Source organism: Astyanax mexicanus, chromosome 3, assembly GCF_023375975.1.
Source record: "Astyanax mexicanus isolate ESR-SI-001 chromosome 3, AstMex3_surface, whole genome shotgun sequence".
NCBI lineage: Eukaryota > Metazoa > Chordata > Actinopteri > Characiformes > Acestrorhamphidae > Astyanax > Astyanax mexicanus.
The window spans coordinates 31,371,179-31,443,267 of NC_064410.1; the positions used below are offsets into that span (position 1 = coordinate 31,371,179).

The 72,089-nt window shown below is 34.7% G+C and overlaps 9 gene segments (V, D, J or C); 5 read left to right on the plus strand and 4 right to left on the minus strand.

Annotated features, from left to right (window-relative positions):
• Positions 1-3,146: 3,146 nt before the first annotated feature.
• On the minus strand, positions 3,147-24,040 carry LOC125799498 (Ig kappa-b4 chain C region-like; the record flags this gene model as incomplete). The annotated part of the segment is given in 2 exon segments: positions 3,147-3,666; positions 23,944-24,040. Coding segments are annotated over 2 exon segments (423 nt in total), but the record flags the coding sequence as incomplete, so codon positions are not given.
• On the plus strand, positions 5,973-6,542 carry LOC125799496 (Ig kappa chain V region 120-like). The segment is given in 2 exon segments: positions 5,973-6,035; positions 6,170-6,542. Coding segments are annotated over 2 exon segments (354 nt in total).
• An 880-nt stretch (positions 24,041-24,920) lies between the features above and the next one.
• On the plus strand, positions 24,921-25,442 carry LOC125799497 (Ig kappa chain V region 120-like). The segment is given in 2 exon segments: positions 24,921-24,974; positions 25,109-25,442. Coding segments are annotated over 2 exon segments (351 nt in total).
• A 4,946-nt stretch (positions 25,443-30,388) lies between these two features.
• Positions 30,389-32,554, minus strand: LOC125799375 (Ig kappa-b4 chain C region-like). The segment is given in 3 exon segments: positions 30,389-30,837; positions 32,006-32,057; positions 32,546-32,554. Coding segments are annotated over 3 exon segments (387 nt in total).
• Positions 32,555-39,157: 6,603 nt separating this feature from the next.
• LOC125799376 (Ig kappa-b4 chain C region-like) lies at positions 39,158-51,146 on the minus strand. The segment is given in 3 exon segments: positions 39,158-39,764; positions 50,569-50,663; positions 51,100-51,146. Coding segments are annotated over 3 exon segments (468 nt in total).
• Positions 51,147-51,537: 391 nt separating this feature from the next.
• LOC125799495 (immunoglobulin kappa variable 1-6-like) lies at positions 51,538-52,056 on the plus strand. The segment is given in 2 exon segments: positions 51,538-51,619; positions 51,755-52,056. Coding segments are annotated over 2 exon segments (354 nt in total).
• Positions 52,057-55,786: 3,730 nt separating this feature from the next.
• Positions 55,787-56,469, plus strand: LOC125799494 (Ig kappa chain V-III region VH-like). The segment is given in 2 exon segments: positions 55,787-55,853; positions 56,047-56,469. Coding segments are annotated over 2 exon segments (405 nt in total).
• A 1,848-nt stretch (positions 56,470-58,317) lies between these two features.
• On the minus strand, positions 58,318-59,011 carry LOC125799377 (Ig kappa-b4 chain C region-like). The segment is given in 2 exon segments: positions 58,318-58,643; positions 58,978-59,011. Coding segments are annotated over 2 exon segments (360 nt in total).
• Positions 59,012-59,627: 616 nt separating this feature from the next.
• LOC125799378 (immunoglobulin lambda variable 3-25-like) lies at positions 59,628-60,109 on the plus strand. The segment is given in 2 exon segments: positions 59,628-59,676; positions 59,808-60,109. Coding segments are annotated over 2 exon segments (351 nt in total).
• Positions 60,110-72,089: the final 11,980 nt, after the last annotated feature.

The following is a 72,089-nucleotide window of genomic DNA, read 5'->3' on the forward strand; positions in this document are numbered from 1 at the left end:
TTGTAACAAGGATAATTGTCAGATTATCACAGAAAAGGTGATTTCATTGTTATTAATTTAGACTTGTTTCTTTTTAAGCTTTTCTACTGGTTTATACATCATATATTTTACACAGTGTAAAAATCATGTAATGCTCCGCCCGTCCGTCTCTCCCTTTCTCTCTCTCCTTCTTACTTCTTTTCCCACTGGTCTGCAGCAGCTTTAACATACACATTAAAGCTGCTGCAGACTAGTCTCTTAACCTTGCTTTGAGGCCTATGAACAAAACAACCAAAAATGAACCCGACTTCTCTTTCACTACACCCATCCTCTCTTTGTGTTCATTTACCTGTGCAATTTAGTGCCACAACAACACAAGCAAGTGCATATTTTATGAAGCTTCAAAAGAAACACAGTACTGTATGTCAATGTTGAAGTCAGAGCATCATTATTAAATAATTGGCTGCATTGGCTCATTGCTGAGTTTTGTTTTCCTATAAGCAAAATAAAATATATTTAATTAAATATATATATATATATATATATATATATATATATATATATATATATATATATATATATATATATATATATATATATATATAAACACTCACACACACATTGTATGACAATTTTCACTCGTGAATACATACATACTTAAAATCAAGTATTTAATCAGTTTAAGCTAAAAAAGGAACATCATAAACAATAGAATAAATACGAAATGGAAAAGGCTTTAGAAAAACAAACAATAATAATTTAATAATGTAGAAAGAAAATAATTAAGAAATAAAACAATAAAAAAAGGAAAATATGTCAGGGAGGGAGCAGGAAGAAGACATGTAGAGTGGACACAATTGCGAGTATTTATTTAAATTAATATAATAAACAGACAAACAGAACCAGAAAAAATGAAACAAAAATAAACACAGAGAACATGGAGCTTACAAAAAACAAAGAAACATTTAATCTGACTGATGTTAGAACGTGAAACCACGGACAAGAAACACAGGATCATAGGGGACTATTCATACACACGAAAGAGGATAGAAAACAGGAAATACCTGGAGACTGTAACAAGGGAGCGGAGCTACAAACGAACAGGTGCGCACACTTAAGACGAAGAAACAGGGTAAACACACAGGGCATATGCAGAAGAGGAAAGGTAAACAATCATGAGGGCAGGAAAAACACAGAGACTGACCAGAGAGACACAAACAGGATGAGACCATGACTAAATAAAATAAAAAAAGGATTAAATAATTTAAATTAATAAAAAGGTGGAGGGTATGTAAAATACATAATTGTTTAATATACCAAGCCAGTTACATCTTCTATTTTAGGGTGATTTATTTTTTTGTATTTTATCCAGAGACAGGGGACTTAGTATAAATACATTTCACCCATTTTACTTTGTAAAATCTCCTAACTGGACATATTATATTATATTATATTATATTATATTATATTATATTATATTATATTATATTATATTATATTATATTTGCCCTCTAACATAAATCTAGTGAACCCTCGTTGCTCTAATGAGCCGTTTCAAATGGGTAAAATCACTATAACTCAGTGTTGGAGCGCTAGACTAATTTTTGGGACACACTATAAGATTTAAAAAATAAATTAAAAACTGTTGAAAACTTGAGAGACATAAGAAACAAAGTGATTTTTCACAGATCTTTCTCCCACACTAGAAGATCTGCCCTGAATGAATCTCCTCCACACACATTAGGATAATAATAGTGCAGAGTGCAAAGATCCTGCAATCATCACAGAACTTTGAAATAATGCTTAATTAGCACAATAAAGTTAAGATCATTGTGACCAGCAATTATCAAAATCCTTTTTTTGCACAAACAGGAGGATCATTTTATTTTTATGCTGAAAGACACTTTGCATTATCAGCTCATGCTTCAGTGCTCTGAGAGAGTTTAAATTTAGAACTGTTCTACATGATCACAGATCAAACAGACATCATGACTTTCATCTGTTGTAATACAGTAATTTGACAATAGAGGCCAGTAATGTGAAGTGCTGTCACCTAGAGTCTCCCTGTATGTTACCATTGTTTGTTCTGAATAAACATGTGAAACCTCAACATCATCATCATCTTCACCTGGATAATCATCACCTGCACCTCCAGTAAGAAATGTTTATCTGATTATTTTATTCCAGTTAGATTCATCATTTTGATATTTCTGATATTTTAATTTCAGTGCTGAATCTGAAATGTTTAATAGAGTTTAATTTCTCTCAGAATAAACAGATCATGTGGTTTAATGATGTGAGTGAATGCAGTCTCTCCTCCTCTCTCTCCACAGACTCTTTAGGACAGGTTTTAACTCAGTCTGGAGATCAGACAGTGCAGCCTGATCACACCGTCACTATCACCTGTAAACATGATCCAGCAGTTCGGTGTGTTAAAACAAACACAACACAGTACTGTATGTCCTGGTTTCATCAGATTCCTGGAGAAGCTCCTAAACTCCTGATATATTACACTGATGAGAGAGCTTCTGGAGTTTCTACTAGATTCAGTGGAAGTGAAAGTGGAAACCACATTGACTTCACTCTGACCATCAGTAAAGTCCAGCCTGAAGATTCAGGAGTTTATTACTGTCAGAGTCAACATGGCTAACATTGTTTTACTTTAGACAAGTTCTTAAAAAAATTCTTAAGTACCTTTTAATGAAAATCAAAGTCATCTTAGAGCATTTTTATTGGACCATCCTTCATACATTATACACAATGTAAAGAACCACTAATGTCAAATATTGTAAAAAAAATAAATAAATAAAATCAGTAATGGACATTAAATAATAAATGTTTTTGAGAGCCAGCAATTCACTCACACACACACACTCACATACACACAAGTATCCATCATAGTTAGGAAAATGGTTAAAATGCAAGTTATTATTATTATTATTATTATTATTATTATTATTATTATTTATTTCTACTATGTGTGTAAGTTTGAAAGGTATGAGGAAATCAGAGAACCCAGAGAAAAGCCACATCAGACTTTTACAGACAGTAACTGAACTGATTAAAACCCCACAACCTTCCACCCACACCTCCTGCTGCACCACTGTACCAATTTCAGCTGTACTTAATTCAGATTTATAAATAAATGCAGACAATTTAATACAGTCTTGATTCAGAAAATTTTATTAAAGCACAGAATTAAAGCTCTGAATGAACAGAGAGCTCAGAACTGATGACTATAAAATACAGAAATGATAAAGAAGCAGAAACACTCAAACACAGCAGACTGACAGATATTATACGTGTGTGTTTAAGTGTGTGTGTGTGTGTGTGTGTGTGTGTGTTTAAGTGTGTGTGTGTATCAGTAATCAGCACACTGCTGTTTGTTCAGGCTGTAGGTAACTGGGGGTTGGTTGTTCCTCTTGGCCTCACAGCTCACTGCTCCGGTGGTCCTCCACTGCTGCTCAGTGAGGGTCAGGGTAGTGCTCCAGCTGTAGAGACCGTTTTCCTTCTGCAGCACAGCCCCGCCCCCACTCACACCTGAGCTCGGACTGACCCCGCCCACCTTCCAGCTCAGCTTCCAGTCTGAGGGAAAACCCTTACTGCCCACACACACCAGTGTAGCCTTCCCCTGCTGCAGCTCAGCACTGGAGGGGGGCAACACTGTGAGGGTGGGCTGAGTGTCACCTGCAGAGAAAGAGAGAGAGAGTGAGAGAAAGACAGAGAGAGACAGAGAGAGAGAGACAGAGAGAGAGAGATGAAGTTTCTGTTCTTTATAAGAGGTTTATTTCAGATGTTTTCACTTCCCTTCAACACTCTATATGTTAATAAAGCAGAACTAAGTGCAGCAGCCCATTCAAACAATTTTCATCATTTACAGTAAATAATTAAAGTGTTTAAATGAATAAAGAGCCTCTAATTACTTAATAATATTAAAATCAATAAAAAGAAAAAACAATCAGACATCTGGTATTTTATACAGTGTTTTAGTTCTGAGCTTTTTTATATATATATATAAAGAACAGATCAGACCTGACCATAAAACTGATTCAGGAAATAATTCATGCAATCATATTGTGAATAAATATTAAAAAAGATAAATAATAAAAAAGTAAATAGATTTAACAAATGAAAGGCTGATTATATTTTATACAGATTTTTTTTTTTGATTAAATAAACTCTTATCAGATTCTCAGTAACATCATTAACATTAATCACATATCAATGATGTAGCAGCAGTAAAGCCCCGAAATACATTCAGCAGATTATCCAGATAAAAAATTTACTAGATGACCATAAATATTTTATAATCTGCTAAATTACTTCTGTATTCTGATGTTCCACTAATACAGTGTGTTGGTAAAATGTGTCTGATCTGAGTGAAAAGTTTTTACTAATTTATTTTAAAATATATTCTCACCAAAATATATGGGGAAATGTAACTGATTAAATAAAAATATAATAATATAATATTGTTGCAAATTAACACTTTATTCTTTTTGACACTTGAATGAATTATTGGTGAAAATATTTACATATGTATTACAAAATATAAAATATACTACATTAAGCTAAGAATAAAAGTAAAATACTAAAAATATTATTTAGCTTAATGTAGTAAGATACAAAATACATTATCATATAAAGTTATGCAATATCTAAAAGAGACTTTAATAATGATAATTTTAGGCTAATAAGATTAAGAGGCTCCAAAATGTAAATTTCTTTACGGTTAACTAGAATTCTTATAATCTAAACAATTCTCATTTTATACCAGATCAAGCAGATTCCACTTAAACCATTTTGTTAAACAATGTTATTAAGTCTCTGACTTTATCTGAAGTTGGTACAAATACCTTCAGTATCTGAATCAATGATGTAAACAGTTACATATTTATTAACAGTTTATAAAAATTTAAATACTTATTAACTTTTTTAGATTTGTTTTTTTTTCTATCTTGTATCAATAATTACATTTTAATAAAGAGAAAATAACTTACTTCCAACAGAGAGTCGAGTGCCTCCACCAAAAGTGTACCACAGTGTTACAACCTCATTCAGTCCTCGTACAAAAACCTCCTGCACTAAAGCTGCACTGTTTCACTCAGAAACTCTCTAACCTGCTGCACATTCAGCTCTAATTTATCATTTATTACAACTTCCTTAATCAGAAAACACAAATCCTTACAGATGATGATTCTGATTCATGATTTAAAGCTGATTATAAAATATTAACTTTGTATTTTAGTGTTGATCTGAGTATCTGTTTATCTGTATCTATCTCTCTATATGTTCTTCTATATGTTCATCTCAGTCATCTAGATCAGTACATCTGTTAAAATGTATAACAGTAAACAGTAATAAATAATATTTAGACTGTTTTTCAGGTAAAATTAAACCTAACTTCAGTTTCTATAACCAATCCTGTTTAACCCATTAATCTGAGATTTAATGTACATTTAATAAATTATGTTCAACTGCTTTTAATGTCTTTAGTATCTTGATTTATTTTATTCTGACTCATTTTCTACACTTACCTCCAACATCCAGCCTCCTCCTGTAAAAATCCAAGAGTGAATTTCATCAACTTTCCATCTCAGAACCTCCAGACAGATTCTGATAATCTGAACTGTGGTGAGAAGATAAAGCTTATAGTAGAATATCGCCCTCTATCATATCAATGCAATAATGACAGTCTAATAAATGAAGAGAGAGAGAGAGAGAGAGAGAGAGAGAGAGAGAGAGAAGATTTATACAAAGCATTTAAACACATTTTCTAAACATTCAAATAATCATGCAGCACTAAAAAGAGACTAAATAAAGCACATTTATTTTATGAACTTTCTGAATGTTCTGAGTGACTGAGTGTGAATTACAGGAAATACAGTTCATAGATGAAGGTTTTGCATGTTCACAACTCACACACTTAAAGAGCGCTGGTGTGATCAACACTGGAGATCTCAGTTCTCTTAGATTTCCACACACAAACACACACTGTGCAACAATGATGATCCCACTGATTCTACTGCTGACCACACTGATCTTCTTCCCTCAAGGTGAGAGAATATTCATTTCTAGACTCTTCTAAAGTGCTGTTTTGGGTAATAATATAATTTTAATTTAATAAATATTATTTACCATTTCTGAGATCATATTTATTCTCTAATTTCTTCTTTCCCTCTTTCTTCAGTTTCACACCAAGAGACTCAGACTCCCGAGTTTCTGTCTGTTGAAGCAGGAAAGAGTGTTTCTATTAGCTGTACTGGAACTGATGGAGTTGATGAATATATGAGTTGGTATCTGCAGAAACCTGGAGAAGCTCCTAAACTACTGATATATAAGGCAAACAGACGCTGGACTGAAGTTTCAGAAAGATTCAGTGGGTCATATTCTGGACTTAACTTTCAACTGAGTATCAGTGGAGTCCAGGCTGAGGATGCAGGAGATTATTACTGTATGGGGGTGTATGTAGGTCCAGTGTTCACACAGTGAAAAAGCATCGTACAAAAACCTCCCTCAGTCAGACTGAACAGAAACTGCACAGCTGCAGCTGGAGGAGATCATGATAAGAGTCACAGAGTGGAATTAAATTACACACACTCACACAAAACTGCAGACAAGCACATATACAACACTTTAATTCATTTTTATTTTTTTACAGATAGTTACAGTATATAATTCTTGAGAAAAACTTACATTTACACAATTTATTATCAAATAAATGATTGCCATAAAACAACCCCAGTTATTCTTCAACTTCCAAACCATAAATCCTACAGAAACATTGAAATAATTACAGAAGAAATCTCTTGTTTTTGAAAGTCAGATTAATAGCACTCTGTGTCAGTTAATAAACATAATTACTAACGATTACATATCAAACACCCTTTATCCTACAACTGGAAAATATCTCAAATAAAATGCTCACAAATCTTCTCTACTTCTGTAAATACAGTGAAATACAGAACAAGGAGCTGCTAAATGATGTGTAAAACATCCTGATTCTCATATCAAGGTGGATCTTTTTCATTAGTTGGGATACTTTGATTGAGAAATTGGATTAATCATAGCAGACTAGCAAACACAGAGTCTCTACTAAAAGCTCAGATTTTTACAGAAAATATACATTAACCATCTTACTTTCTCTCTCTTTGAACAAATGATTTCTGGTGAACGGTTCATCTTCACTCTCTTTCCCAGTCAGATTAGTAGCTTTGCTAAACCCTCTTGATGTTTCAGGAGAGAACTTTCAGTTAAACTCACAGTAATAAAATAAATAATCAAACTTCTGCTAAACCTGCAGAATTCTGTGATGATCCTTCATTTTTCTCCATTATATTTTATTCTAATCTGGTAAATTACAGTTTATCCTTACATGCTATGAACTCCTGCACTCATGATAGATCACCTGAGTTTACTTTTTATAATCTTCACCTGATAATTAGCACAGGTTCAGCAGATCCTGTGGAAGTTCTGAGTATTTGTATCTGTTTATATACAAACATTTTACATACCCTGTTTATATTTGCAGTGTAATGACTAAATCTCTACCATGTAAAATATAAGAGAGATAACAGTTTTAGATATAACAAAGATTTGCATCATAAAAAAGCTTTATGTTTTTCAAAGGATTTATAAGAGAAGTTAGTATTCACTTTTGTTTGGGTATTTTAATAATTTGACTATACATCATTCTGGTCATGATGCTTTAAATCAGTTTTAATCTGGATCTTTTTAATCTGTTTTATATCATGGTATCACAGTGTGGTCGTCGTTGTGATCTCAGTGATATCTGTACTGCAGAACTTAATTACTCAAGTAAATTACATTTCTATTAAAAGATCCTTCAGTTATGTTTTCTGCAGACAGGAAGGTGATTTTCATGCTGAAGATAATTTGCATTAGCAGTTGATGCTTCAGTGCTCTGAGAGAGTTTATAGCTCTGTTAGTTTAACACTTCATGACTGAAATCTTAAATAACAGAAAACATTTCTGCATAATCTCACAGCAAATATGATTCCTTTAACCATCTTCATCTGGACCCTTTTAGACTTTCCAGGTAAATAACTTAAACTCTGATCTCTTTTCTTCTAAAATTGGTGATAAATTCATAAACTGAAGCTGCTTTTCTTCATCTGCAGGAGTTTTTGGAGAAGTTGTTCTGACTCAGTCTGAGGAGAAGTCAGTTCAGTTTGGTCAGACAGTCACTATTTACTGTAAATCCAACACTGAAGTTTACAGGAATCCATCTGGTTCTGTATCTAAAGATTACTACATATCCTGGTATCTTCAGAAATCTGGAGAAACTCCTAAACTCCTGATTTATTACACAACAATGAGAGCCTCTGGAGTTTCCTCCAAGTTTACAGGAGGAGGCAGTTATTTATCTGGAGGAAATGGTCTTGATTTCTCTCTGATTATCGGTGGAGTTCAGGCTGAAGATGCTGGAGATTATTACTGTTTTTGTAGCCGTGATAAAACTGAAAGCTGGGTGTTCACACAGTGAAAACTCATCATACAAAAACCTCCTTCAGTCACACTGCACTGCACTGCTGCAGCTGAAACTCACTACACAACTGAATTTGGTCTTTATAATCATATCAAAACAATAACAACCTAAAAATTATCTAAAATTATCTAACAACCTTTTATAGTTTTGCTCGTTATTTTTAAATGATGTAGCATTTCACAATAATTTAAACCAGAAAAACATTGTTTTCACAACTATAAATCATAAATATATAAACAGCATGAAAAACATCGTGGATAAATTTTAGAGAGTTTACATAAGAATTGAATTTACCATATTTTTTCAGTGTTTCAAATGAGAGTAAATGTAGATTTGCCCCCTGCTGATTTCTTTTTTTTTTTTCAGTTAATCAAACTAACTTTAATATCAGAAAAGATAAGTAAATATAAAAAAAAAATAATGATAATTTTATTTTTTAAAGCAAAAAAACTATCCAAACCAATCTAGCCCTGTGTAAAAAAGTGTTTGCCCCCTAAACCCAATAACTTGGTTGTGCCACAGCATCTCAGACTTTGACTAGATCACACCAAAACCTTCATTTAGTTTTTATTTTTTTAAGACATTCAGAGATGAACTTGTATGTCTGCTTGGATCATTGTCCTGCTGCAGAACCCAAGTACATCTGAGCTTGAGGTCACAAACAGATGGACAGAAATTCTCCTTCGTCTGGTAAACAGCAGAATTTCTGATTCCATCAATTACAGCAAGTTGTCCAGACCCTGAAGCACCATGTTTTGCATTAAGTATGATGTTATTTTTCTGAAATTATGTGTTAGTTTTATACCAGATGCAACGAGATGCACACCTTTCAAAAAGTTCCACTTTTGTCACGTTTGTCCAAAGAATATTTATTTAAAGTATCATCAAGATGCTTTTTGGTAAATGTGAGATGGGTCTTTGTGTTTTTTTTGGTCAGCAGTGTTTTTTGCTCTAAAACTCAAAAGACTATTTTCACCCAGTCTTTTTCTTATTATTAAATCATTAACATAGACCTTAACTGAGGCATGTGAGACCTGCAGTTCATTAACTGTTGTTCTGGGTTCTTTTGTGACCTCCTGGATGAGTTGTCCATGTCCTTTTGGAATCAGTTTTGTTGGCCATTCACTCCTGGGAAGGTTCACCAGTGTTTCATGTTTTCTCAATTTGTGCATATAGCTCTTGCTAGTCTTAGAAATGACTTGCCTGGTTGTGGATAGTAAAATTTAACTCAGCTTTCCAAAAGGTGTGATCAATCACAGTTAATTTATGGGGGGCACAGGGCTAGACTGGATTGGATATTTTTTTCACCTAAACAAATGAATTCACCATTTAGTGCTTTTTGTATTTACTCAAGTTATATTTGTCTGATGTTAAAGTTTGTTTTATAATCAGAAAAATGTAAGTATGCAAAAACAAAATAAATTGGTAAGGGCGCAAATACTTTTTCACTCCTCTGTACTGTGTATATCATTCCTGTTCAATGAAAAACATGTATCTCCAAAACAGCAACCTTACAGGAGAGACATAAAATCTTCTTAAAGTTCAATGGAAGTTTTTTTAGGTAATTTTGGAGAATTTCTATTGGTCCATTCATCGAGAAATCTTGACACAGTGTAAGGGACAGTTTGTGTGTTCAAATTTATGTAGTAAACTAAACATGAACAAAAATGGAGATACTCGTTTTTCATTGGAGATCAAAGATATAAATATATTGATCAATTAGAAGATAATGAGAGTTTATAATACAGGTCAGCAGTACTTTAGCTTTACAACCTCAGATTTTAGTCCACATTTTCCTTAAGTATATATATTATGACTTTATAACTGAGTAATGAAGGAGTATAAATCTCAACATCACAGAGAATTAAAATGGTTTAAATCAAATATGAAATGTTGTTAAAATATCATATCCATAGTAACACTATGTTAAATTTCAGTATACATTTTCGACAGCAGTTGAGTTGAAATGCTGTATCTATAGCAATCAGGTAACATTTAGTCTTTTTCTAGGAACTAAAAGCAATTAAATGATCTTTTAGAATTGAATAGAGAAAGTGGCTGGAAGTAGAAACACATTAAGCAGATGTTTGTTTCTAAATGGTAAGAACAATCTTCAGAATTCAAAATAATGTTTTACTGACTTAAACTGAACTCACATAAAGAAATTAAGAGATTAATATTATCCAGGATACCAGAATCCAGTGTTTTTAAATATATGCATAATGAGATGTATACTGTTGGAGTGATAAACTACACTCAGTGATTCATTAAACATAATATTAACAAAGAGTTTGTGCTGATAATAATGATTTTGAATTCAATTACTTTATAACCCTCCATTTATATACTAACACAGTTTATAATTATTAATCAGTCATACATGTTTATTATGCCTGTACTGACTAAATATCCTAAAAATCTTAAAATTGCCCCAATATATGTAACTGGTGTTTAAAATAAAGTGTTATTGAAGAAAGTAGAGAAAGCCTAAAATAGACAAATTTACAGCTATAAAATAGTAAAACTAATACAGTAAGTAAAATTCCACACATGCATATGTAAAAATGATTTTAATAGTAATGGTTTAGTTACAGTTAATTAATAATTAAGCTTTGTCTGTTACTGTGATCAGGAAGATGATTTTCATGCTGAAAGACACTTTGCATTATCAGCTCATGCTTCAGTGCTCTGAGAGAGTTTAAATTTAGAACTGTTCTACATGATCACAGATCAAACAGACATCATGACTGTCATCATCATCATCTTCACCTGGATGATCATCACCTGCACCTCCAGTAAGAAATGTTTATCTGATTATTTTATTCCAGTTAGATTCAGCATTTTGATATTTCTGATATTTTAATTTCAGTGCTGAATGTGAAATGTTTAATATGTGATATCTCTCACAGTTTAATTTCTCTCAGAATAAACAGATCATGTGGTTTAATGATGTGAGTTAATGCAGTCTCTCCTCCTCTCTCTCCACAGACTCTTTAGGACAGGTTTTAACTCAGTCTGGAGATCAGACAGTGCAGCCTGATCACACCGTCACTATTACCTGTAAACATGATCCAGCAATTAATTGTGTTAAAAAAGACACAACATATTACTGTATGGCCTGGTATCATCAGATTCCTGGAGAAGCTCCTAAACTCCTGATATATCACACTAATGAAAGAGCTTCTGGAGTTTCTACTAGATTCAGTGGAAGTGAGAGTGGAAACCACATGGACTTCTCTCTGACCATCAGTAAAGTCCAGCCTGAAGATTCAGGAGTTTATTACTGTAAGAGTCAATATGATACAGACCCTTCCTCAAACTTTGCGTGGGTGTTCACACAGTGAAATATCATCGTACAAAAACCTCCTTCAGTCTGACTCTACACTGCAGCTGCAGATACTGAAAGAGGAAGATGATGCAGATCAATGATCCCTAATCTTTCTACTGAACTCAGAGTGATGGAGTTGTAATATAAAAATGTACAAAAAAACGTTCTTACTAAGTTCTTACCTTTCAATGATAGTCAAGGTAAAAATATTTAGTGACAAGTAATTTTAGAGCATTTCTATTGGTCCATCCATTATACATTTTACACACTGTAAAAAAAAATCTCGGTAACACTTTACTTGGATGGTCCATTTGATGGCCTCTTTGATGCTCAACTGACATTCAACTAACATTCAACTGCATGTCTATTAAATGCAAATGAACTAAAAGGTGAAAGTAAATGATTCTCTATTGAATATAACCCTACATTCAACTGTAACCCAAACGCTTACCTTAATATTTTAGGATTGGGTTTAGGGTTAGATTTTAAGCTTAGGTTAAGGTTAGGGTAAGGGTTAGGTGTAGGGTTTGATTTTATGGTTGATTAAGGGTTAAGGTTAGGGTTAGGTGTACAGTTAGGTTATATTTTGAATCATTTACATTCAACATATGGTTAAATTCAATTTAATGGACATTCAATTCAGTGTTAGTTGAATGTCAGTTGAGCATCAACAAGGCCATAAAATGGACCATCCAAGTAAAGTGTTACCAAAATCTCATTTTTAAGTTTTTCCCCTCATACTAGCTGTCTCTCTCACACACACACACACACACACACACACACACACACACACACACACACACACACACACACACACACACACACACACACACACACACACACACACTCATATACACACAAATACCTCTCTCAGTTAGAAAATTGTAAAAATAAAAAAAATATTTATGTATTATTATTATTATAATTATAATTATTATTGTATTAATTTCGGATACTCAACAATCAAAAAAGACTATCCAGATAAATTTCTCCATACTAATAGAGTGAATCTGATTGTGGCTGGATGAGAAATATAAATATATTCCATTACGACACCCTATTGGTTTATACATAATCCATCTCACCTGCACCCGTCACGTCACACCCCAGCAATAGTAAAGCAGACGTATGTAGTCTAGTATGAAGATGATTCGTGGCTCAAGAGAACTCAAGTGCAATGTCTCCACTAAGCTTCGTTAATATATTTACATAGTGCTAGAATTTATTCATTTTCAATGGGCATATATGTGGCTGAGACAAGGAGCCAAGTTCATTAAAATTTTTTCAACACCCCATAACTTTTATATAACATTATAGTCACTATGGTGACAAGTGATTTGGCTGGGGAGAGTTCACTATAGGTTTTGCTGTCAAAGCTTTTATTCTGAATTGCTTTTTTCCACCTTACATTACTTTTAGTTTAATAATGTATATTATTTTTGTTAAGAAACGGTAATTCTTTCCACCCACACCTCCTGCTGCACCACTGTACCAATTTTAACTGTATTTCATTCAGATTTATAAATAAATAAATAAAGACATTTTAATACAGTCTTGATTCAGAAAGTTTTATTAAAGCACAGAATTAAAGAATGAACAAACAGCTCAGAACTGATGACTATAAGATACAGAAATGATAAAGAACCAGAAACACTCAAACACAGCAGACTGATAGATATTAAATGTGTATGTTTTTTATATGTGTATGTTTATGTGTGTATGTTTGTGTGTGTGTGTTTAAGTGTGTGTGTGTGTGTGTGTCAGTAATCAGCACACTGCTGTTTGTTCAGGCTGTAGGTAACTGGGGGTTGGTTGCTCCTCTTGGCCTCACAGCTCACTGCTCCGGTGGTCCTCCACTGCTGCTCAGTGAGGGTCAGGGTGCTGCTCCAGCTGTAGAGACCGTTTTCCTTCTGCAGCACAGCCCCGCCCCCACTCACACCTGAGCTCGTACTGACCCCGCCCACCTTCCAGCTCAGCTTCCAGTCTGAGGGAAACCCCTTACTGCCCACACACACCAGTGTAGCCTTCCCCTGCTGCAGCTCAGCACTGGAGGGGGGCAACACTGTGAGGGTGGGCCGAGTGTCACCTGCAGAGAGAGAGTGAGTGAGAGAGAGAGAGAGAGAGAGAGAGAGAGAGACAGAGAGAGAGAGAGAGAGAGAGAGAGAGAGACAGAGAGAGAGAGAGAGAGAGAGAGAGAGAGAGAGATAAAGTTTCTGTTCTCTATAAGAGGTTTATTTCAGATGATTTCACTTCCCTTCAACATTCTATATGTTAATAAAGCAGAACTGAGTTCAGCAGCCCATTTAAACACTTTTCATCATTTACAGTAAATAATCCACGTTTTAAATGAGTAGAATAATTACTTAATAATATCAAAATCAATAAAAAAATATTTGTATTTTATACAGTGTATTAAATCTGAGCTTATTTTAAATTAGATAAAGAACAGATCACCATGACGATCAAACTGATTATTGGTCATTTGACCAGTCATTTTTAAGATCTTTTATAATAAATGCAATAATTTTGTGATTAAATATTTAAAAAGAAACAGAATTAGAAAATGTATAATCATTAACAAATAAAATATTGATGACATTTTATACAGATTTTTATTTTTACATAAAATAAAAACTCATTAGATTCTCAGTAACATCAGTAATATTAGTTACATGTAAGTGGTGTAGCAGCAGTGAAGCACCAGAATACATTCAGCAGATTATCCAGACTTTTCAACTACAGGATAAATATAATTATTATATAATCTGCAAATTACTTATGTATTCTGATGATTCACTAATACAGTATGTTTGTAAAATATGTCTGATTCTCAGTTAAGAGTCTGAGTTTTTCTAATAAAACATTATATTGTCAGCATAATATATGGGAAAATAAATAGAATATGTAACTGATTAAATAAAAATATAATAATATAATATTGTAGTAAATTAAGACTTTATTCTTCTTTACACTTAATGTATTATTGGTTAAAATATTTACATATATACTACAAAATATAAAATGTACTAAATTAAGCTAAAAATATATTATTTAGCTTATATAGTAAGATACAAAATACATTACCATAAAAAGTGATGCAATATCGAAAAGAGACTTTAATAATGATAATTTTAGGCTAATAATATTAAGAGGCTCTAAAATGAAAATTGCTTTATGGTTATCTAGAATTCTTATAATCTAAGCAGATTCCACTTAAACAATTTTGTTAAACAATGTTATTAAGTCTATGACTTTATCTGAAATTGGTACAAATACCTTCAGTATCTGAATCAATTATATAAATGATCTTTTTTATTAACAGTTTATAAGAATTTAAATACTAACTACCTTTTTAGATTTATTATTTTTTTATCATGTATCAATAATTACATTTTAATAAAGAGAAAATAACTTACTTCCAACAGAGAGTCGAGTGCCTCCACCAAAAGTGTACCACAGTGTTACAACCTCATTCAGTCCTCATACAAAAACCTCCTGCACTAAAGCTGCACTGTTTCACTCAGAAACTCTCTAACCTGCTGCACATTCAGCTCTAATTTATCATTTATTACAACTTCCTTAATCAGAAACACAAATCCATACAGATGATGATTCTGATTCATGATTTAAATCTAATTATAAAATATTAAATATGTTAAATATGTATTTTACTGTTTATCTGAGTATCTGTATCTGTCTCTCTATATGTTCTTCTATATGTTCATCTCAGTTATCTAGATCAGTACATCTGTTAAAATGTGTAACAGTAAACAGTAATAAAGACAGAATGTTTAGACTGTTTTTCAGGTAAAATTAAACCTAACTTCAGTTTCTATGACCAGCCCTGTTTAACCCATTAATCTGAGATTTAATGTACATTTAATAAATTATGTTCAACTGCTTTTAATGTCTTTAGTATCTTGATTTACTTTATTCTGACTCATTTTCTACACTTACCTCCAACATCCAGCCTCCTCCTGTAAAAATCCAAGAGTGAATTTCATCAACTTTCCATCTCAGAACCTCCAGACAGATTCTGATAATCTGAACTGTGGTGAGAAGATAAAGCTTATAGTAGAATATCGCCCTCTATCATATTAATGCAATAATGACAGTCTAGTGAATGAAGAGAGAAAGAGAGAGAGATTTATACAAAGCATTTTAACATATTTTCTAAACATTCAAATAATCCTGCAGCACTGAAAAGAGACTAAATAAATCACATTTATAAACTTTCTGAATGTTCTGAGTGACTGAGTGTGAACTACAGGAAATGCAGTTCATAGATGAAGGTTTTGCATGTTCACAACTTCACACACTTAAAGAGCGCTGGTGTGATCTCAATTCTCTTAGATTTCCACACACAAACACACACTGTGCAACAATGATGATCCCACTGATTCTACTGCTGACCACACTGATCTTCTTCCCTCAAGGTGAGAGAATATTCATTTCTAGACTCTTCTAAAGTGCTGTTTGTGGTAATAATATAATTTTAATTCAATAAATATTATTTACCATTTCTGAGATCATATTTATTCTCTAATTTCTTTTTTCCCTCTTTCTTCAGTTTCACACCAAGAGACTCAGACTCCCGAGTTTCTGTCTGTTGAAGCAGGAAAGAGTGTTTCTATTAGCTGTACTGGAACTGATGGAGTTGATGAATATATGAGTTGGTATCTGCAGAAACCTGGAGAAGCTCCTAAACTCCTGATACATGATGGAACCACACGATGGTCTAGAGTTTCAGAAAGATTCAGTGGTTCATATTCTGGACTTAACTTTCAACTGAGTATCAGTGGAGTCCAGGCTGAGGATGCAGGAGATTATTACTGTATGGGGGCGTATAGTGCAGGGTGCACACAGTGAAAAAGCATCGTACAAAAACCTCCCTCAGTCAGACTGAACAGAAACTGCACAGCTGCAGCTGGAGGAGATCATGATAAGAGTCACAGAGTGGAATTAAATTACACACACTCACACAAAACTGCAGACAAGCACATATACAACACTTTAATTCATTTTTATTTTTACACATAGTTACAGTATATAATTCTTGAGAAAATCTTACATTTACACAATTCATTATCAAATAAATGATTGCCATAAAACAACCCCAGTTATTCTTCAACTTCCAAACCATAAATCCTATAGAAACATTGTATTAATTACAGAAGAAATCTCTTGTTCTTGAAAGTCAGATTAATAGCACTCTGTGTCAGTTAATAAACATAATTACTAACGATTACATATCAAACACCCTTTATCCTACAACTGGAAAATATCTCAAATAAAATGCTCACAAATCTTCTCTACTTCTGTAAATACAGTGAAATACAGAACAAGGAGCTGCTAAATGATGTGTAAAACATCCTGATTCTCATATCAAGGTGGATCTTTTTCATTAGTTGGGATACTTTAATTGAGAAATTGGATTAATCATAGCAGACTAGCAAACACAGAGTCTCTACTAAAAGCTCAGATTTTTACAGAAAATATACTACATACATTAACCATCTTACTTTCTCTCCCTTTGAACAAATGGTTTCTGGTGAACGGTTCATCTTCACTCTCTTTCCCAGTCAGATTAGTAGCTTTCCTAAACCCTCTTGTTGTTTCAGGAGAGAACTTTCAGTTAAGCTCACAGTAATAAAATAAATAATCAAACTTCTGCTAAACCTGCAGAATTCTGTGATGATCCTTCATTTTTCTCCATTATATTTTATTCTAATCTGATAAATTACAGTTTATCTTTACATGCTATGAACTCCTGCACTCATAATAGATCACCTGAGTTTACTTTTTATAATCTTCACCTGATAATTAGCACAGGTTCAGCAGATCCTGTGGAAGTTCTGAGTATTTGTATCCGTTTATATACAAACATTTTACATACCCTGTTTATATTTGCAGTGTAATGACTAAATCTCTACCATGTAAAATATAAGAGAGATAACAGTTTTAGAGATAATAAAGATTTGCATCATAAAAAGGCTTTATGTTTTTCAAAGAATTTATAAGAAGTTAGTATTCACTTCCAGTGGGTATTTTAATAATTTGACTATACATCATTCTGGTCATGATGCTTTAAATCAGTTTTAATCTGGATCTCTTTAAACTGTTTTATATCATGGTATCACAGTGTGTTGGTCGTTGTGATCTCAGTGATATCTGTACTGCAGAACTTAATTACTCAAGTAAATTACATTTCTATTAAAAGATCCTTCAGTTATGTTTTCTGCAGACAGGAAGCTGATTTTCATGCTGAAGATAATTTGCATTAGCAGTTGATGCTTCAGTGCTCTGAGAGAGTTTATAGCTCTGTTAGTTTAACACTTCATGACTGAAATCTTAAATAACAGAAAACATTTCTGCATAATCTCACAGCAAATATGATTTATTTAACCATCTTCATCTGGACCCTTTTAGACTTTCCAGGTAAATAACTTAAACTCTGATCTCTTTTCTTCTAAAATTGGTGATAAATTCATAAACTAAAGCTATTTTTTAATCTGCAGGAGTTTTTGGAGAAGTTGTTCTGACTCAGTCTGAGGAGAAGTCAGTTCAGTTTGGTCAGACAGTCACTATTTACTGTAAATCCAACACTGAAGTTTACAGGTATCCATCTGGTTATTATAAAGATTACTACATATCCTGGTATCTTCAGAAATCTGGAGAAGCTCCTAAACTCCTGATTTATTACACAACAACGAGAGACTCTGGAGTTTCCTCCAAGTTTACAGGAGGAGGCAGTTATTTATCTGGAGGAAATGGTCTTGATTTCTCTCTGATCATCAGTGGAGTTCAGGCTGAAGATGCTGGAGATTATTACTGTATGAGTGAACATGAGATCAGTGGAAGCTGGACGTTCACACAGTGAAAACTCATCATACAAAAACCCCCTTCAGTCACACTGCACTGCACTGCTGCAGCTGAAACTCACTACACAACTGAATTCACCCTATTTTAATCTACTGCACTAAAATGATCATATCAAAACAATGACAAGCTAAAAATCACTGACTTTTATAGTTTTACTCCATATTTCTTATTGATGCAGCATTTCATAATCATTTAAACCATTATAATTATATAATTATAAACTATATAATTCATAAATAGGATTTTATCTTATAGTTTCAGATAAAAGCATGTGTGAAATAAAATGTAAAATAAGCATCAAATGTATACACATACTGCCTATATCATCCCTTTTTCAATGAAAAACATGTCTCTCCTAAACGGCAACTTTATAAGAGAGACATAAAATCTTTTTAACGATTAATAAACATCAACTTATAATAGTTAATTTCAGGTAATTTTGGATTGAATTTCTATTGGTCTATTCATGAAGAAATCATAACACAGTGTAGGGAATACTATGTGTGTTCAAATTATGTAGTAAACTAAAAATCAACAACAATGAAGATACTTGTTTTTTTCATTGGAGAGTGAAGATATATATATATATATTTATATTTATATATTTATACATTTAGGATGGATCAATGTGAAGGTAATAACAGTTTGTTTCACAGGTCAGAAGTGCTTTAGCTTTACATCCTCGGATTTCAGCCCACATTTTTTTTGTTTGTTTATGTCTCTATAACTGGGTAGTAAAGGAGTATAAATCTCAGAAGTAATGTCGTTTAAATCAAATATTAAATTTTAATATCATATCCATAGTAACACCATGTTAAATTACAGTATACATTTTTGGTTTCGCTATAGTAATCAGGTAACATTTATTCCTTTAATAATTTATTCCAACTAAAAGAATCTAAATGAACTTTTAGAATAGAAGAGAAAAAATATCTGAAAGTAGAAACACATTAAGCAGATGTTTCTCAATTTAAATTTAATTAATACAATCTAGAATACCAGGATTCAGTATTTCCAAATATATGCATAATGAGAAGTGATCTGATAAAGTGATAAACTATACGCTCAGTGATTTAATAAACTTAATATTAACAAAGAAAGAGTTTGTGTTTTGTTATAACTAATAATGATTTTCAATTAAATTACTATAAAACACACCATTTATAAGCTAACACAGGTCATAATTAATGAATAATTTATACATGTTTATTATACTTTATACTGACTAAATATCTTAAAATCCCCCCAATAAGTGAAACTGGTGTTTAAAATAAAGTGTTATTGAATAAAGAAGAGAAAGCCTAAAATTGATAAATCTACAGCTATAAAATAGTAAAACTAATACAGTAAGTGAAATTCCATACATGCATATGTAAATATGATTTTAATAGTAATAGTTTAGTTAGAGTTAATTAATAATTAAACTTTGTCTGTTACTGTGATCAGGAAGATGATTTTCATGCTGAAAGACACTTTGCATTATCAGCTCATGCTTCAGTGCTCTGAGAGAGTTTAAATTTAGAACTGTTCTACATGATCACAGATCAAACAGACATCATGACTTTCATCATCATCATCTTCACCTGGATGATCATCACCTGCACCTCCAGTAAGAAATGTTTATCTGATTATTTTTATTCCAGTTAGATTCAGCATTTTGATATTTCTGATATTTTAATTTCAGTGCTGAATGTGAAATGTTTAATATGTGATATCCCTCACAGTTTAATTTCTCTCAGAATAAACAGATCATGTGGTTTAATGATGTGAGTTAATGCAGTCTCTCCTCCTCTCTCTCCACAGACTCTTTAGGACAGGTTTTAACTCAGTCTGGAGATCAGACAGTGCAGCCTGATCACACCGTCACTATTACCTGTAAACATGATCCAGCAATTGACTGTTTTAACAAAGATACAAAAAAGCGCTGTATGGCCTGGTATCATCAGATCCCTGGAGAAGCTCCTAAACTCCTGATATATTACACTGATAAAAGAGCTTCTGGAGTTTCTTCTAGATTCAGTGGAAGTGAGATTGGAAACAAGATAGATTTCTCTCTGACCATCAGTAAAGTCCAGTCTGAAGATTCAGGAGTTTATTACTGTCAGAGTCTACATGATACAGACCCTTCCTCAAACAAAGTGTGGGTGTTCACACAGTGAAATATCATCGTACAAAAACCTCCTTCAGTCTGACTCTACACTGCAGCTGCAGATACTGAAAGAGGAAGAATATTTTTCATCATTTTAGAGTGTTTATATTGGTCCATCCGTCATACATTTTACACACTGTAAAGAACATTCATTTAGAATATTATAAAAAAGAAAAAAAAAGAAAAATCTTGGAGATATAAGGTGTTAGGGTGAAGGCAATTATCTCATTTTTAGGTTTTTCTTCATCAACTGTTGTCTCTCACGCACACACACTCACATACACACAAATACCTCTACTGGACTAATAAAAGTTTTTACTTCTACTCTTTACATTAAAAATATATAATACATACAATTTCAGCTTGTTTTCATTCCGACTTCTCATCTACAAAAAAAAAACTCCTGATAGAGTGAATCTCATTGTGGTTGGATGAGAAGTATAAATATATTCCATTTCGACACCCTGTTGGTTTATACATGATTCTTCTCACCTGCAACCGTCACGTCACACTCCTGTGATAATATAGCAGACGTATGTAATCTAGTATGAAGAAGATTCATGGCTCAAGAGACTCAAGAGAACTCAAGTGCAATGTCTTTACTAAGCTTCATTAATATATTTACATGCTACTAAAATGCATTTATTTTCTGTGTGTACACATGCAGCTGAAACAAGGAGACTAGTTCATTCCAAATGTTTCAATGTTAACATTGTACTGTAATATAACATTATAGTCAATACAGCTTTCAGAAAAAGTTTTGTCTGGGGAGAGTTCACTATAGGATTTGCGGTATAAACTTTTATCCTTAATTGCATTTTTCCTCCTTACATCACTATTAGTTTGATAATATATTTTGTTTTTGTTTGGAAATTAGTCATTTTAATATTTACTTGAGTAAAAATCTTCATTTGATAGTTAACTTTTACAGAAGTATTTTAAATCAATTGGGGTGTTTGGAATTTGGAAATTCGTCACATATACAAGCCATATTTTAATGTGATAAGAATCCAATTTTGTTCTACAGAAAGAAGAAAATGTGTGTAGTAGGAATTGATAAGAGTGAGTTACCTTTAAAATAATCTATCAACAGTAAACTAATCTACAGGATACACCACACACACACACACACACACACACACAAAGACTAAAACTGAACTGATTAAAACCCAACAACCTTCCACCCACACCTCCTGCTGCACCACTGTACCAATTTCAGCTGTCCTTCATTCAGATTTATAAATAAATAAAAGACATTTTAATACAGTCTTGATTCAGAAAGTTTTATTAAAGCAGAGAATTAAAGCTCTGAACGAACAGAGAGCTCAGAACTGATGACTAGAAAATACAGAAATGATAAAGAAGCAGAAACACTCAAACACAGCAGACTGATAGATATTATATATATGTGTGTGTGTGTGTTTTTAAGTGTGTGTGTTTGTGTGTGTGTGTGTGTGTTTAAGTGTGTGTGTATCAGTAATCAGCACACTGCTGTTTGTTGAGGTTGTAGGTAACTGGGGGTTGGTTGCTCCTCTTGGCCTCACAGCTCACTGCTCCGGTGGTCCTCCACTGCTGCTCAGTGAGGGTCAGGGTGCTGCTCCAGCTGTAGAGACCGTTTTCCTTCTGCAGCACAGCCCCGCCCACACTCACACCTGAGCTCGGACTGACCCCGCCCACCTTCCAGCTCAGCTTCCAGTCTGAGGGAAAACCCTTACTGCCCACACACACCAGTGTAGCCTTCCCCTGCTGCAGCTCAGCACTGGAGGGGGGCAGCACTGTGAGGGTGGGCCGAGTGTCACCTGCAGAGAAAGAGAGAGAGAGAGAGAGAGAGAGAGGGGGTGGGAGAGAGAAAGAGAGAGAGATGAAGTTTCTGTTCTTTATAAGAGGTTTATTTGAGATGTTTTCACTTCCCTTCAACACTCTATATGTTAATAAAGCAGAACTGAGTGCAGCAGCCCATTCAAACAATTTTCATCATTTACAGTAAATAATTAAAGTGTTTAAATGAATAAAGAGCCTCTAATTACTTAATAATGTTAAAATCAATAAAAAGAAAAAACAATCAGACATCTGGTATTTTATACAGTGTTTTAGTTCTGAGCTTTTTATATATATATAAAGAACAGATCAAACCTGACCATAAAACTGATTCAGGAAATAATTCATGCAATCATATTGTGAATAAATATTAAAAAAGATAAATAATAAAAAAGTAAATAGATTTAACAAATGAAAGGCTGATTATATTTTATACAGATTTTTTTTATTAAATAAACTCTTATCAGATTCTCAGTAACATCATTAACATTAATCACATATCAATGATGTAGCAGCAGTAAAGCCCCGAAATACATTCAGCAGATTATCCAGATTAAAAATTTACTAGATGACCATAATTATTTTATAATCTGCAAAATTACTTCTGTATTCTGATGTTCCACTAATACAGTGTGTTGGTAAAATGTGTCTGATCTGAGTGAAAAGTTTTTACTAATTTATTTTAAAATATATTCTCACCAAAATATATGGGAAAATATAACTGATTAAATAAAAATATAATAATATACTATTGTTGCAAATTAACACTTTATTCTTTTTGACACTTGAATGAATTATTGGTGAAAATATTTACATATGTATTACAAAATATAAAATATACTACATTAAGCTAAAAATAAAAGTAAAATACTAAAAATATTATTTAGCTTAATGTAGTAAGATACAAAATACATTATCATATAAAGTTATGCAATATCTAAAAGAGACTTTAATAATGATAATTTTAGGCTAATAAGATTAAGAGGCTCCAAAATGTAAATTTCTTTACGGTTAACTAGAATTCTTATAATCTAAACAATTCTCATTTTATACCAGATCAAGCAGATTCCACTTAAACCATTTTGTTAAACAATGTTATTAAGTCTATGACTTTATCTGAAGTTGGTACAAATACCTTCAGTATCTGAATCAATGATGTAAACAGTTACATATTTATTAACAGTTTATAAAAAATTAAATACTTATTAACTTTTTTAGATTTGTTTTTTTTCTATCTTGTATCAATAATTACATTTTAATAAAGAGAAAATAACTTACTTCCAACAGAGAGTCGAGTGCCTCCACCAAAAGTGTACCACAGTGTTACAACCTCATTCAGTCCTCGTACAAAAACCTCCTGCACTAAAGCTGCACTGTTTCACTCAGAAACTCTCTAACCTGCTGCACATTCAGCTCTAATTTATCATTTATTACAACTTCCTTAATCAGAAACACAAATCCATACAGATGATGATTCTGATTCATGTTTTAAATCTAATTATAAAATATTAACTTTGTATTTTAGTGTTGATCTGAGTATCTGTTTATCTGTATCTGTCTCTCTATATGTTCTTCTATATGTTCTTCTCAGTCATCTAGATCAGTACATCTGTTGAAATGTATAACAGTAAACAGTTATAAAGACAGAATGTTTAGAATGTTTTTCAGGTAAAATTAAACCTCACTTCACTTTCTATAACCAGCCCTGTTTAACCCATTAATCTGATAATTAATGTACATTTAATAAATTATGTTCAACTGCTTTTATTGTCTTTAGTGATTTCTCTTATTCTGACTCATTTTCTACACTTACCTCCAACATCCAGCCTCCTCCTGTAAGAATCCAAGAGTGAATTTCATCAACTTTCCATCTCAGAAACTCCAGACAGATTCTGATAATCTGAACTGTGGTGAGAAGATAAAGCTTATAGTAGAATATCGCCCTCTATCATATCAATGCAATAATGACAGTCTAATAAATGAAGAGAGAGAGAGAAGATTTATACAAAGCATTTAAACACATTTTCTAAACATTCAAATAATCATGCAGCACTAAAAAGAGACTAAATAAATCACATTTATTTTTTGAACTTTCTGAATGTTCTGAGTGACTGAGTGTGAGCGACAGGAAATGCAGTTCATAGATGAAGGTTTTGCATGTTCACAACTTCACACACATAAAGAGCGCTGGTGTGATCAGCACTGGAGATTTCAGTTATTCCAGAATCTCTCTCTTTCTCACACACACTGTGCAACAATGATGATCCCACTGATTCTACTGCTGACCACACTGACCTTCTTCCCTCACGGTGAGAGAATATTTATTTCTAGACTCTTCTAAAATGCTGTTTGTGGTAATAATATAATTTTAATTTAATGAGTATTATTTACTATTTCTGAGATCATATTTATTCTCTAATTTCTTTTTTCCCTCTTTCTTCAGTTTCACACCAAGAGACTCAGACTCCCGAGTTTCTGTCTGTTGAAGCAGGAAAGAGTGTTTCTATTAGCTGTACTGGAACTAGTGGAGTTGGTGCTGATATGAGTTGGTATCTGCAGAAACCTGGAGAAGCTCCTAAACTCCTGATATATCGGGCAAGCAACCGTCAGACTGGAGTTTCAGAAAGATTCAGTGGTTCATATTCTGGACTTAACTTTCAACTGAGCATCAGTAGAGTCCAGGCTGAGGATTCAGGAGATTATTACTGTATGGGGACGTATTATGGAAGGCGCACACAGTGAAAAAGCATCGTACAAAAACCTCCCTCTGTCAGACTGAACAGAAACTGCACAGCTGCAGCTGGAGGAGATCATGAAACGAGTCACAGAGTGGAATTAAATTATACACACTCACACAAAACTGCAGACAAGCACATATACAGCACTTTAAATCATTTTTATTTTTACAGATAGCTACAGTATATAATTCTTGAGAAAAACTTACATTTACACAATTCATTATCAAATAAATGATTGACATAAAACAACCCCAGTTATTCTTCAACTTCCAAACCATAAATCCTACAGAAACATTGTATTAATTACAGAAGAAATCTCTTGTTCTTGAAAGTCTGATTGATGGCACTCTGTGTCAGTTAATAAACATAATTACTAACGATTACATATCAAGCACCCTTTATCCTACAACTGAAAAAATATCTTAAATAAAATGCTCACAAATCTTCTCTACTTCTGTAAATACAGTGAAATACAGAACAAGGAGCTGCTAAATGATGTGTAAAACATCCTGATTCTCATGTCAGGGTGGATCTTTTTCATTAGTTGGGATACTTTAATTGAGAAATTGGATTAATCATAGCAGACTAGCAAACACAGAGTCTCTACTAAAAGCTCAGATTTTTACAGAAAATATACTACATACATTAAACATCTTACTTTCTCTCCCTTTGAACAAATGATTTCTGGTGAACGGTTCATCTTCACTCTCTTTCCCAGTCAGATTAGTAGCTTTCCTAAACCCTCTTGATGTTTCAGGAGAGAACTTTCAGTTAAGATCACAGTAATAAAAGAAATAATCAAACTTCTGCTAAACCTGCAGAATTCTGTGATGATCCTTCATTTTTCTCCATTATATTTTCATTCTAATCTGGTAAATTACAGTTTATCCTTACATGCTATGAACTCCTGCACTCATGATAGATCACCTGATTTTACTTTTTATAATCTTCACCTGGTGCTCAGCACAAGTCCAGCAGATCCTGTGGAAGTTCTGAGTATTTGTATCTGTTTATATACAAACATTTTACATACCCTGTTTATATTTGCAGTGTAATGACTAAATCTCTACCATGTGAAATATAAGAGAGATAACAGTTTTAGAGATAACAAAGATTTGCATCATAAAAAGGCTTTATGTTTTTCAAATGCTTTTTAAAAGAATTAGTATTCACTTTTAGTGGGTATCTTATTAATTTGACTATACATCATTCTGGTCATGATGCTTGAAATCAGTTTTAATCTGGATTTTTAAAATCTGTTTCATAGCATAATATCACAATTTGTTGGTCGTTGTGATCTCAGTGATATCTGTACTGCAGAACTTAATTACTCAAGTAAATTACATTTCTATTAAAAGATCCTTCAGTTATGTTTTCTGCAGACAGGAAGATGATTTTCATGCTGAAGATAATTTGCATTAGCAGTTGATGCTTCAGTGCTCTGAGAGAGTTTATAGCTCTGTTAGTTTAACACTTCATGACTGAAAACTTAAATAACAGAAAACATATCTGCATAATCTCACAGCAAATATGATTTATTTAACCATCTTCATCTGGACCCTTCTAGACTTTCCAGGTAAATAACGTAAACTCTGACCTATTTTCTTCTAAAATTGGTGATAAATTCATAAACTGAAGCTGTTTTTTTATCTGCAGGAGTTTTTGGAGAAGTTGTTCTGACTCAGTCTGAGGAGAAGTCAGTTCAGTTTGGTCAGACAGTCACTATTTACTGTAAATCCAACACTGAAGTTTACAGGTATCCATCTGGTTCTGTATCTAAAGATTACTACATATCCTGGTATCTTCAGAAATCTGGAGAAACTCCTAAACTCCTGATTTATTTCACAACAATGAGAGACTCTGGAGTTTCCTCCAAGTTTACAGGAGGAGGCAGTTATTTATCTGGAGGAAATGGTCTTGATTTCTCTCTGATCATCAGTGGAGTTCAGGCTGAAGATGCTGGAGATTATTACTGTCTTTGTAGCTGCATTAGTACTGGAAGCTGCACATTCACACAGTGAAAACCCATCATACAAAAACCCCCTTCAGTCACACTGCACTGCACTGCTGCAGCTGAAACTCACTACACAACTGAATCCACCCTATTTTAATCTACTGCACTAAAATGTTCATATCAAAACAATGACAAGCTAAAAATCACTGACTTTCATAGTTTTACTCCTTATTTCTTATTGATGTAGCATTTCATAATCATTTAAACCACAGATAAACACTATTTTTATCACTTTTATAACTCATATATATTTTTATTGATCTTATTGTTTCAGATAAGAGCATGTGTGAAGGAAAATGTAAAAATAAGCATCAAATGTGTACATGTACTGTATTCATTGTCTCAGTGCAATTAAAGAAAATCGAAATCTAAACAGCAACTTTACAGGAGAAAGATAAAATCGTCTTAACGATTAATGGACGTCAACTTATAATAGTTTATTTCAGGTAATTTTGGATTGAATTTCTATTGGTCTATTTATTAAGAAATCATGACACAGTCTAGGGAATACTATGTGTGTTCAAATTATGTAGTAAACTAAAAATCAACAAAATACTCGTTTTTTTCATTGGAGGGTGAAGATATATATTTTTATATTTATACAGTTTAGGATGCATTAATGTAAAGGTAATAAGGGTTTGTTTTACAGGTCAGAAGTGCTTTAGCTTTACAGTATCGGATTTCAGGCCACATTTTTCTTTAGTATGTATAGTATGACTCCATAACTGAGTTATGAAGGAGTATAAATATCAGAATTAATGTTGTTTAAATCAAACATTAAATGTTAAAATCATATCCATAGTTACATCATGTTAAATTACAGTATCCATTTTTGGAAAGGAGTTTAATTGAAATGCTGTAGCTGTAAACCAGGTAACATTTAGTCCTTTAACAATTTAGTCCAAATAAAAGCAATTAAATGACCTTTTAGAATAGAATAGACAACGTATCTGAGCAGCAGATGTTTGTTTTTCTAATTAAATTTAATTAATATGATCTAAAATACCAGGATTCAGTGTTTCCAAATATATGCATAATGAGAAGTGAGCTTATAAATTGATAAACTACGCTCAGTGATTCAATAAACTTAATATTAACAAAGAAAGAGTTTGTGCTTTGTTACAACTGATAATGATTTTGAATTAAATTACTATAAAACACACCATTTATAAGCTAACACAGGTCATAATTAATGAATAATTTATACATGTTTATTATACTTTATACTGACTAAATATCTTAAAATCCCCCCAATAAGTGAAACTGGTGTTTAAAATAAAGTGTTATTGAATAAAGAAGAAAAAGCCTAAAATTGATAAATCTACAGCTATAAAATAGTAAAACTAATACAGTAAGTAAAATTCCACACATGCATATGTAAATATGATTTTAATAGTAATAGTTTAGTTAAAGTTAATTAATAATTAAGCTTTGTCTGTTACTGTGATCAGGAAGATGATTTTCATGCTGAAAGACACTTTGCATTATCAGCTCATGCTTCAGTGCTCTGAGAGAGTTTAAATTTAGAACTGTTCTACATGATCACAGATCAAACAGCCATCATGACTTTCATCATCATCTTCACCTGGATGATCATCACCTGCACCTCCAGTAAGAAATGTTTATCTGTTTATTTTATTCCAGTTAGATTCAGCATTTTGATATTTCTGATATTTTAATTTCAGTGCTGAATGTGAAATGTTTAATATGTGATATCTCTCACAGTTTAATTTCTCTCAGAATAAACAGATCATGTGGTTTAATGATGTGAGTTAATGCAGTCACTCCTCCTCTCTCTCCACAGACTCTTTAGGACAGGTTTTAACTCAGTCTGGAGATCAGACAGTGCAGCCTGATCACTCCGTCACTATTACCTGTAAACATGATCCAGCAATAGACTGTGTGAATAATCATGATGAAGAAAAGGATTGTATATCCTGGTATCATCAGATTCCTGGAGAAGCTCCTAAACTCCTGATATATCACACTGATGAAAGAGCTTCTGGAGTTTCTACTAGATTCAGTGGAAGTGGAAAAGACACTGATTTCACTCTGACCATCAGTAAAGTCCAGCCTGAAGATTCAGGAGTTTATTACTGTCAGAGTGAACATGGCATAGGAGATTCCCCAAACATAGTGTGGGTGTTCACACAGTGAAATATCATCGTACAAAAACCTCCTTCAGTCTGACTCTACACTGCAGCTGCAGATACTGAAAGAGGAAGATGATGCAGATCAATCATCCCTAATCTTGTAATGTGCTATAGGCTCCTGTGGAGCAGCCTAAGCTTTTGTTCTCAAAGGCATTTTCCCCCTTACATTACTTTTATACTATAAGTAGTTTTAAAACCAATACTTTTACACTTTTAATTGAGTAAAAAGCTTGAGTTTCTACTTCAACTTCTACAGAAATATTTTAGATCCTAGTATCTATATTTCTACCTGAGTAATGAGTTTCAATACTTCTGAAACCTTTGAAATACAATAGACTGCATGAATTCTCATCAGTAGAACAGACTCTTCTCCTGATTGTTCTACTTTGCATGGCATTTAAATTAGTGTGTCATTTGGAAATTTGTCACATTTACAACCCATTTTTTCCCATTTACAACCCCAAGAAATCAATATTGTTCTGCAGGAAGAGGCAAATGTGTGTAAGGGATTGGTGGTTGTTAGTTACTATCTGAAATAATCTACTACAGGACACACCACACACACAGACACACACATTATGTGTGTATTTTGAAAAAAGTGGTAGGAAATCAGAGAAAAGCAACATCAGACTCTTACAGACAGTAACTGAACTGATTAAAACCCCACAACCTTCCACCCACACCGCCTGCTGCACCACTGTACCAATTTCAGCTGTACTACATTCAAATTTATACATAATTTCAGACATTTTAATACAGTCTTGATTCAGAAAGTTTTATTAAAGCACAGCATTGAAGCTCTGAACGAACAGAGAGCTCAGAACTGATGACTATAAAATACAGAAAAGATAAAGAAGCAGAAACACTCAAACACAGCAGACTGATAGATATTATATGTGTGTGTTTAAGTGTGTGTGTGTGTTTTTAAGTGTGTGTGTGTATCAGTAATCAGCACACTGCTGTTTGTTGAGGTTGTAGGTAACTGGGGGTTGGTTGCTCCTGTTGGCCTCACAGCTCACTGCTCCGGTGGTCCTCCACTGCTGCTCAGTGAGGGTCAGGGTGCTGCTCCAGCTGTAGAGACCGTTTTCCTTCTGCAGCACAGCCCCGCCCACACTCACACCTGAGCTCGGACTGACCCCGCCCACCTTCCAGCTCAGCTTCCAGTCTGAGGGAAAACCCTTACTGCCCACACACACCAGTGTAGCCTTCCCCTGCTGCAGCTCAGCACTGGAGGGGGGCAACACTGTGAGGGTGGGCCGAGTGTCACCTGCAGAGAGAGAGAGAGAGAGAGAGAGAGAGAGAGAGAGAGAGAGAGAGAGAGAGAGAGAGAGCGAGAGAGAGAGAGAGATGAAGTTTCTGTTCTCTATAAGAGGTTTATTTCAGATGTTTTCACTTCCCTTCAACACTCTATATGTTAATAAAGCAGAACCGAGTGCAGCAGCCCATTCAACACTTTTTATTATTTACAGTAAATAATCAACCTTTTTAAATGAGTAGAGAACCTCGAATTACTTAATAATATCACAATCAATGAAAAAAAAGAAAAACATTCAGAATCCTAGTTTTTAATACAGTGTATTAGATCAGAGCTTAATTTATAGACAGAGTAGATAAATAAACTTGGGATTAAATATTAAAAAAGAAACAGAATCAGAAAATGTATGGTCATTTAAGAAATAAAACATTAAGGATATTGTACACAGATTTTTCATTTAAATTAACACTCATCAGATTCTCAGTAACATCAGTAACATCAATCACATATTAATGATGTAGCAGCAGTGAAGCACCAGAATACATTCAGCAGATTATCCAGACTTTTCATTTACTGGATAAATATAATTATTATATAATCTGCCAAATTACTTCTGTATTTCTGATCATGAAGAATTAAGAGTTTTTACTCATTTAAAAAAAAAACACTTGAAATATATCGTCACCACAATATTTGGGGAAACAGATCAGATGTAACTGATCAAATAAAAATTTAATCACGTAATATTTTAGCAAATTAAGACTTTATTCTTTTTTATTGGTAAAATAAGTAATATACTGAATAAAGGATCATTTAAAGTGATGCAATACATAAAAGAGACTTTATTAATGATAATTTCAGGTTAATAAGATTTAGAATCTGCTCCAAAATGTCAATTGCTTTATTCGGAACTAGAATTCTAATCATTTAAAAAAAAACATCACATTTTAAATCAGATAAAGCAGATTCCGTTTAAACCAATTTGTTAAACAATGTTATTAAATCTTTGACTGAAATCTATCTGAAGTTGGTACAAATACCTACAGTATCTGAAATAATAATATAAATGATCTTTTTTATTAACAGTTTATACGAATTTAAAGTCTAATTACCTTTTTAGATTTATTATTTTTCTATCTTGTATCAATAATTACATTTTAATAAAGAGAAAATAACTTACTTCCAACAGAGAGTCGAGTGCCTCCACCAAAAGTGTACCACAGTGTTACAACCTCATTCAGTCCTCATACAAAAACCTCCTGCACTAAAGCTGCACTGTTTCACTCAGAAACTCTCTAACCTGCTGCACATTCAGCTCTAATTTATCATTTATTACAACTTTCTTAATCAGAAACACAAATCCATACAGATGATGATTCTGATTCATGATTTAAATCTAATTATAAAATATTAACTTTGTATTTTAGTGTTGATCTGAGCATCTGTTTATCTGTATCTGTCTCTCTATATGTTCTTCTATATGTTCATCTCAGTCATCTAGATCAGTACATCTGTTAAAATGTATAACAGTAAACAGTAATAAAGACAGAATGTTTAGACTGTTTTTCAGGTAAAATTAAACCTCACTTCAGTTTCTATAACTAATCCTGTTCAACCCATTAATCTGAGATTTAATGTACATTTAATAAATTATGTTCAACTGCTTTTAATGTCTTTAGTATCTTGATTTATTTTATTCTGACTCATTTTCTACACTTACCTCCAACATCCAGCCTCCTCCTGTAAAAATCCAAGAGTGAATTTCATCAACTTTCCATCTCAGAACCTCCAGACAGATTCTGATAATCTGAACTGTGGTGAGAAGATAAAGCTTATAGTAGAATATCGCACTCTATCATATTACTGCAATAATGACAGTCTAATAAATGAAGAGAGAGAGAGAGAGAGAGGGAGAGAGAGAGAGAGAGAGAGAGAGAGAGAGAGAGAGAGAGAGAGAGAGAGAGAGAGAGAGAGAAGATTTATAGAAAACATTTAAACACATTTTCTAAAAATTCAAATAATCATGCAGCACTAAAAAGAGACTAAATAAATCACATTTATTTTTTGAACTTTCTGAATGTTCTGAGTGACTGAGTGTGAGCGACAGGAAATGCAGTTCATAGATGAAGGTTTTGCATGTTCACAACTTCACACACATAAAGAGCGCTGGTGTGATCAGCACTGGAGAATTCAGTTATTTTAGAATCTCTCTCTGACACAAACACAAACACACACACACACTGTACAGCAATGATGATCCCACTGTTTCTACTGCTGACCACACTGACCTTCTTCCCTCAAGGTGAGAGAATATTCATTTCTAGACTCTTCTAAAGTGCTATTTGGGTTTATAAGATAATTTTAATTTAATAAATATTATTTACCATTTATGATATCATATTTATTCTCTAATTTATTTTTTCCCTCTTTCTTCAGTTTCACACCAAGAGACTCAGACTCCCGAGTTTCTGTCTGTTGAAGCAGGAAAGAGTGTTTCTATTAGCTGTACTGGATCTAGAGGAGTTGATGATGATATGAGTTGGTATCTGCAGAAACCTGGAGAAGCTCCTAAACTACTGATATATAAGGCAAACAGACGCTGGACTGGAGTTTTAGAAAGATTCAGTGGTTCATATTCTGGACTTAACTTTCAACTGAGTATCAGTGGAGTCCAGGCTGAGGATTCAGGAGATTATTACTGTATGGGGACGTATGTAGGAAGGTGCACACAGTGAAAAAGCATCGTACAAAAACCTCCCTCTGTCAGACTGAACAGAAACTGCACAGCTGCAGCTGGAGGAGATCATGATACGAGTCACAGAGTGGAATTAAATTACACACACTCACACAAAACTGCAGATATGCACATATACAACACTTTAATTCATTTTGATTTTTACACATAGTCACACTATATAATTCTTGAGAAAAACTTAATTTATTATCAAATGAATACTTTCCATAAAACAACCCCAGTTATTCTTCATCTTCCAAACCATCAATCCTACAGATACATTGTAATAATTACAGAAGAAGTCAAATTTATGGCACTCTGTGTCAGTTTATAAACATAATTACTAGCTATTACATATCAAACACCCTTTATCCTACAACTGGAAAAAATCTCAAATAAAATCCTCACAAATCTTCTCTACTTCTGTAAATACAGTGAAATACAGAACAAGGAGCTGCTAAATGATGTGTAAAACATCCTGATTCTCATATCAGTGGTGGAGTTTGCTTTTCATTATTTGGGATACTTTGATTAAGAAATTAGATTAATCATAGCAGACTAGCAAACACAGAATCTCTAACAACAGCTCAGATTTTTACAGCATTTATATTAATTACATTACCAAGATACTTCCATTATATTCACCTGAACCCAGTTTCCTAAAATATCTTAACATTAAGAAGATCTTACCATCTTACTTTCTCTCCCTTTGAACAAATGATTTCTGGTGAACGGTTCATCTTCACTCTCTTTCCCAGTCAGATTAGTAGCTTTGCTAAACCCTCTTGATGTTTCAGGAGAAAACTTTCAGTAAAGCTCACAGTAATAAAAGAAATAATCAAACTTCTGCTAAACCTGCAGAATTCTGTGATGATCCTTCATTTTTCTCCATTATATTTTCATTCTAATCTGGTAAATTACAGTTCATTTTTACATGAACTCCTGCACTCATAATAGATCACCTGAGTTTACTTTTTATAATATTTACCTGATGCTCAGTACAAGTTCAGCAGATCCTGTGGAAGTTCTGAGTATTTGTATCTGTTTATATACAAACATTTTATACACCCTGTTTATATTTGCAGTGTAATGTCTAAATCTCTACCATGTGAAATATAAGAGAGATAACAGTTTCAGATATAACAAAGATTTGCATCATAAAAAGGCTTTATGTTTTTTTAAATGTTAGTATTGTGAGAAGTTAGTATTTACTTCCAGTGGGTATCTTAATAATTTGACTATACATCTGGTCATGATGCTTTAAATCAGTTTTAATCTGGATCTTTTTAATCTGTTTTATATCATGGTATCACAGTGTGTTGGTCGTTGTGATCTCAGTGATCAGCTAATAACCAGTCATTTACTGAGTTTACCTGTTAAAATCTTTAAGCCCACTATGGAGCCTAAATTAATCATGTATATCAGCAGTGTATTAGACAAATCATACCACCACTTACTTTATTAAGAGCCTTTAAAGCAGAGGAAGCTCTGATATGCAGAACAGTGTTGATATGCAGTAGAATATGTAAGAGAAACACTGCTGTAACCTGACTTCTGTTTATTTGTAGTTCACAGTAAGACCACATGTCCTGACGTTTATAAAAATCTCTATGAAACGTAAAGTTACATTCTTTTACATAAAATGTCACCATCTTAAGAAGAGCTCTCAATACAAAAAAAAAAGTGCAGGAGAAAATTTAAATATACAACAGAATTGACATGCCAATACATAACAATAATAATAATAATAATAATAATAATAATAATAATAATAATAATAATAATAATAATAATAATAATAATAATAATAATAATAATAAACCAATCTGTAATATTATTTTAAATATTAGGTGATAACTGATAATTTTTGTTATATGTATATGTCAGGAAGTGGGTGACCCAGGCAGGGAGACGAGGAAAGCGGACACAAGTGCAGGTAAGAACAAAAGGAAATATTTAATAAATAAATAACAAAGATAAACAAAGAAAGAAGTAAACACGTAACAAAGATAATAAACCAAAATAAACGAGGGAGACTAGAGAACATAAACAAACTAGAGATAAAAATAATGATAAACAAACAGGGAATATATACAAGGAGCAAAACTAGAAAATAAACACAAAGCAGGGTATATACAAGAGAATAACAAGGGAAACTAGAAATAAACAGGACTATGAAGACTAAACTGAGCAGGGCAATAAACAGGGAAAATAACAAGGAACAGAGGCTATGAAAAACGGAGAAACTACGAAGCACAGAGAGACAAAACAACAGGGGAGGGTGCAAAGACCGATGGAGGACAAGGTGGCAGAGGAGGGCTATTTATAGTAACATAAAACACACTAGAATTGGAAACACCTGGGGAAGTGGCGGAGCTACAAATGAGAAACACATGGTGGAAAAGTACTGAGACGGGAGACACAGGGGAGCACAGGTCACGTGGGGAAGACACACAGAGACACGAGACGAGGCCAAGACGTGACAGTATATAATTCAGACATTGCATGCATATTTTTTCTAACAACAGTAACTGTAACATGGAGTAACATAATTAGGTTGTAAAATCACCTTATAATAATAATTTACTTTTAATTAAAAGTAATTTCCACAAATGTTGTTCTAGGAAACTATAGGGTGGGCTTGGGTTCATATTGGCAAATGTGTCCCCCCCCATATCAAGCCCGCTCCTACACCCTTGGTTCAATTAATGTAGTAAACTAAAAATCAACAACAATAAAGATACTTGTTTTTTTTCATTGGAGAGTGAAGATCAAATATTAAATTTTAATATCATATCCATAGTAACACCATGTTAAATTACAGTATACATTTTTGGTTTCGCTATAGTAATCAGGTAACATTTATTCCTTTAATAATTTATTCCAACTAAAAGCATCTAAATGAACTTTTAGAATAGAAGAGAAAAAATATCTGAAAGTAGAAACACATTAAGCAGATGTTTCTCAATTTAAATGTAATTAATACAATCTAGAATACCAGGATTCAGTATTTCCAAATATATGCATAATGAGATGTGAGCTGAAAAAGTGATAAACTACGCTCAGTGATTTAAAAATAATATTAACAAAGAAAGAGTTTGTGTTTTGTTATAACTAATAATGATTTTTAATTATATTACTAAAAAACACATCATTTATAAGCTAACACAGGTCATAGTTAATGAATCAGTTATACATGTTTATTATACCATATACTGACTAAATATCTTAAAAACACCCCAATAAGTGAAACTGGTGTTTAAAATAAAGTGTTTTTGAATAAAGAAGAGAAAGCCTAAAATTGATAAATCTACAGCTATAAAATAGTAAAACTAATACAGTAAGTAAAATTCCATACATGCATATGTAAATATGATTTTAATAGTAATGGTTTAGTTACAGTTAATTAATAATTAAGCTTTGTCTGTTACTGTGATCAGGAAATTCATTTTCATGCTGAAAGACACTTTGCATTATCAGCTCATGCTTCAGTGCTCTGAAAGAGTTTAAATTTAGAACTGTTCTACATGATCACAGATCAAACAGACATCATGACTTTCATCATCATCTTCACCTGGATGATCTTCACCTGCACCTCCAGTAAGAAATGTTTATCTGACCATTTTTATTCCAGTTAGATTCAGCATTTTGATATTTCTGATATTTTAATTTCAGTGCTGAATCTGAAATGTTTAATATGGGATATCTCTCACAATTTAATTTCTCTCAGAATAAACAGATCATGTGGTTTAATGATGTGAGTTAATGCAGTCTCTCCTCCTCTCTCTCCACAGACTCTTTAGGACAGGTTTTAACTCAGTCTGGAGATCAGACAGTGCAGCCTGATCACACCGTCACTATTACCTGTAAACATGATCCAGCATTAAACTGTATAAATAATAATGAAGAAAAAAAGCGCTGTATATCCTGGTATCATCAGATCCATGGAGAAGCTCCTAAACTCCTGATATATCACACTGATAAAAGAGCTTCTGGAGTTTCTACTAGATTCAGTGGAAGTGAGATTGGAAACAAGATAGACTTCACTCTGACCATCAGTAAAGTCCAGCCTGAAGATTCAGGAGTTTATTACTGTCAGAGTGAATATGGCATAGGAGATTCCCCAAACACAGTGTGGGTGTTCACACAGTGAAATATCATCGTACAAAAACCTCCTTCAGTCTGACTCTACACTGCAGCTGCAGATACTGAAAGAGGAAGATGATGCAGATCAATGCTCCCTAATCTTTCTACTGAACTGAAGAGTGATGGAGTTGTAATATAAAAATGTACAAAAACATTGTAACTACTTTAGACTTAAGTTCTTAAGTGTTTTTTATATTCTTTTTAATGAACGTCAAGGTTAAAATATTTTGTTACATGTCATTTTAGAGTATTTCCATCATATCAGTCCATCAATCATACATATTACACACTGTAAAGAACATTCATTTAGAACATTCATTCATTTTCTAACAAAGAAAAAAAAAACTTAAAAATCAGTCTTGGAGATATAAGGTTTTAGGGTATCTCATTTTTAGGTTTTTCTTCATGTTGTCTCTCACTCACACACACTCACATACACACAAATACCTCTACTGGCCTAATAAGTTTTAACTTCTAAACTTTAGGTTAAAAAAATATATTTAATTTCAGCTTGTTTTTATTACAACTTCTCATCTATAAAAAAAAACTTATCCAGATAAATCTCTCCATCCTGATAGAGTCAATCTGATTGTGGTTGGATGAGAGGAATAAATATATTCCATTCTGACACCCTGTTGGTTTATACATGGTCCTTGTCACCTGCACCCGTCACGTCACACTCCAGCGATAATATAGCAGGCGTATGTAGTCTAGTATGAAGAAGATTCGCGGCTCAAGAGACTCAAGAGAACTCGAGTGCAATGTCTCCACTAACTTTCTTTAATAAATTTACATAGTACTAAAATTCATTCATTTTCAGTGGGCAAATATGCAGCTGAAACAAGGAGCCACAACATATTAGTTCATCCCAAAATTTTCAACATCCCAAAGTTTTCATATAACATTATAGTCACTATGGTGATAAGTGATTTGGCCGGGGAGAGTTCACTATAGGTTTTGCGGCCTAAGTTTTTATTCTTAATTGCATTTTATATTATTTTTAGTTTAATAGTTTAGTTTAATTTTAATACTTACTTGAGAAAAATGTTACAGAAGTATTTTAAACCATTTAGTGGGTAATTTGGAAATGTGTCACATTTAAACCCATATTTTAATCTCTTGATAAGAATAAAGAATTGTTCTACAGGAAGAATCAAATGTTTGTAGTAGGGAGTGAGCAGTGGGAGTGATTTACCTTTAAAGTACTCCATGAACAGTGAACTAATCTAATACAGGAAAAACACACGCACACTGTCTACTATGTGTGTAATATAGAAAGGTGTGAGGAAATCAGAGAACCCAGAGAAAAGCCACATCAGACTCTTACAGACAGTAACTGAACTGATTAAAACCCCACAACCTTCCACCCACACCTCCTGCTGCACCACTGTACCAATTTCAGCTGTACTACATTCAGATTTATAAATAAATAAAAGACATTTTAATACAGTCTTGATTCAGAAAGTTTTATTAAAGCAGAGAATTAAAGCTCTGAATGAACAGAGAGCTCAGAACTGATGACTAGAAAATACAGAAATGATAAAGAAGCAGAAACACTCAAACACAGCAGACTGATAGATATTATATGTGTGTGTTTAAGTGTGTGTGTGTGTATGTTTAAGTGTGTGTGTGTGTGTGTGTGTGTGTGTTTATGTTGACACTTTTGGGGACGAATCATAGAATACACACCAGCAAATTGGGGACGGCTTGGGTATTGGGGACAAAAATGTGTATCAGTAATCAGCACACTGCTGTTTGTTGAGGTTGTAGGTAACTGGCGGTTGGTTGCTCCTGTTGGCCTCACAGCTCACTGCTCCGGTGGTCCTCCACTGCTGCTCAGTGAGGGTCAGGGTGCTGCTCCAGCTGTAGAGACCGTTTTCCTTCTGCAGCACAGCCCCGCCCCCACTCACACCTGAGCTCAGACTGACCCCGCCCACCTTCCAGCTCAGCTTCCAGTCTGAGGGAAAACCCTTACTGCCCACACACACCAGTGTAGCCTTCCCCTGCTGCAGCTCAGCACTGGAGGGGGGCAACACTGTGAGGGTGGGCTGAGTGTCACCTGCAGAGAAAGAGAGAGAGAGAGACAGAGAGATGAAGTTTCTGTTCTCTATAAGAGGTTTATTTCAGATGTTTTCACTTGCCTTCAACACTATATGTTAATAAAGCAGAACCGAGTTCAGCAGCCCATTCAAACACTTTTTATTAATTACAGTAAATAATCAACCTTTTTAAATGAGTAGAGAACCTCTAATTACTTAATATTATCAAAATCAATGAAAAAAAAGAAAAACATTCAGAATCCTGGTATTTTATACAGTGTATTAGATCAGAGCTTAATTTATAGACAGAGTAGATAAATAAATTAGTGATTAAATATTAAAAAAGAAACAGAATCAGAAAATGTTTAGTCATTTAACAAATAAAACATTAAGGATATTGTACACAGATTTTTCATTTAAATTAACACTCATCAGATTCTCAGTAACATCAGTAACATCAATCACATATTAATGGTGTAGCAGCAGTGAAGCGACAGAATACATTCAGCAGATTATCCAGACTTTTCATTTACTGGATAAATATAATTATTATATAATCTGCCAAATTACTTCTGTATTTCTGATCATGAAGAATTAAGAGTTTTTACTCATTTAAAAAAAAACACTTGAAATATATCGTCACCACAATATTTGGGAAACAGATATTACATGTAACTGATCAAATAAAAATTTAATCACGTAATATTTTAGGAAATTAAGACTTTATTCTTTTTTATTGGTAAAATAAGTAATATACTGAATAAAGGATCATTTAAAGTGATGCAATACATAAAAGAGACTTTATTAATGATAATTTAAGGTTCATAAGATTTTGAATCTGCTCCAAAATGTCAATTGCTTTATTCAGAAATACCTACAGTATCTGAAATAATGATATAAATGATCTTTTTAATTAACAGTTTATAAGAATTTAAATTCTAATTACCTTTTTAGATTTATTATTTTTCTATATTGTATCAATTATTACATTTTAATAAAGAGAAAATGACTTACTTCCAACAGAGAGTCGAGTGCCTCCACCAAAAGTCCACCACAGTGTTACAACCTCATTCAGTCCTCATACAAAAACCTCCTGCACTAAAGCTGCACTGTTTCACTCAGAAACTCTCTAACCTGCTGCACATTCAGCTCTAATTTATCATTTATTACAACTTCCTTAATCAGAAACACAAATCCATACAGATGATGATTCTGATTCATGATTTAAAGCTGATTATAAAATATTAACTTTGTATTTTAGTGTTGACCTGTTTATCTGTATCTATCTCTCTATATGTTCTTCTATATGTTCATCACAGTCAACTAGTTAAATACATCTGTTAAAATGTAACAGTAAACAGTGATAAAGACTTTTTTTAGGTAAAATAAAACTCACTTCAGTTTCTATAACCAGTCCTGTTTAACCCATTAATCTGATAATTAATGTACATTTAATAAATTATGTTCAACTGCTTTTAATGTCTTTAGTATCTTGATTTATTTTATTCTGACTCATTTTCTACACTTACCTCCAACATCCAGCCTCCCCCTGTAAAAATCCAAGAGTGAATTTCATCAACTTTCCATCTCAGAACCTCCAGACAGATTCTGATAATCTGAACTGTGGTGAGAAGATAAAGCTTATAGTAGAATATCGCCCTCTATCATATTAATGCAATAATGAAAGTCTAGTGAATGAAGAGAGAAAGAGAAGATTTATACAAAGCATTTAAACACATTTTCTAAACATTCAAATAATCATGCAGCACTGAAAAGAGACTAAATAAATCACATTTATTTTATGAACTTTCTGAATGTTCTGAGTGACTGAGTGTGAATTACAGGAAATGCAGTTCATAGATGAAGGTTTTGCATGTTCACAACTTCACACACTTAAAGAGCGCTGGTGTGATCCGAACTGGAGATTTCAGTTCTCTTAGATTTCCACACACAAACACACACTGTACAGCAATGATGATGCCACTGATTCTACTGCTGACCACACTGACCTTCTTCCCTCAAGGTGAGAGAATATTCATTTCTAGACTCTTCTAAAGTGCTGTTTTGGGTAATAATATAATTTTAATTTAATAAATATTATTTACCATTTCTGAGATCATATTTATTCTCTAATTTCTTTTTTCCCTCTTTCTTCAGTTTCACACCAAGAGACTCAGACTCCCGAGTTTCTGTCTGTTGAAGCAGGAAAGAGTGTTTCTATTAGCTGTACTGGAACTAGTGGAGTTGGTGCTGATATGAGTTGGTATCTGCAGAAACCTGGAGAAGCTCCTAAACTCCTGATATATAAGGCAAGCAACCGTGAGACTGGAGTTTTAGAAAGATTCAGTGGTTCATATTCTGGACTTAACTTTCAACTGAGTATCAGTGGAGTCCAGGCTGAGGATGCAGGAGATTATTATTGTATGGGTTACTATAGTGCAGGAAGGCGCACACAGTGAAAAATCATCGTACAAAAACCTCCCTCTGCCAGACTGAACAGAAACTGCACAGCTGCAGCTGGAGGAGATCATGATAAGAGTCACACGGTGGAATTAAATTACACACACTCACACAATCCTGCAGATATACACATATACAACACTTTAAATCATTTTTATTTTTACACATAGTTACAGTATATAATTCTTGAGAAAAACTTACATTTACACAATTTATTATCAAATAAATGATTGCCATAAAACTACCCCAGTTATTCTTCAACTTCCAAACCATAAATCCTACAGAAACATTGTATTAATTACAGAAGAAATCTCTTGTTTTTGAAAGTCAGATTGATGGCACTCTGTGTCAGTTAATAAACATAATTACTAACTATTACATATCAAACACCCTTTATCCTACAACTGAAAAAATATCTTAAATAAAATGCTCACAAATCTTCTCTACTTCTGTAAATACAGTGAAATACAGAACAAGGAGCTGCTAAATGATGTGTAAAACATCCTGATTCTCATGTCAGGGGTGAAGCTTGCTTTTTCATTAGTTGGGATACTTTGATTAAGAAATTGGATTAATCATAGCAGACTAGCAAACACAGAATCTCTAACAACAGCTCAGATTTTTACAGCATTTATATTAATTACATTATCAAGATACTTCCACTATATTCACCTGAACCCAGTTTCCTAAAATATCTTAGCATTAAGAACATCTTACCATCTTACTTTCTCTCTCTTTGAACAAATTAATGATTTCTGATAAACGGTTAATCTTCACTCACTTTCCCAGTCAGATTTGTAGCTTTTCAAAACCCTCTTGATGTTTCAGGAGAGAACTTTCAGTTAAGATCACAGTAATAAAAGAAATAATCAAACTTCTGCTAAACCTGCAGAATTCTGTGATGATCCTTCATTTTTCTCCATTATATTTTCATTCTAATCTGGTAAATTACAGTTTATCCTTACATGCTATGAACTCCTGCACTCATGATAGATCACCTGAGTTTACTTTTTATAATCTTCACCTGATGCTCAGCACAAGTCCAGCAGATCCTGTGGAAGTTCTGAGTATTTGTATCTGTTTATATACAAACATTTTACATACCCTGTTTATATTTGCAGTGTAATGTCTAAATCTCTACCATGTGAAATATAAGAGAGATAACAGTTTTAGAGATAACAAAGATTTGCATAGTAAAAAGGCTTTATTTTACCAAATGGTTTATAAGAAAAGTTAGTATTCATCTTAATAATTTGACTATACATCTGGTCATGATGCTTTAAATCAGTTTTAATCTGGATCTTTTTTGAATCTGTTTTATATCATGGTATCACAGTGTGGTCGTCGTTGTGATCTCAGTGATATCTGTACTGCAGAACTTAATTACTCAAGTAAATTACATTTCTATTAAAAGATCCTTCAGTTATGTTTTCTGCAGACAGGAAGATGATTTTCATGCTGAAGATAATTTGCATTAGCAGTTGATGCTTCAGTGCTCTGAGAGAGTTTATAGCTCTGTTAGTTTAACACTTCATGACTGAAATCTTAAATAACAGAAAACATTCCTGCATAATCTCACAGCAAATATGATTCATTTAACCATCTTCATCTGGACCCTTCTAGACTTTCCAGGTAAATAACTTAAACTCTGATCTATTTTCTTCTAAAATTGGTGATAAATTCATAAACTGAAGCTGCTTTTCTTCATCTGCAGGAGTTTTTGGAGAAGTTGTTCTGACTCAGTCTGAGGAGAAGTCAGTTCAGTTTGGTCAGACAGTCACTATTGACTGTAAATCCAACACTGAAGTTTTCAGGCTGAAGATGCTGGAGATTATTACTGTATGAGTGAACATAAGATCAGTGGAAGCTGGATGTTCACACAGTGAAAACTAAATTTCCTAAATGTCCTAAATTTCCTTCGGGATAAATAAAGTATCTATCTATCTATCTATCTATCTATCTATCTATCTATCTATCTATCTATCTATCTATCTATCTATCTAACTCATCATACAAAAACCTCCTTCAGTCACACTGCATTGCATCTGAAACTCACTTCACAACTGAATTCACCCTGTTTTAGTCTACTGCACTAAAACGATCATATTAAAACAATGACAACCTAAAAATCACTTACTTTTATAGTTTTACTCCATATTTCTTATTGATGTAGCATTTCATAGTAATTTAAACCACAGATAAGCACTGTTTCTACAACTTAAACTTCTTGATAACTCAAGAACAGCATGGATAAATTTTCCACTGAAAAAAAATATTTTATTTCTTTTTTTATATTATTGTTTCAAATAAGAGCATGTGTGAAAGAAAACTTAAGATAAGCATGAAATGTATCCACACACTGTGCACATCATCCCTGTCCAATGAAAAACATGTCTATCCTAAACAGCAACTTTATAGGAGGGAGATAAAATCTTCTTAACGATTAATAAACGTCAACTTATAATAGTTTATTTCAGGTAATTTTTAATTGAATTTCTATTGGTCTATTCATCAAGAAATCATGACACAGTTTAAGGAATACTATGTGTGTTCAAAGTATGTAGTAAACTAAAAATAAACAGAAATGATACTCGTTTCTCATTGGAAGGTGAAGATATATATATATTTATATATTTATATATTTTAGGATGGATCAATGTGAAGGTAATGAGAGTTTGTTTTAAAGGTCAGAAGTGTTTTAGCTTATACAGCCTCGGATTTCAGGCCACATTTTGCTTTAGTATGTATAGTATGACTCTATAACTGAATAACGAAGTAGTATAGATCTCGACATCACAGATAATTAAAATGGTTTGAATCAAATACGAAATGTTGTTAAAATATTCTATCCATCATCACACCGTGATAAATTACAGTATACAGTGACAAATTAAAGTGGCTGGAAGTAGAAACACATTAAGCAGATGTTTGTTTCTCAATGGTAAGATCAATCTTCAAAACAATGTTTACTAACTTAAACTGAACTTACATTAAAAAATGAGAGATCTAGAATAACAGGAACTATTATTTATTTCCAAATATGGGCATAATGAGATGTGAACTGAAGAAGTGATAAACTACACTCAGCGGTTCAATAAACTTTGTAATAAAAAGAGTTTGAGTTTTGACCATTTATATACTAATACAGTTTATAATTAATGAATTAGTTTTACATGTTTATTATGCCTTACTGATCAAGGGAGCCTGGTCTGGGCTTCTGGGGTGCAAATTATTATTCAGTAGCCCCGAATCAGCTCAGCTGTACTATTAATGATGAGACAGGCCACTGACCGCTGTGTGAATGGGAAATCTCCTAATGCCAATGATGGTGCTGGTTGAAGGATAAAGTTCCACCTTTCAGGAGAAACAGCCAATCAGCTTGCTGGTTTTGCGGAGCATGGAGAGGAGTCTGTGTGCTACTGGGGAAGCCCCCTCTCGCTATTTAAATTAGATTTTATGATTTAATTCAATGATTTAAAATATATTTCTGAAATGGTAATCCAACGTTTGTTTTCAAGTATTTTGGTCTCTCCACATTTAAACAGATGGAAGGCTGGTCTTGCATGACTGGAAACAGGCCCCCAGTCACATTACTACTTTATCGCAAGGGGGGGATCTACGCATGCTCTTTTAAGAGTTTTTTCAGAGTGTTGCAGCAGCTAGCTGACGTAAAATAAATATGGATATACAGCGATTTTTCAAAAAGAAAGGTAACGGAGCTTACCATGTTTCTGACAGCAGTTTAAAAATACACGTCTCCGTATCAAAACACACAGATGGACTGTGTTCTTAATAAAATGCAGCTTGAGACAGTCAAACAATTTTCAACTTGCCCTGTTGTACCTGATCAGCCAATAACTATTTCATTTTCAAATTGTGTTTATTAATTTAGGATTGCAGGACTTACTGTAAGCTATAATGAAAGAAAATTCATTTAGATAACTAGTTACCTAGAAGCTGGATGTTGTGGATATCCAGAATTTAGTACAGTACTTTGTTATTGGAAAGAAGTTTCTTAACCCTGATCTCTGCCCTAAAATTGTGTATTTTCCACCTGATCCAACTGATCAGCTAATAAACAATCTCTGTTTAAGTTTACTTAGTTTTATTGAGGAATGGATTTACTGATGAAATATATCTAGTCCCTGTCCTTTAGTAAAAGCTCCTTATACTATTTTTAGTTCACCAACTGTCATTTTGCAGAATTTGTGCACCATTTGTTCAATTTAAAATTCATTGATTAAAAAAATATTAAACATTTATATATCATATTATATTATGTTATATATTATAACATTTAAATGTTAAACATTATATATCATGATATGTATTATAAAAAGAAGTATATTTAATTAACTAGGCTGAGCCCCGCATCTTCACATACCCAGACAATGACCCTGTTACTGACTAAATATCTTAAAATCCCCTCAATAAGTGAAACTGGTGTTTAAAATAAAGTGTTATTGAATAAAGAAGAGAAACCCTAAAGTAGATCAATCCACAGCTATAAAATAGTAAAACTAATACAGTAAGTAAAATTCCATACATGCATATGTAAATATGATTTTAATAGTAATATTTAGTTGCAGTTAATTAATAATTAAACTTTGTCTGTTACTGTGATCAGGAAAATCATTTTCATGCTGAAAGACACTTTGCATTATCAGCTCATGCTTCAGTGCTCTGAGAGAGTTTAAATTTAGAACTGTTCTACATGATCACAGATCAAACAGCCATCATGACTTTCATCATCATCTTCACCTGGATGATCATCACCTGCACCTCCAGTAAGAAATGTTTATCTGTTCATTTTTATTCCAGTTAGATTCAGCATTTTGATATTTCTGATATTTTAATTTCAGTGCTGAATCTGAAATGTTTAATATGTGATATCTCTCACAGTTTAATTTCTCTCAGAATAAACAGATCATGTGGTTTAATGATGTGAGTTAATGCAGTCTCTCCTCCTCTCTCTCCACAGACTCTTTAGGACAGGTTTTAACTCAGTCTGGAGATCAGACAGTGCAGCCTGATCACACCGTCACTATTACCTGTAAACATGATCCAGTATTAAACCGTGTAGACGAAAATACAAATAAGGATTTAATGGCCTGGTATCATCAGATTCCTGGAGAAGCTCCTAAACTTCTGATATATCACACTGATGAAAGAGCTTCTGGAGTTTCTACTAGATTCAGTGGAAGTGGAAAAGACACTGATTTCTCTCTTTCAGAGTACAAATGACATAGGAGATTCCAAAAACACAGTGTGGGTGTTCACACAGTGAAATATCATCATACAAAAACCTCCTTCAGTCTGACTCTACACTGCAGCTGCAGACACTGAAAGAGGAAGATGATGTAGATAAATGATCCCTAATCTTTTTACTGAACTCAGAGTGATGGAGTTAGTCATTTTAGAGCATTTCTATTGGTCCATCCATTATACATTTTACACACTGTAAAGAGCCACTCATTTCAAATATTGTAAAAAAAAAAGAAAAAAAAGAAAAAAGAAAATAGAGATAAATGTTAAAGGTATCAATTATCTCATTTCTAGGTTTTTCCTCATCCTAGCTTTCTCACACACACACACACACACACACACACACACACACACACACACTCACATTCACATACACATACAAAATTGTTTTAAAAAGTCTGTATTATTATTATTATTTTATTTTATTATTATTTTTTAATTTAATATCGTTATTGCATACATTTCGGATGCTCATCATTCAAAAAACCCTATCCAGATAAATCCCTATACCCAGATAGAGTGAATCTGATTGTGGTTGGATGAGAAGTATAAACATATACAATTCCGAAACCCTATTGGTTTATACAAGATCCATCTCACCTGCACACGTCACGCCCACACTCCAGCAAGAACATAGCAGACGTATGTAGTCTAGTATGAAGAAGATTCGTGGCTCAAGAGACTCAAGAGAACTCGAATGCAATGTCTCCACTAACTTTCTTTAATATATTTACATTGTACTAAAATACATGCATTTTCAACGGGCATATATGCGACTAAAACAAGGAGCCTAGTTATTTTTAATTTTTTTAACATTAACATTTTAATGTAACATTATAGTCATTATGGCTTTTAGAAAAGAGTATTTTGGCCGCGGGAAGTTCACTATAGGTTTTGTGGTCTAATTTTTTGTTCTTAATTGCATTTTTTCCCCTTACAACACTTTTAGTTTAATAACATATTTTATTTTTGTTTTAAAACCAGTATTCTTAATATTTACTTGAATAAAAACCTTGATTTGATACTTTAACTTTTACAGAAGTATTTTAAATCATAAAGGGGATAATTTGGAAAATCTGTTACATGTTACAACCCATATTTTAATCTATTTGGTAAGAATCCAGTATTGTTCTGCAGGAAGAAACAAATGTGTGTAGTAGGGATTGGTGGGAGTTAGTTACCTTTAAAATACTCCATCAACTACAGGATACACCACACACACACACACACACACTACTTACTTTGTGTGTAATATTAAAAGGTGAGATAAAATCAGAGAACCCAGAGAAAAGTCATATCAGACTCCTTACAGACAGTAACTAAACTGATTAAAACCCCCACAACCTTCCACCCACACCTCCTGCTGCACCACTGTACCAATTTCAGCTGTACTACATTCAGATTTATAACTAAATACAGACATTTTAATACAGTCTTGATTCAGAAAGTTTTATTAAAGCACAGAATTAAAGCTCTGAACGAACAGAGAGCTCAGAGCTGATGACTATAAAATACAGAAATGATAAAGAAGCAGAAACACTCAAACACAGCAGACTGATAGATATTATATATGTGTGTGTGTGTGTGTGTGTGTGTGTGTGTGTGTGCCTGTGTTTAAGTGTGTGTGTGTGTGTGTGTGTGTATCAGTAATCAGCACACTGCTGTTTGTTGAGGCTGTAGGTAACTGGGGGTTGGTTGCTCCTCTTGGCCTCACAGCTCACTGCTCCGGTGGTCCTCCACTGCTGCTCAGTGAGGGTCAGGGTGCTGCTCCAGCTGTAGAGACCGTTTTCCTTCTGCAGCACAGCCCCGCCCTCACTCACACCTGAGCTCGGACTGACCCCGCCCACCTTCCAGCTCAGCTTCCAGTCTGAGGGAAAACCCTTACTGCCCACACACACCAGTGTAGCCTTCCCCTGCTGCAGCTCAGCACTGGAGGGGGGCAACACTGTGAGGGTGGGCCGAGTGTCACCTGCAGAGAAAGAGAGAGAGAGAGAGAGAGAGAGAGAGATGAAGTTTCTATTCTCTATAAGAGGTTTATTTCAGATGTTTTCACTTCCCTTCAACACTCTATATGTTAATAAAGCGGAACCCATTCAAACACTTTTCATCATTTACAGTAAATAATCAACCTTTTTAAATGAGTAGAGAACCTCTAATTACTTAATAATATCACAATCAATAAAAAAAGGAAAACATTCAGAATCCTAGTATTTAATACAGTGTATTAGATCAGAGCTTAATTTATAGACAGAGTAGATAAATAAACTTGTGATTAAATATTAAAAAAGAAACAGAATCAGAAAATGTATGGTCATTTAAGAAATAAAACATTAAGGATATTGTACACAGATTTTTCATTTAAATTAACACTCATCAGATTCTCAGTAACATCAGTAACATCAATCACATATTAATGGTGTAGCAGCAGTGAAGCGACAGAATACATTCAGCAGATTATCCAGACTTTTCATTTACTGGATAAATATAATTATTATATAATCTGCCAAATTACTTCTGTATTTCTGATGATGAAGAATTAAGAGTTTTTACTCATTTAAAAAAAACACTTGAAATATATCGTCACCACAATATTTGGGAAACAGATATTACATGTAACTGATCAAATAAAACTTTAATCACGTAATATTTTAGCAAATTAAGACTTTATTCTTTTTTATTGGTAAAATTCTTTAGTATTTCGCTTTATTAAGTAATATACTGAATAAATGATCATTTAAAGTGATGCAATACATAAAAGAGACTTTATTAATGATAATTTAAGGTTAATAAGATTTAAAATCTGCTCCAAAATGTCAATTGCTTTATTCTGAACTAGAATTCTAATCATTTAAAAAAACCATCACATTTTAAATCAGATAAAGCAGATTCCGTTTAAACCATTTTGTTAAACAATGTTATTAAATCTTTGACTGAAATCTATCTGAAGTTGGTACAAATACCTACAGTATCTGAAATAATGATATAAATGATCTTTTTTATTAACAGTTTATAAGAATTTAAATACTAACTACCTTTTTAGATTTATTATTTTTTATCATGTATCAATAATTACATTTTAATAAAGAGAAAATAACTTACTTCCAACAGAGAGTCGAGTGCCTCCACCAAAAGTGTACCACAGTGTTACAACCTCATTCAGTCCTCGTACAAAAACCTCCTGCACTAAAGCTGCACTGTTTCACTCAGAAACTCTCTAACCTGCTGCACATTCAGCTCTAATTAATCATTTATTACAGCTTCCTTAATCAGAAACACAAATCCATACAGATGATGATTCTGATTCATGTTTTAAAGCTGATTATAAAATATTAACTTTGTATTTTAGTGTTGATCTGTTTATCTGTATCTATCTCTCTATATGTTCTTCTATATGTTCATCACAGTCATCTAGATCAGTACATCTGTTAAAATGTATAACAGTAAACAGTAATAAAGACAGAATATTTAGACTTTTTTTAGGTAAAATTATACCTCACTTCACTTTCTAAAACCAGCCCTGTTTAACCCATTAATCTGAGATCTAATGTACATTTAATAAATTATGTTCAACTGCTTTTAATGTTTTTATTATCTTGATTTATTTTATTCTGACTCATTTTCTGCACTTACCTCCAACATCCAGCCTCCTCCTGTAAAAATCCAAGAGTGAATTTCATCAACTTTCCATCTCAGAACCTCCAGACAGATTCTGATAATCTGAACTGTGGTCAGAAGATAAAGCTTATAGTAGAATATCGCCCTCTATCATATTAATGCAATAATGACAGTCTAATAAATGAAGAGAGAGAGAGAAGATTTATACAAAGCATTTAAACACATTTTCTAAACATTCAAATAATCATGCAGCACTAAAAAGAGACTAAATAAATCACATTTATTTTTTGAACTTTCTGAATGTTCTGAGTGACTGAGTGTGAACTACAGGAAATGCAGTTCATAGATGAAGGTTTTGCATGTTCACAACTTCACACACTTAAAGAGCGCTGGTGTGATCAGCACTGGAGATTTCAGTTATTTTAGAATCTCTCTCTGACACACACACACACACACACACACACATACACACACTGTACAGCAATGATGATCCCACTGATTCTACTGCTGACCACACTGACCTTCTTCCCTCAAGGTGAGAGAATATTTATTTCTAGACTCTTCTAAAGTGCTGTTTTGGGTAATAATATAATTTTAATTTAATGAGTAATATTTACTATTTCTGAGATCATATTTATTCTCTAATTTTTTTCTTTCCCTCTTTCTTCAGTTTCACACCAAGAGACTCAGACTCCCGAGTTTCTGTCTGTTGAAGCAGGAAAGAGTGTTTCTATTAGCTGTACTGGAACTGATGGAGTTGATGATGATATGAGTTGGTATCTGCAGAAACCTGGAGAAGCTCCTAAACTCCTGATACATGATGGAAACAGTCGTCAGACTGGAGTTTTAGAAAGATTCAGTGGTTCATATTCTGGACTTAACTTTCAACTGAGTATCAGTGGAGTCCAGGCTGAGGATGCAGGAGATTATTACTGTATGGGGGCGTATGTAGGTCCAGTGTTCACACAGTGAAAAAGCATCGTACAAAAACCTCCCTCTGCCAGACTGAACAGAAACTGCACAGCTGCAGCTGGAGGAGATCATGAAACGAGTCACAGAGTGGAACAAAATTATACACACTCACACAAAACTGCAGACAAGCACATATACAACACTTTAATTCATTTTTATTTTTACACATAGTTACAGTATATAATTCTTGAGAAAATCTTAAGAATTACACAATTCATTATCAAATGAATACTTGCCATAAAACAACCCCAGTTATTCTTCATCTTCCAAACCATAAATCCTACAGAAACACTGTAATCATTACAGAAGAAATCTCTTGTTTTTGAAAGTCAGATTAATAGCACTCTGTGTCAGTTGATAAACATAATTACTAACGATTACATATCAAACACCCTTTATCCTACAACTGGAAAATATCTTAAATAAAATGCTCACAAATCTTCTCTACTTCTGTAAATACAGTGAAATACAGAACAAAGAGCTGCTAAATGATGTGTAAAACATCCTGATTCTCATGTCAAGGGTGAACATTTTTTCATTAGTTGTAATAGTTGGATTAAGAAATTAGATTAATCATAGCAGACTAGCAAACATACAGTCTCTAATAACACTCAGCCTGTTACAGCACAGATATTACATACATTAACAAGATTTCCTAAAATATCTTAACATTAAGAACAACTTACCATCTTACTTTCTCTCCCTTTGAAAAAATGATTTCTGGTGAACGGTTAATCCTAACTCACTTTCCCAGTCAGATTAGTAGCTTTCCTAAACCCTCTTGATGTTTCAGGAGAGAACTTTCAGTTAAGCTCCCAGTAATAAAAGAAATAATCAAACTTCTGCTAAACCTGCAGAATTCTGTGATGATCCTTCATTTTTCTCCATTATATTTTTTTTATACTAATCTGATAAATTACAGTTTATTTTTACATGCTATGAACTCCTGCACTCATGATAGATCACCTGAGTTTACTTTTTATAATCTTCACCTGATGCTCAGCACAAGTCCAGCAGATCCTGTGGAAGTTCTGAGTATTTGTATCTGTTTATATACAAACATTTTACATACCCTGTTTATATTTGCAGTGTAATGTCTAAATCTCTACCATGTGAAATATAAGAGAGATAACAGTTTTAGATATAACAAAGATTTGCATCATAAAAAGGCTTTATGTTTTTCAAAGGATTTATAAGAGAAGTTAGTATTCACTTTTTTTGGGGTATTTTAATAATTTGACTATACATCATTCTGGTCATGATGCTTTAAATCAGTTTTAATCTGGATCTTTTTAATCTGTTTTATATCATGGTATCACAGTGTGGTCGTCGTTGTGATCTCAGTGATATCTGTACTGCAGAACTTAATTACTCAAGTAAATTACATTTCTATTAAAAGATCCTTCAGTTATGTTTTCTGCAGACAGGAAGATGATTTTCATGCTGAAGATAATTTGCATTAGCAGTTGATGCTTCAGTGCTCTGAGAGAGTTTATAGCTCTGTTAGTTTAACACTTCATGACTGAAATCTTAAATAACAGAAAACATTTCTGCATAATCTCACAGCAAATATGATTCCTTTAATCATCTTCATCTGTACCCTTCTAGACTTTCCAGGTAAATAACTTGAACTCTGATCTATTTTCTTCTAAAATTGGTGATAAATTCATAAACTGAAGCTGCTTTTCTTCATCTGCAGGAGTTTTTGGAGAAGTTGTTCTGACTCAGTCTGAGGAGAAGTCAGTTCAGTTTGGTCAGACAGTCACTATTTACTGTAAATCCAACACTGAAGTTTACAGGAATCCATCTGGTTCTGTATCTAAAGATTACTACATATCCTGGTATCTTCAGAAATCTGGAGAAGCTCCTAAACTCCTGATTTATTTCACAACAATGAGAGCCTCTGGAGTTTCCTCCAAGTTTACAGGAGGAGGCAGTTATTTACAGTTATTTGGAGGAAATGGTCTTGATTTCTTTCTGATCATCAGTGGAGTTCAGGCTGAATATGCTGGAGATTATTACTGTATGAGTGTACATAAGATCAGTGGAAGCTGGACGTTCACACAGTGAAAACCCATCATACAAAAAACCCTCTTCAGTCACACTGCACTGCACTGCTGCAGCTGAAACTCACTACACAACTGAATTCACCCTATTTTAATCTACTGCACTAAAATTATCATATCAAAACAATGACAAGCTAAAAATCACTGACTTTTATAGTTTTACTCATTATTTCTTATTGATGTAGCATTTCATAATAATTTAAACCACAAATAAGCACTGTTTCTACAACTTAAACTTCTTGATAACTCAAGAACAGCATGGAGAAATTTTCCACTGAAAATTTTTATTTTATTTATTTTTTTATATTATTGTTTCAAATAAGAGCATGTGTGAAAGAATACTTAAAATAAGCATAAAATGTTTACACATACTGTGCACATCATCCCTGTCCAATGAAAAAATATATAACTCCTGAACAGCAACTTGACAGGGGAGAGATAAAATCATTTTAACGTTCAATGGAAGTCAACTTATAATAGTTTATTTCAAGTAATTTTCAGGTTCAGGTAATTTTGGATTCAATTGGTCTATTGGTCTATTCATGAAGAAATCATGACACAGTGTAGAGAATACTATGTATGTAAAAATCAACAACAATGAAGATACTCGATTTTTTCATTGGAGGGTGAAGATCTATTATATTAATATATCTATATTTATATATTTATACATTTAGGATGTATCAATGTGAAGGTAATAACAGTTTGTAGTACAGGTCAGAAGTGCTTTAGCTTTACTGTCTCGGATTTCAGGCCACATTTTTCTTTAGTATGTATAGTATGACTCTATAACTGAGTAATGAAGGAGTATAAATATCAGAATTAATGTTGTTTAAATCAAACATTAAATGTTAATATCATATCCATAGTAACACCATGTTAAATTACAGTATCCATTTTTGGAAAGGAGTTTAGTTGAAATGCTGTAGCTGTAAACCAGGTAACATTTAGCCCTTTAACATTTTACTCCAAATAAAAGTTATTAAATGACCTTTTAGAATATACTAGAGAAAGTATCTGAAAGTAGAAACACCTTAAGCAGATCTTTGTTTCTCATCTCATTGTCAACCGCTTTATCCGCCCCTTTGTTTCTCAGTTTAAATTTAATTAATACAATCTGGAATACCAGGATGCAGTGTTTCCAAATATATGCATAATGAGATGTGAGCTGATAAAGTGATAAACTACGCTCAGTGATTTAATAAACTTAATATTAACAAAGAAAGAGTTTGTGCTTTGTTACAACTAATAATGATTTTGAATTAAATTACTATAAAACACACCATTTATAAGCTAACACAGGTCATAGTAAATGAATCAGTTACACATGTTTATTATACCTTATACTGACTAAATATCTTAAAATCCCCCCAATAAGTGAAACTGGTGTTTAAAATAAAGTGTTATTGAATAAAGAAGAAAAAGCCTAAAATTGATAAATCTACAGCTATAAAATAGTAAAACTAATACAGTAAGTAAAATTCCAAACAGGAATATGTAAATATGATTTTAATAGTAATGGTTTAGTTACAGTTAATTAATAATTAAACTTTGTCTGTTACTGTGATCAGGAAGATGATTTTCATGCTGAAAGACACTTTGCATTATCAGCTCATGCTTCAGCGCTCTGAGAGAGTTTAAATTTAGAACTGTTCTACATGATCACAGATCAAACAGCCATCATGACTTTCATCATCATCTTCACCTGGATGATCATCACCTGCACCTCCAGTAAGAAATGTTTATCTGTTCATTTTTATTCCATTAGATTCAGCATTTTGATATTTCTGATATTTTAATTTCAGTGCTGAATCTGAAATGTTTAATATGTGATATCTCTCACAGTTTAATTTCTCTCAGAATAAACAGATCATGTGGTTTAATGATGTGAGTTAATGCAGTCTCTCCTCCTCTCTCTCCACAGACTCTTTAGGACAGGTTTTAACTCAGTCTGGAGATCAGACAGTGCAGCCTGATCACACCGTCACTATTACCTGTAAACATGATCCAGCAATTGACTGTTTTAACAAAGATACAAAAAAGCGCTGTATATCCTGGTATCATCAGATTCCTGGAGAAGCTCCTAAACTCCTGATATATCACACTGATGAAAGAGCTTCTGGAGTTTCTTCTAGATTCAGTGGAAGTGAGAATGGAAACAAGATAGATTTCTCTCTGACCATCAGTAAAGTCCAGCCTGAAGATTCAGGAGTTTATTACTGTCAGAGTCAACATAACATAGGAGAGTCCCCAAACTTTGTGTGGGTGTTCACACAGTGAAATATCATCGTACAAAAACCTCCTTCAGTCTGACTCTACACTGCAGCTGCAGATACTGAAAGAGGAAGATGATGCAGATCAATGCTCCCTAATCTTTCTACTGAAGAGTGATAGGGTTGTAATAGAAATATAAAATAATTAAAATGATACGTTTACACTCTCACTTTTTATTGCCACTAAAAAATAAGTGAAAAGTGATTACATTGTTACTAATTTAGACTTTAGTTCTTACCTAGGTCAAGGTAAAAGTACTTTCCTACAGGTCATTTTAGAGAATTTTTTATCAGTCCATAGATAGATTTTAACAGTCTAAAGAACATCTAATTTCAAATAAGGTAAAAAAGGTAAAAAGTTGGAAAAATATTTTTTCGTTTTTTCTTCATCCCAAATACCTCTCTCAGTTAGAAAAGTGGTTACAAAAGGTTGTATTATTAAGTAAAGGCAATTATTATTATTATTATTATTATTATTATTATTATTATTATTATTATTATTATTATTATTATTATTAGCAGTAATACAGCAGAGCACCTGGTTACATTAATACAGTACCCACACACACAAACACACATATGATTCATCAACTTCCACTCATGAAAAGACAAATGAGGTGTCATGTAATGAAGAACAAATACTTTGTTATTACTTCTTTCATTTTAAAAATCGCCTCATTATTCATTTAATTTTAGTTTTGTTTACATTTCTGCTTTCAATGTTTAGAAAAACCCTGTCCAAATGAATCACTTCATCCAGATAGAGTGAATTTGACTGTGGTCCAACACCTTTTTTATATGTGATCCATCACAACTGCACATGTCACGTCACACTCCACCAAGAACATAGCAAACGTATGTAGCCTTGTATGAAGATAAACCGTGCAGAGAACCAAGAGAACTCGAGAGAAATGTCCCAACTAAGCTTCTTTAGTATATTTACATTCTACTAAAATGCATTAATTTTCAATGGGCATATATGCGGCTGAAATATGGAACTAAGATCATCCCAAATGTACATTTTAGTCATTATGGCCTTTAGAAAAATGTGTTTTGGGGAGGGAAGGTTCTATAAGGTGCACTATAGGCTCTTGTGGTGCAGCGTAACATTTTGTCCCTAATGGCATTTTCCCCTTACATTACTTTTTCTTTAATACTTTCAGTAGTTGTGAAACCAGTACTTTTACATTTTTACTTAAGGAAAAAACTTGCATTGATCCTTCAACTTTTACAGACGTATTTTAAATCCTAGTCTTCACTTCTACCTGAGTAATAAATGGGAATATTTTTGACACCTTTGAAAGATATATAGACTGCATGAATTCTCATCAGTAGAACAGACGCTTCTTCTGATTGTTCAGCTTTGTTGGACATTTAGTGTGTAATTTGAAAAATTGTCACATTTACAGCCCATATTTTAATCTGTTTGATAAGAATCCAGTATTGTTGTACAGAAAGAAGCAATGTGTGTTAGTGGGAGTGAGTTATCTTTAAAATACTCCATCAACAGTAAACTAATCTACTACAGGAAACACACACACACACACTACTATGTGTGTAATTTTGTGAGACCAGCAAGGAAAGCAGAGGCTTCAGAGAAAAGCCACATCAGACTTTTACAGACAGTAACTATTAAAACCCCACAACCTTCCACAACTCCTGCTGCACCACTGTACCAATTTCAGCTGTACTTCATTCAGATTTTAATACAGTCTTGATTCAGAAAGTTTTATTAAAGCACAGAATTAAAGCTCTGAATGAACAGAGAGCTCAGAACTGATGACTAGAAAATACAGAAATGATAAAGAAGCAGAAACACTCAAAAACAGCAGACTGATAGATATTATACGTGTATGTTTAAGTGTGTGTGTGTGTGTGTGTGTCTGTGTGTGTGTGTGTGTTTAAGTGTGTGTGTGTGTGTATCAGTAATCAGGACACTGCTGTTTGTTGAGGCTGTAGGTAACTGGGGGTTGGTTGCTCCTGTTGGCCTCACAGCTCACTGCTCCGGTGGTCCTCCACTGCTGCTCAGTGAGGGTCAGGGTGCTGCTCCAGCTGTAGAGACCGTTTTCCTCCTGCAGCACAGCCCCGCCCCCACTCACACCTGAGCTCGGACTGACCCCGCCCACCTTCCAGCTCAGCTTCCAGTCTGAGGGAAAACCCTTACTGCCCACACACACCAGTGTAGCCTTCCCCTGCTGCAGCTCAGCACTGGAGGGGGGCAACACTGTGAGGGTGGGCCGAGTGTCACCTGCAGAGAAAGAGAGAGAGAGAGAGAGAGAGAGAAAGAGAGAGAGAGAGAAAGAGAGATGAAGTTTCTGTTCTCTATCAGAGGTTTATTTCAGATGTTTTCACTTCCCTTCAACACTCTATATGTTAATAAAGCAGAACTGAGTGCAGCAGCCCATTCAAACACTTTTCATCATTTACAGTAAATAATCAACCTTTTTAAATGAGTAGAGAGTCTCTAATTACTTAATATTATCAAAACCAATAAAAAAAAAACAATCAGCATCCTGGTATTTTATACAGTGTTTTATATCTGAGCTTATTTCAAAACAGATAAAGAACAGATCAGACCTGACCATAAAACGGATTATCGATCATATGATCAATCATTTTTAAGACCTTTTAAGCTTCTGTAAATAAGTAAGGCAATAATTTTGTGATTAAATATAAAAAAACAGAATCAGAAAATGTATAGTCATTTAAAAGTCATTTAAAAAAAGTCATTTAAAAGATAAAACATTCATAATATTTTATAAAGATTTTTTTTAGATGAAATAAACTTTTAACAGATTATCAGTAACATCAGTATCGGAAAGGACATACGGAGTACATAAGACAAAAATCTCGAAAAAAACATCCTTTAATGCACTTTCCGAGAAAAAAGGTACTTTACTACTTTACAAATGTATCCTAAAAGATACAACTTGAACTTTAAGGTCAAACTAGGTCTCTTAGATGTTTGGAAAAACAACTGAAAAGGAATATGGTACAAATACATACCTTAACTAAAGATACTGAAAAAAAACTTCTGAGGTACTACCTCTAATATTTTAGAACCCAGCAGCACTTAAAAGTGTGAATTACAGGAAATGCAGTTCATAGATGAAGATTTTGCATGTTCACAACTTCACAAACTTAAAGAGCGCTAGTGTGATCAGCACTGGAGATTTCAGTTATTTCAGAATTTTTCTCTCTCTCTCACACACACACACACTGTACAGCAATGATGATCCCACTGATTCTACTGCTGACCACACTGACAATCTTCCCTCAAGGTGAGAGAATATTCATTTCTAGACTCTTCTAAAGTGCTGTTTGGGGTAATATAATTTTAATTTAATTAATATTATTTACTATTTCTGAGATCATATTTATTCTCTAATTTCTTCTTTCCCTCTTTCTTCAGTTTCACACCAAGAGACTCAGACTCCCGAGTTTCTGTCGGTTGAAGCAGGAAAGAGTGTTTCTATTAGCTGTACTGGAACTGATGGAGTTCGTGAATATATGAGTTGGTATCTGCAGAAACCTGGAGAAGCTCCTAAACTACTGATAAATGAGGGAAACCACCGCTGGTCTGGAGTCCCTGGAAGATTCAGAGGTTCATATTCTGGACTTAACTTTCAACTGAGCATCAGTGGAGTCCAGGCTGAGGATGCAGGAGATTATTACTGTGCGGGTTACTATAGTAGTGCAGGGTTTACACAGTGAAAAAGCATCGTACAAAAACCTCCCTCAGTCAGACTGAACAGAAACTGCACAGCTGCAGCTGGAGGAGATCATGATACGAGTCACAAAGTGGAATTAAGTTGCACAAACTCAAACAAAACTGCAGACATGCACATATACAACACTTTAATTCATTTTTGTTTTTATATAACTATAACTGAATAACGAAGGAGTATAAATCTCGACATCACAGATAATTAAAATGGTTTGAATCAAATACGAAATGTTGTTAAAATATTCTATCCATCATCACACCGTGATAAATTACAGTATACAGTGACAAATTAAAGTGGCTGAAAGTAGAAACACATTAAGCAGATGTTTGTTTCTCAATGGTAAGATCAATCTTCAAAACAGTGTTTACTAACTTAAACTGAACTTACATTAAAAAATGAGAGATCTAGAATAACAGGAACCATTATTTCTGAGTATGGGCATAATGAGATGTGAACTGAAGAAGTGATAAACTACACTCAGCGGTTCAATAAACTTTGTAATAAAAAGAGTTTGATTTTGTTACAACTGATAATGATTGTAAATTCAGATACTAAATAACAGACCATTTATATACTAACACAGTTTATAATTAATTAGTTTTACATGTTTATTATGCCTTACTGATCAGGGGAGCCTGGTCTGGGCTTCTGGGGTGCAAATTATTATTTAGTAGCCCCGAATCAGCTCAGCTGTACTATTAATGAGGAGACAGGCCACTGACCGCTGTGTGAATGGGAAATCTCTTAATGCCAATCATGGTGCTGGTTGAAGGATAAAGTTCCACCTTTTAGGAGAAACAGCCAATCAGCTTGCTGGTTTTGTGGAGCATGGAGAGGAGTCCGTGTGCTACTGGGGAAGCCCCCTCTCGCTATTTAACCCTTGTGTGGTGTTCATATTTTTGTTACTCGTTTACTTTGTTACTTGTATTTAATTCAGCAAAATTAAGCAATTTTACATTTAAATGCTTTACACATGCTTGCTTCACCTAAATTGCAAGCAATATAAACAGCTTACATGGTTAATATTTTCCCTTTACCTTTCTTATGTTACATTTCTTTAAAAAGTGCTACTCTTTTTTTTATTAGTTTTTTAAATAAATGTAAAAGAAAATGAATTTAACTCAAGATATGAGTAGAAAATTTGTTTAGTTTCAAATTTACAAATTAATCAATGTTTATTAGCCCTTGGCAAAACATACTGTATGTAATATAAATATATAGGGGGGGGGTTATACAGTGTGTGTTTATAGAAAATGTGTTTTGATATATGTTCTTCACCAAAAATGAGACAATGCCAATGAGTTTGAGTTAGAAAAAATATTTTTTTAGTATCATTTGATGAAAAATGAAAACGGGTCCCACAGACCCAAACACCACACAAGGGTTAAATTAGATTTTATCAATGATTTAAAATATATTTTTAAAATGGTAATCCAACGTTTGTTTTCAAGTATTTTGGTCTCTCCACTTTTAAACAGATGGAAGGCTGGTCTTGCATGACTGGAAATAGGCGCCCAGTCGCGTTACTACTTTATCGCAAGGGGGGGATCTGCACATGCTCTTTTTAGAGTTTTGGCAGTGTGTTGCAGCAGCTAGCTGACGTAAAATAAATATGGATATACGGCGATTTTAAAAAAGAAAGGTAACGGAGCTAACCATGTTTCTGATAGCAGTTTAAAAAGACACGTCTCCGTATCAAAACACACAGATGGACTGTGTTCTTAATAAAATGCAGCTTGAGACAGTCAGTTAGCTTAACTTTAGAATAAGCTAGATAGACAGTCAAGGTCTAAAAAAAAAAATTCAACTTACCCTGTTGTACCTGATAAGCCAATAACTATTTCATTTTCAAATTGTGTTTATTAATTTAGGATTGCAGGACTTACTGTGAGCTATAATGAACGAAAATTCATTTAGATAACTAGTTACCTAGAAGCTGGATGTCCTTATCCTGACCCAACTATTAATTTTCCTTATCCAGGCACAAGTATTAATTTCCCTTATCCTGACCCAACTATTTATTTTCCTTATCCTGACCCAACTATTTATTTTCCTTATCCTGACACAACTATTTTTTTTCTTATCCTGACACAAATATTAATTTCCCTTATCCTGCCACAAATATTAATTTCCCTTATCCTGACACAACTATTAATTTTCCTTATCCTGACACAACTATTATTTTTTTCTTATCCTGTCACAACTATTAATTTTCCTTATCCTGACCCAACTATTAATTTCCTTTATCCTGGCTCAACTATTAATTTCCTTATCCTGGCTCAACTATTAATTTCCTTTATCCTGGCTCAACTATTAATTTCCTTTATCCTGGCTCAACTATTAATTTCCTTATCCTGGCTCAACTATTAATTTCCTTATCCTGGCTCAACTATTAATTTCTTTATCCTGACTGAACTATTAATTTCCTTTATCCTGACCCAACTATTAATTTCCTTTATCCTGACCCAACTATTAATTTCCTTTATCCTGACCCAACTATTAATTTCCTTTTTCCTGACCAAACTATAAATTTCCTTATCCTGGTTCAACTATTAATTTTCCTTATTGTGACCCAACCATAAATTTCCTTATCCTGACCCAACTATTAATTTCCTTTATCCTGACACAACTATTTATTTTCCTTATCCTGACACAACTATTCGTTTTTTTTCTTATCCTGACACAACTATTAATTTGCCTTATCCTGACACAACTATTAATTTGCCTTATCCTGACACAACTATTTATTTTCCTTATCCTGCCACAATTATTCATTTTCCTTATCCTTCCACAACTATTAATTTGCCTTATCCTGGTACATTTCTGGTGGTTTTGTGTCTTAATAATTAATAATCTTTAAAAATGCAATAAAAAAAAAACGAAACAATTATTTTCTAATACGGATCATGGTAAATAAATTATTCACAGATATGAATGTTTAATGTTGGCTTTAATAAACAAATATCTTAATGTATGATATAAAACATGTGAAAGTGGACCTTTAAATAAAGTGTTACCTAACAGAATAAAATAAAAATACGGTCAATAAACAGTAATATAATTAATACAAGCAATTAAGGAAGGGAAATCATATTTTTTTAGCTAGAATTGTAGTTAATAATTAAGCTTTGTCTATTACTGCACTCAGGAAGATTATTTTTATGCTGGAGATAATTTGCATTAGCAGTTCATGCTTCAGCGATCTGGGAGAGTTTATAGCTCTGTTAGTTTAACTCATCATGACCTAAGATCTCTTCTACATGTTCACAGACCAAACAGTCATCATTACTTTGATCTCTATCTTCATTTGGATGCTTTTTACATGTACTTTGGGTAAGACAATGAATTTATGTAATGTATGTTTCTATTTATTTTATTATATATTAATTGTAATAGTCTTATCTAGAAGAATTTTGTAAAGTAGAATAAAATTGTAGCCATGATGTTTTTTTGTTTTTGTTTTGTTTTTTTGTATTTGCAGGTTCAATGGGCGAGGTTGTAGTAACTCAGTCTGAAGCTAAATTAGTTCAGCTCAGTGATTCAGTCAGTATTGACTGTAAATTTAACACAGTGGTTTATAGGTATGAGCAAGGGACATCTTCCAAGGGCCGTTATTATACATCTTGGTACCTTCAGAAGGCTGGAGAAGAACCCAAGCTTCTAATATACTATTCTGATGAAAGGTTTTCTGGAGTTTCTTCAAAATTCAGTGGTGGTGGTGGTCATCCTTCATCTGGAGGGAATGGCCTTGATTTCTCTCTGACCATCAGTGGAGTCCAGCCTGAAGATGCTGGAGATTACTACTGTCAGAGTCAGCATTCGATCAGTGGAAGCTATGTGTTCACACAGTGAAAAAGCACTGTACAAAAACCTCCCTCAGTCACACTGTGCTGCACTACACTGTTCTGCTGCAGCTGGAACCAAGAGTATGTTTCACTATGTGAGTGGCTCTGATAAAAAAAAATATTTTTTTTTTTATTTTTTCTAGAACTTGTGCTCTGTAGATGTTTTTTCTACTTTAAAAGCTTTAGAGTAGTTTAGTTTAGATGGAATCGTTTAAATAAACACACAGTCATACATACAGGGAAGACTGTGGCATGAAACCTAGACTTGAAATGCACATAGTCTAGTGCAGGGGTCACCAATCCTGCTCCTGAAGAGCTGCCATCCTGTAGGTTACACCTCCATTCCAAACCTTACACACCCTCAAGCATTTCTGGAGAAAGTTATTAAATGGATCAGGTGGGATAGGCTGGTGGTTGGAGCTGAAGACTGCTGGAAAGTAGCTGGTCTATGGTTTACAGCTGTTCTACCTAATCACAGATCAAACATCCATCATAACTTTCACCACCATCTTTATCTGGATAATCATCAACTGCACCTCTAGTAAGAAATGTTTATTCCTTTATTTTATGTCAGTCATTAAACATTTAGCTAGAAGTATTTGTGAGACTGTTTTAGTGTAGAATCTGAAATATGTTTTATGTTTGATATCACTTAGTGTAATTTCTCTCAGAAATTTTGTAATAATTATGTTAATGAAGTTTCTGCTCCTTTCTCTCCATAGACTCTTTAGTCAGGTTGTGGTATTTCAGTCCGGAGAGCAGCCTGATTACACTGTCACACTTACCTGTAAACATGATCCAGCAATGGTTTGTATAAATAAACTAAAACACTAAAGTAAAATGTAAGTATTTACATTCATTACTCAGGCTGATGTATAGATACTAAGGTTTAAAATACTTAACTCAAGCTTTTTACTGAAGTAAAAGTTTAAAAGTACTTGTTTCAAAACTACTTAAAGTAAAAGTAAGGTAAGTGGTGAAAAATGCCATTAATGACAAAAGCTTAGGCCACAAAACAGGAACGTAAAGTGCACTACCCCCGTCTCCTCCCCAAAACACATTTTTCTAAAAGCCATAATGACTATAACATTATATTTAAATGTTAACGTTGAAAACTGTGGGATGCACTAGGCTCCCTGTTTCAGCTATATATCTGCCCTTTGAAAATGAATCCATTTTAGTAGAATGTAAATATATTAAAGAAGCTTAGTTGGGACATTTCTCTTGAGTTCTCTTGAGCCTCTGCACAGATTATCTTCATACTAGACTACATACGTCTGCTATGTTCCTGCTGGAGTGTGGGCGTGACGTGTGCAGGTGTAATCGATCGAGTATAAACCAATAGCATGTTGAGGTGGAATATGTTTATACTTCTCATCCAACCACAATCAGAGTCACTTAATCCGGATATAGCGATTTACCTGGATAGGTTTTCTTTTTAAATGACAAGAAACAATCAAACGAGAATAAGTACAAGCTGAAATTCAATAGGAGTAACAAGGCTATTTGTAAAATACAAGAAGTAAAAGGTTTAGATAACTGTGTGAAAATGTGAGGAGTAGAAGTAATGTTACAGGACGCACCCAAGCAGAGAGAAAAACCCATGAGAATGGCCCTAAAACTTAAAGTGCCTGTATTCCAAAAGAAACAATTAGGTTTAATTAGAAAATAATAAAATATTTTTTTGTTGTAGTAAGAGAAATAATAAAATGTAACTGATAGAAGTACATTTGTTGAAGGGATTTTTACACTTGTGGTGTACCTGCCTGGAGCTGGTTTTCAACCAGCACACTATTCCTCACAAGCCCAATGCTCTTCTACTGCACCATCACTGCACCACATAGAGACAACTGCTGAAAACAGAAAAGGCACCCTCAAGAGTGCTAGTAGGGCAAAAGGTGGGAAAACAAACAAAGGAGACACAATATGAGGTGTGTCTCAAACTGAAAAGCTTTTCCCAGAAACCCAGACAACTGACATAAATGTTTCCTTCTTTTTTTCTTTTCTTTTTGCTTTGCTTTGGTTTTTGCTGGCTTGTGCAACCTTACCAGTCACCTCTCAAAAAAAATAATAATAATAAAAAAAGGTGTGACAAAGGCAAGCAGGAAACACAGCCTTAAATACAGGAACCTGCAGGTGAAGCTGATTGGCACTGATTACTAGAGGTGGGCGGATCGATCCAAATATCGATAATATCGATACCAACGCTGGTATTGGTATTGAGCAATACTCATGTAAAAATATCGATATTCAAGCTTTTTTCTCTGCCGCACGCACTGACTGCTTCGCACGAGATTCACCACAGTCTACTCTCTGGTCTCTTGTTGTTGCACATGCGTCACGTGGCTCAGCCTGGCCCCGCCCACTCAGCGCTCTCCATGAGTTGACACGAATCTACCTCAGGAGATTTGTGTTGAGTGATATTTTTTTACAAAAAAAAACTGAAAGAACTGCACTGAAAGAAAGACAATTCCTTTTTTTTTAGAAAAGATGTCTAGAATTAGAAAAGATGTCTAGTGAGGGTAGAATTTTTATTTTATTTTTTTAAAGACATATATTTTCCTAATGTTAAGGCAAACTTTGTTTTGTTACTGTTCCATTGTTTCTAAACAAAAAATGTTGATTGTAATAAAGTATTTTGCTATCACTTACAATGTTTGGCAAAATTATATCCTGGATTTTTGGATCATTTGCATGTATAAAGCTTAAATATTAAAAAGTATCGGTATCAGTATCGATATCGGCAATACTGGCTCTGCATTTACTTGGTATTGGATCGATACCAAAATTCCCTGTATCGCCCACCTCTACTGATTACTCCGGAACTCTGGGAAAGAGTGCCTCGTTGCTGCCGCCTTCTGCTGGCAGCAGATGGTGCAGGCTGAACCCTTACAGTAAAGAGTAATCTGAAAATGTATTACTCCAGTAAAGTATAGTAGATAACCAAAATTACTTCTTAAATAAGGTAATCAAGTGTTTGTACTTTATTACTTGTCACCTCCGGTTCTGGTCCTGGTCAACCTGATTATGCAATATTGAACGTTTTTTAGGGTCTGCCATAGTGAAAGTGTAAGCCACACAGACTTCACTCTGACCATCAGTAAAGTCTAGCCCTAAGATTCAGGAATTTGTTATCATTAGAGGAAACATGACCTGAACTGCATATTGATGTGTTTATTTAGTGAAATATCATAAAATATAAAATCAAAAGAACTGATAATGCCCTGCTGCAGATACAGGTATTGAAGGGGAAGACAACACTGAGCACTGAAAGGCAACAAAAGCATGGACACACACACTTTTTATTGTTCTTATTGTTGTTGCCAAGGTACACAGTTTACAAACAGTCCTGATTTAGAACATCTAGAGTACTATAATCATAAAGTAAAGGCTGTCAACATTTAAACCCACACAATTCATTTTGAATCAGTAACGCTTTGTTATTTTTTTAACGCAATTAATTACACCACCAAGTTCAACCCCAACTTCCACCGTAATCTGCCCTACCCCTTGCCCAACATGCAGATTGTTTTATGGAGCAGTTTGCTTGACTTACCACATGACTCCTATTTGTTTTTTAATTAAACCAATAGTTTGCCATTTGATTAGGACATGAATTCAAAAAGCAGAGAAAGAGAGAGCAAGAAAGAGAGAAAGAGGGAGAGAAAGAGAGCGAGTAATAAAACTCTGAGGTTTCTGTTCTGTTCTGTCCTGTAAGAGGTTTTCTGAGGCAGCACTGAAGGGGGGCAACACTGTGAGGGTGGGCCGAGTATCACCTGCAGAGAGAGAGAGAGAGAGACAGAAAGAGAGAGATGAAACTCAGAGGTTTCTGTTCTCTGAAAGCAGGTGTCTTAGTCTGTTTCACTTCCCTTTTAAACACTGTATGTTCATAAAGCATAACTAAGTGGAGCAACCCGACTCAACACATTTAATCATTTACAGTCAATAATCATGGTTCCATTCTTAGAGTAACTCTAGAAATCACTTATATATATATATGGAAAACCTGACTATCAGTAACACACCTACAACATGAAATGGATTTTCTGAATACATTCAGAATATTATAAAGATCATAATGCTGCAAATAAAATGCGTCACTGAACATTTACAACACTTACAAAACATTTGATTAAGATTAGATTTTGGACTGAGGTTTAGGTTGGGTTAGAATTAGAGTTAGGGCAAGGATTATGGCTAGAGTTATGATTAGGACCAAGATCAGGGATAGTGTGATGTCCTTAAAGGAGTATCTGTTACGCCCTCGCTATGTTTTCCTGTGTTTTCCCCGTTTCCTAGTGTGTTTCTCTAGTACTTTTCCATCTCGTGTGTCTAATTTGTAGCTCCGCCCCTCGTTACCTGTCTCCCCAGGTGTTCATTGTTTCATGTTTAGTATAAATAGTACCTGTTTATCTACGTTTGCTGTCGGTCTTTGCACCTTCCTCTGTTGTCTGTCACGTTCACGTTTTCTCATTGTGTATTACGCCACGTCATTGCTCTTTCTATGTTATTGTGTTCTTACGTTCTTGTTTATTTCTAGTTTATATTTTGTCACGTTTATTTCTAGTCTTGTTATTTTCCTTGTTTGTACATATCCACGTATTTATCCTTGTATATATTCCCTAGCCCTGTTTTGTTATTATCTGTTTAGTTTAGCCACTTATCTGTTTAGCTTAGCTCTTTGTTTGTTTTCCCTGTTTGTTTATGTCTATATATTTATATTCGTTAATCCCCTGTTTTGTTTACTTGTTTATTTGTTATTTATTAAAGTTTTGTCTTACCCGCTCAAACGTCCGCCTCCCGTCTCACCTCGCGTTACAGAAAGACCGACCGCAATGGACGTTTATGCGGGAAACCCTTGGGTTGGATCCGGGCTGGCCATCCGTCATGCCCCCTTTGGGACCTCGGCGCAGGAAAACCCGAGGCCTCGAGGCCGGAGAAGGCCTCGGGCTAGGCGTTCTAAGAGGTCCCAAAATTCGGAGGATTTTCTTGGGGGGGGGCTAACGGTTGGGGCCATCGGCCTCGCTCCGAACCGCGAGGTAGGCAAGGCAGGCAGAAACGCGGACTGTGAGGACTATTTCTGGGATTACGTGGACCTCCTCGCAGCCGCGTCCAGTTCGGAGGACGAGTTGTACTGTCCGATGAGAGCCCGCTTGCCGCCGCTTGCGGAGGCTATCCTCCACCCGCCTCCCAGGGCGCGCTCCACCTCGTCGGCTCCGCAGCTAGCTTCTGAGGCTAACCAGCTAGCTCCTCCGGCGGCTGCAGCTCGATGCTTCCCCACGGCTACGCGGCTAACGCAGCTAGCATCTCCAGCGGCTGCAGCTCCAGGCATCCCCACGGCTACGCGGCTAACGCAGCTAGCTTCTCCAGCGGCTGCAGCTCCAGGCATCCCCACGGCTACGCGGCTAACGCAGTTAGCATCTCCTGCTTCCACGGGTCAAGTTTCTCTGGCTGCTACGGCGCCCGCATCTTCTACGGCTGCAGACCCAGCTTCCACGGCGGCCGCCGAGCAGCGCTTCCAGTCACCCGCAGCGGCAGCAGATCTTCGCTCCGGGGTTCCCATGACAACGGCGCTACACTGTACTGCTACTGCCACCCCGGAACCTGAATACGCTGCGGTGAAATTAAGTCAAGTCTCCGTGCAGTCTTCAGCAGCCCGAGTCGTCACACAGACACCTACAGCCCAAGGGTCCAAGTCTGTTCATGTGAGTGTTCCTGTGTCAGCGGTGCCCGCCACCGCTAATGTTCCTGTGTCAGCGGTGCCCGCCACCGTCCATGCTCCAAGGTCAGCGGTGCCCACTGCCAATGTTCCTGTGCCAGCGGTGCCCAACACCAATGCTCCAAGTTCAGCAGTGCCCACCGCCCATGCTCCAAGGTCAGCGGTGCCCACCGCCAATGTTCCTGTGCCAGCGGTGCCCACCGCCAATGTTCCTGTGCCAGCGGTGCCCACCGCCAATGTTCCTGTGCCAGCGGTGCCCACCGCCAATGTTCCTGTGCCAGCGGTGCCCACCGCCTATGTTCCTGTGCCAGCGGTGCCCACCGCCAATGTTCCTGTGCCAGCGGTGCCCACCGCCAATGTTCCTGTGCCAGCGGTGCCCACCGCCAATGTTCCTGTGCCAGCGGTGCCCACCGCCTATGTTCCTGTGCCAGCGGTGCCCACCGCTCCTGCTACGATGCCAGCGATGTCCACCGCTCCTGCTATGATGCCAGCGGTGCCAGACACCGTCCATGTTCCTGTGCCAGCGGTGCCCACCGCCCATGTGCCGATGCCAGCGGTGCCCACCGTCCATGTTCCTGTGCCAGCGGTGCCCACCGTCCATGTTCCTGTGCCAGCGGTGTCCACTGCCCATGTGCCGATGCCAGCAGTGCCCACCGTCCATGCTCCTATGCCAGCGGTGCCTACCGCTCCAGCGTCGACGCCAGCGATGCTCGTCGTCACGCCGCCAGCCCCAGCTGCTCTAGTCGCCGCGCCGCCAGCTCCTGCTGCCCGAGACGCCGCACCGCCAGCTCCTGCTGCCCGAGTCGCCGCACCGCCAGCTCCTGCTGCCCGAGTCGCCGCGCCGCCAGCTCCTGCTGCCCGAGTCGCCGCGCCTCCAGCTTCTGCTGCCCAAGCCGTCGCGTCGCCAGCGAGGCCCGTCACCACACCCAAGCCCATCCCGGCACCCAGGACTAAGTTTTGCCCCAAGCCTCGTGTGCCCAGGTCTACCCCAAGGCCCCCGGACTCCAGCCCAAGAACTTTGCCCAGGCTGGCTCCATGGACTACCCCACAGACTTTAGCCAGTCCTGGGCATCCCCAAGTGGTTCTGGTCCCCATGTCACTTCCTGTTCTGGTCCCCGTGTCTGTCTATGTTCCGGTTCCTGTCTTGTCTGGTTTTTCTGTGCCTGTTCCTGTCACCGTCTTCGTGTCTGTTCCTGTTAATGTTTTTGTTCCCGTTCCCATGTCTAGTCCTGTCCAGTCACCCGTCATGTCTCACGTCCAGTCATCGTCCCCTGTCCAGTTTCCTGTCCAGTCTCCTGTCTCGCCCAATGTCCAGTCTCCAGTCACATCCCCGGTTCAGTCTCCTTTCTCTGTCCAGTTTCCTGTCCGGTCTTCGGTCCAGTCTCCTGTTCTGCCCCATGTTAAGTCTCAGGTCTCGTCTCTTGTGTTTCCCGGCCTCTCCCCGCCGCCGGCCCCCGGGGTTCGTTTTTACGCGCCTCGGGAGCTGCGCGTTTAGGGAGGGGCTTCTGTTACGCCCTCGCTATGTTTTCCTGTGTTTTCCCCGTTTCCTAGTGTGTTTCTCTAGTACTTTTCCATCTCGTGTGTCTAATTTGTAGCTCCGCCCCTCGTTACCTGTCTCCCCAGGTGTTCATTGTTTCATGTTTAGTATAAATAGTACCTGTTTATCTACGTTTGCTGTCGGTGTGGTAGTGTGGGTGGTGTGGTCAGGAGGTACCGCTGTCGAATAGCGACGTAAAGGCAAAGGAGGCGCTTGGAGCAGTTGTAAACTGTTCAGCTATAACAGTTTATTGACAAAAAAAAACAAAAAAAGAATACAATACACTATATACACTTATTTTTAGGAGTAGGCAGAGATAAGTGGATAATGCTACCACTAGTTAAGACTTAAGGGTAAGAACGCTAACCCAGTCCTTAATAGAGTTCTTAAGCTTTTTAGCTCCAGCAAACATGTCCGTCTCAGAGAACTCAATCTACCTCTCCTCCCGTAATGCTCACCCTATACCCCTTAAATACCCCCCGGGCTAAACCAAAAGAGTACATGGGTGAAACAGCTACCAACAATTACACATATAACAAATATACACATAACCGGTTATCTTCACTCATACGACATACTAGGACTTATAGGACAGGTAAGTATAATACACACATATACATACACATTTAATTAACAATTCTGCTTTTTCCCCCACAGGTAATCTGGAACCCCCCCCCCCGGCACCAAAGGTTTCTTCCCACCCCATTAAGGGTATAAAAGCTGGGTGACCCGCGCGCTGCCACTCCATAAGGAAGCCGGTAAGTAGCAGGGGTAACCTGCCTAATTAAATATTAAAAATTGTCTTTCAGGATCGTTGGTGATTGGTGTGGGGACCCACCATATCACAGTCGGTCTTTGCACCTTC